Genomic DNA, 72089 nt, shown 5'->3' with positions numbered 1-72089 from the left:
GCAATCGACAGAAAAAGGCACAGTTCTGACGCTGGCATCGAACTTGCCATAACCCGACACGCCTATGCATGACGACGACAATGAGTAGCAGCAGCAGCTGATATCTAGCGTCTATGACAACTACATCATCATCATCATCATCATCATCATCATCATCATCATCATCATCATCATCAACAACAACAACAACAACAACAACAACAACAACAACAACAAAATATTTACAGTGGGTGCAGCGAGGGTCCGTTTTAAAAAGAAACTAACGAACAAAATGCTAGTTGCTTTCAAAAGGACCTGGCTAAAATAGCCAGCTCCATTTTGGAAGCAGACGATAAAAGCTCTGGAATTTAGTAGAAAATAGAGCGACGGACGAGCTAAAAAAATAACTTTTAATTTATTTCATTTTTGTGTCTCTATCTCTATTTTTTGTATTCTCTATCTGTATAAAAGCCAAGTACATCCAAGTAAGGAGTACTGCTGGCACATCTGGGTAGGAGCTCCTAAAAACAGCCTATCCTGCCTTGACAGCGTACAAAATAGACTTCGTGGCTTAATGGGGGATGCCTTTTTCTCTTCCCTGCAACCTCTCTCTCTCACAGAAGAGACGTTGCGAGCATGTCTTTGTTTGTTGCTTATTTCCAGTGCAAGTGCTCGTCTGAGCTCCAATCTCTGGTGCCCCCTCGCCAATCTTTCACAAAAAAACACCTGTCAAGCTGAAACTACTGTCAATAATTCTCCCCATTCTTTATATGTGCCTAAATCAAAACGTAGATCCCATGAACAAAGCTTCTTTCTTAGAAGTGCACGCCTGTGGAACTCTCTTCCGTTTGCCTGTTTCCCACTTAACTACAACTTGGATGTATTCAAGTCCAACATAAACAAATTCCTGATAAACCGGCCCTTTAAGTAAGACACTTTATCAAATCTCCATCACTAACGATTACTACGATATTACCCCATTTATTAATATACACGCAATAACCTTTATCCCCGAGTGGCTTCCGGGCCTTGATACGTCGTGACTACCATGTAAAATAAAAGGAGACCTAGTGAACCAGTGTCAGGTCAGTGTTGCTGGCCGAGCGGATGTGATGCGAAAACCAAAGACAGCAATGAGAGCAGTTTATCACTGAACATTGGCATTGAGGCATCTAAAAATTGTATTTATCGTAAAATAAAAACTAAAATGTTGCAATATTTGTGTCTTTTAATTGTGTATGATTCTTCACCGTCGAGCGATTCTATTTATAAACGATTCAGCTAGGAATTGACGAATCGAATTAATTCACCTTCTGCTACCAACCAATCAGAAACTAGAATCGCTTTATAAATATTTACCCTTTCTGTGCCAACTTCGCATATGTTTTCTTCGTATCAATACAGAAAGAATCGTTTGTTCTGTGGATTCCAACTCGAGAACTGTCTACTGAGAACCAGTCACCTCCAGGACTTGTATAGAACAACGAACCATCGGAGACTGTTTTGAAACTAAACATGGCTTACACTTCTAGACTCTTAAACCAGAAAAACAAAATGGATTTTCTTATCAATAACAGAAACTGCGGTTTGTTTGTATTAATCAAATTCGACTTAAACATTACGCTACTAGGTGATAAGTGTTAATGAGATGGATGAATTATAGCTGAAAGACAGGAAACATCATGCAATGCTTGGAAATAATGAATGAAATTAATAAAATTTGATGACTTATGAGTACGGGTTATAACAACTATTTATTGGCAAGGGACTTAGAGGTGACTATGTTGTAACCATTAGGAAGCCATTCTGTGGTAATGTGTTTAACAGGTAAATGTTTTTACATAGCAACAGCAACTCTGTTCATGGAAATTTTGTTTAGTGTTAAGCACACAGAAGAAGAAGAAAAGTTGTAAATATACAGACAAGAATGTAGCATCTAATAGCATTAACTCTCACATATTAATCAATAGCGAATGAAGAGACAGGAAGATGGAACCGTCCATGGATGAAGGGACCTAAACGGTAAAGTCAAGAAATCACATCACTTCTGTTGGAGGGCAGTTCTCCGCTTGTCGACACCGACGACAAAAGAGACAGAACGCAGGGACCCCGGTTAGCTTGGCAGAGACGTGTTGAGGACGCCGGATGCAGGTAACAAAAGGTCGGTCTCCAGTATAACTAAATGGCATCTCCCATAATTTTTTCAAACTCTCCCTTTTTTCTCTCTCCCTCCCTCTCTCTCTCCCTCTCTCTCTCTCTCTCCTAACAAATCATTTGATTTTTGTCACTGTCTACATAGTTATCATTCAACACTTGAGGAATAGGAATTAACGACCCGATCATAGACGAAACCTAATCTACAAAAAAGATAAACACTAATACTGCAAGTAAGAATGCTTTCAGCTAGATCGACAAAGCAATGTGTATACCTAATACGAGTTCAATTCTAGGATATGCAATCTTGTAAAAGTCCTGTCCTGATAACTGCTTTCCCTCTACAAATAGCCTTGTATTTTTTCAAGACATTCGGTCAATAGGCATGTTTTGCCTTTGCATAATCTTGCATTCATAGACAATAAAAGCTACTTTTATGGTGGAAAAGTTCATTGGTTTGTATTTTTAAGTAGTTTGTAATTTTTTTTTAATTCACGAACCGGTTTAAAAAATCAAAATGGCAGCGACTTTAAAATGGGGAGCCCTGTTTTCAATTTTGAGGAGCGGCAGCTGAGCATTCTATGTTAACAATTTAAGAGAGTTCCGTCAACGTAAGGAATATTTATAAACATATTTTAATGTTGTCCGTTATTTTGTGCTTGAGGAATATTCGATTATGGCACGTGTAGTTTATATAAAAATTCATTTAAGTAGTTATCGCCTCAAATTTCGTTTTAATTTCGGTTCGCTGAAATTATTTCAAGTAAAGAGCATTAAAAACTATTTCAAAACAAAAAAAGCATGAACTGAACTTTTATTGACTATGGTAACATTTATTCCTTGTATATTTTTTTTCGGGCAGTCGTTTGTTGGCTTTTCTGCTAAACACTCGCACTAAATAATATCGACGAAATATTGAAAAACAAAGAAGCAAAAACGGTTTTGAAAAATAATGAAGGTTTACTTACTTTAGTAAAATAATCCGAAACAGCAAAATGGGATATTAAAAAAGTAAGCACCTAATTACTTTAGTTTTTTAAAGCAAAAAATCGATATAAATATGAATAAGAAGAAAATGGCGCCCTTTTCAAGCAGAAGAGCTTCGTTTCAGTTTTACAGTATTGAACGGTGTAGTATTGCGCTGTTGGATTTAGGGTTGAACTATTTTAATGTAAAGAACACGCAGGCAGGGTTGTAATCAACTGAATACCTTTTAGTACACAGAGAAAAAAGCTTAAACAGATATATAAATAAAAATAAAAAAAGATTATGAAAATGTTTTTAAAAAGACACATAATCATGTGAGCATGATTTTTTCCTTCGTTTGACACGATAACAAGTAACGTTCTTATTTTTTTTAATTATTTATCTATATATCTATTTTTGAAAGAGTGTCACGTGCAAGTGGAGAAGAGAAAAACAGAGTTATGCAAAATTTGTGTGGAGAATTGTCTAAAGTTCCGACTTTTTGGGGGGGCTTTCACTTTAATAAGAACGTGAATTTATGAGATAAATTTATTCGACACAATATGATTCAACTCAAAAAATAAATAAAAGCTTACGTGAATAAAGATCAAAGTTAAGGTGTTATTGTGGACCCTCATCCTTTTTAAGAAAAACCTTGTTAAACTTTGTGACATATTTGCATTCTATGCTGGTCAGGCGCGAACGAACACCCAATAATTTTATTATACCATATTTCTTCAAACTGAAAAATAATTAGCAAAGTCTACTTATGCAAATAGATATGAAAAGTCTTTGTTAAAGTTTGTGCCATATTTCCATGGAGTACAGGTGCGAACGCAGAGCCCACACTTTTATTATACCATCCCTATTTAAGTTGAAACATACTTATCAAAGTATTCTGATGTACATCTATATCAAAAACAATTGTAAATGTTTTTTTTTAATTTTTTATTTTCATATTTTGAGAGCCAGGCGCGAACGCAGACCCCACAATTTTAATCAACCACCGTTCTGCCAAACATACCCATTCCTAATCCTCGATACATCTTCTATCATTATATGTAATCAGTTTTTAAAAATATTCAACCATATAGGAGCCTATTCGTGACCACACACACACACACACACACACACACACACACACAGACGTCCGGCTTTATATTATAGATATATAATTTGAGGTTGCTATTTTTCAAAGGTGAGGTAACCAGTGTAATATAACGAGGTTAACATAAATCTAAGTTAGTAATATGATTCGAGCGCAAAACAATATATGTTAAGGGGTCATAATAGGGGTAAAAATTTAAAAAAATGACCGCTTTTTTTTTTGCTCAACATACACCTCCAAACATCCGGGCAACGCCGGGTTGAAATGCTAGTATATCTATAAAAGTGGAAGTGTGTGTGTGTGTGTGTGTGCGTGTGTGTGTGTGTGTATGTATGTGTGTGTGTGTACATTTCCCTACGGAATAACTCTGTCAATTTTCAGTCTTCAGACTCGAAATTTTATATACAGGGTACTCAGATTTGAGAAAATCCTTGTAAAAAGTTACACTTTTAATTTGTCTTTACATATGCACTAATGTGTTGCTATACAGTCACGAGCATGTTTCGGTCTTCTAGTATTTTAGTAACTAGATACCTTTTCAGGCAACAACGCTTATATTCAAAAGTGGAATTCTTAATGAAAAAATGAAAATCAGCTCTAGAAAAAAAGAAGTTTTTTTGTAAAAACAAGGGGTCAGGGGTGAAGTTAAGTTTTGCAGAGAACAAGGGTGGTTGGGTGTGTATTTATTTATTCATTTATTTTTATGTTGGGATTAGGGAATAGAATAGGTAGTGTTGGGTGTTGGGGAGTTAAGTTTTGGGGCCAAAGCGGATATAATTTTTTTGAACACCATTTTTAAAGATTTGCCAGTTAACAATTCGGGTAAAAAAAAAACTTGTCCTTCACTAAATTCACCTTGCTTTCTTTGCTTAAATGAAAAACTCTTTATCACAACATTTAAGGATAGGGATAAACTTTAAATTAAAAACGGGGAAACCTCAATAAATTGTAGGCATTAAAGTCACACCCGCCTTCTCATTTGCTAATTACTCCATCATAATCCTAATTAAATTAGATTCAAACATTACCCACATGTAATATTTGACAGATAAACACCTGGCCATCTAAATCTCCTCAAGTTCATTATTCACTAAATCTAAAACCATACTCATCTTGGAAAAAACACGCACGTAAAAAAAATTATTTAACCACACCCATCACTTATAAACAATTTTTCCACATATTTTAAATATTAACTATTTCTCTCAATTCATCCACTCATAGTTGACCTTTGCGTTTCAATGGGCACATGCTTCCTTTGAAGTTAACATATGTTTAAAATAAATAACTTTTGAAAAGAAATACTTTTAAGCGTTAAATATTTTCCTGAAATGAGTAATTTTTACACGACAAAGAGTTGATACGCCGTAAAACAAAACAACGACAAAATCTATTATCATTACAAAACTAAAATGTAAATCTAAATGAAGAGAAAGACAAGACGAGATAAAGCAATGCTAATTCTTAAATTGTGAGGTGGTTTATTGCGGCGGGTCTGAGGTAAGATTCTGTTCAGTTTTCGGACGCCCACACTCCCAGGTTTTTCCTTTTTTTCTGAGAAGAGAGCAGTATGTTTCTAATCGGCTGTTGCACTTCTACCAGGGAATTTCGACAAAGATGCTTAGGCATTTTTTGCAGGCAAAAGTGCTTATCCAACCTTTTGAAAATCAATCCTGACCTTTTACTTAACCTTCCTTTAGGTTAATTATCTCCCTCCCACGGCGAGATGATAATGGCATGAGGGTCGGAAAGGGGAATTCGAGCAGTTTCGATGTCATTTCACGATAGGAGCTCCTAAGGCAATTAGCAATAAACTTACCATCTCAAAGGGAGAAGACAAAGCCTGGATAGAGTGGACCTCTTAGAACTGTACAGCACAGAGGCATTTGGTGCCGAAGGAAAACCTGCCGGTTGATTACTAAAGTAAGCCGTATAGAAATATAAACATAAAAATAAGATACCCTTTCTTAAGTAGAAAGAAGAACTGGTTGGAATAAATTTTGATAAACACGTGTAGATTAGTATGGATGGATATTCTTATCTCCTTCAAATCGCGTTTAAATTATGGCTTAATCTTGTGTCTTAAGGCCAACAATAAACTACCGAAAATTGATAAAAGTAAAATGCGGTATAATTAAATGCACGCAAAGCAACGGCCATAAATAATGTTTGCATCTAGGTAAACCGTAGGAGTTAAATATTCAAGCTGGCAACTTTCCTAACTTATTCGATGCTGTTTATATCATGGCCAGATTATCCGTGCGATATAAAAATGGCGGTGAGATATATTGGAAATTCTAAGCAGGTATTTAGGTTGAGGGGGTACGTCTAGCATGTTTGTCTGACCACATTCAGTGGAGGTTATGGCTTCGTATATTTATTTATGAATTTTTTTATGACATATTAACAATTATTTAATGGCAAATCCACTCATTTTGGTAGAAATATTTATGCTTAATTTTCTTAATGTGTTCAAATATTTATTCATGATCTTTGTTTTTGGTTGTTTTTGTTTTACATCATACCAGCCTTTATTTCGGACTAGCCTAGGATCCCGGCGTTTCCCGGGTGTTTGGAGGTGTGTGTTAACTAAAAAAAAATAAGTGATAGTAGGCAGGCAAACAGGCAGGCTCGAACCCGTACCGCGAAGGAGGAGAAGAACGTGAAAAAAAAACATAACGCCTTTGCCGTTGCGTCCATTGCAAAACCGGAATTTACAAATTAAGGCTAGTCAATCGAAAAGCGGGTATGCCTTTCGAAAATATCGGCTAAAAAAGCGTCCTTCCCCTATAGAAAAGTGCCCACTTGAGGGTGAAGGAATTAATGTTTTTAGCCGATTTTTCGATATTTGTCGTCCGAAAGGGGACCTTCAAACGATACCGATCTCGGGAAAATCCGTTGCCTCTGTCAAAGGTTTTAGGCAGACATACAAACATACATGCATACATACATTTAACAGACTGGTGAGATTTATATTATAGATGTATATTATTATTATTTAATTCAGAATCCAAACCGTGGTAAAGCTTCCATGCACTAAGTTCTTATATTTATTTATGATACTCCTAATCGCAATTAAACTGAATTATTGCCATATGTTATTTTTAAAAGTGACAATTTAAATTAGTAATAATTACAGAGCACTGAGACTAGTGCAGTGACCATTAATAGGAACAAAGAATCGAACAACAGGAAACGTTTTGAGAGAAAGAATCAGTATTCAGATCGGAAAAATATTGACCCTATTGTCTGATTCCAGAAAAGGGCCTTAATTTTTTTTTAACGTTTAAAACTAATTTCTTACTTGTTAATACTAATAATGACGTTACAAATTGTTTTTAAATTAAAAAAAAAAAACTACATTACAAATTTAGGCAAAAAAATGGCACCGTAAATAATGTGAGCAAAGTAATGGTACGGTAACATAGCACAATTAAAAAATGGCGCAAGAGATATAAAAGCAGTAGATAAATTAGGAAACATTGGCACACGTGAAATATATGAATGCAAATCGCAGAATGATTTTATCGAATCACTATTTGCAATCAATTGCGGTGTAACATTTGAGACAAAAAGAGTTAGAAAGGTGGACTCGGTAAACGTACGCCACCTCCCTCATAATTTTATTTGAGAAAATAAACGCACACACTACACGAGTTTTTTTTTTTTTTTTTTTTTTTTTTTTTTACCGTAATCCGAAAAAAAAAAACCAAACAATTTTACAAATAAGTATTAAAAAATATGAAAAGAATATGATTTGGGAATAGTATCGGAATCGGGAAAAGGATTCGATTTTTTTTTCCAAAATTTTCCAGTCTGACATGTTATGGAATTCCTTCCCTACTCACTGTTTTCTTCTTACCCACAACTATTGGTTTTTCAAAAGTAATGTAAATATGCATATTCTGTCTTTCGTTCTTGTTAGCTCTTTACATCATATGGCTTTACGTCTTACATCAAGCGATTTTATTTTAAAAATATCGTCACATCAGTGATTCAAACTGATGAGCTTGTTTCAGACACGTGTAATAGAAATGCTCAAAAGACGTTCAAGATAAGTGAGTCCCGTGGGCAGTAAGCGCAAGTAATTTTCTTTGTTCTTATGCGTCAACCCAGAGCTATGGCAGGGTACGCAATGACAGGTTAGTCTTCACTTGATGCGATTACAGACTTTGTTTGGGTGAAGGTCGATCTACAGATATCCTTAAGCATGGTGTCTTCCCTTGTCATCATCAATATTCTTGTCAGGTGACAAATTTTGTGACTGTTTGTTTGGTTGTTAGCTCTTAGTAGATATTCAAACCATATGAGACGCATTTCCTCATTTTTCCCTCAATCGGTGTGATGTTGACAGCTTTCTGATGCCCAAATTAAAGACAGTAATGATAGTGTAATTTATTCTAATTATACTAATAGTGATAATTCGGAATACCTATTATGATGACAAGAATTGGGATTGAAAAGGAAACAGATAGAATCTTGGTTAAAATTCGAATACGCTTCTGAATGCGCTTTGAAAATTGGAGTTTACATCGACTGAACATGAGGAGAGGTATAATTCAACATATACGCAGTTTTTCTTTTATTTATTCTTTAAAAAATGCGTGAAAAAAAAGTTTGACAAATTATATTAGTGATCAAAATCAAACAGAAATTGTTCCGTACAAATGCTTTCTCTGACCAGACTGCCCCTGAGAAATAATCTCGCACAAATTGATAGGGTCTGGCGTGTAAGAAATGATTGCAAAATGATAGCGATTCTTTTCGAAGACATCATGTAAATGAGTGCCAACATAGTAGTATGACTACAATGGCAGCTTAGCCTGGTAGTTTAAGATTTCGACAATTGTTGATCGAGAATTCAAGATGGAATTTATGTTGGCTAGTTGGTTTTATACCACTCACATTTAGCTAACAGGAAGAAAAAAATTATATTGGGGATAAAATCCACTATAACAAAATTAAATAAGCATATATGAGCTGTTGTCGCTTCGACGTCCAGACAGCAAACTAAAGTGACAGTTCAATTGTCCCGCCTAATACAACTCTTCTAAATATTTAGAAGGCAGGAGAAGAAAAAAAAAAGAGAAACAGTGTGAGTTATATTTTAAACAGCAAAGATTCTAACACGTCTAAATACCTACAGCGCCAAGTGAGCGAGAATGTGAAAAAGTAATGATATTATATATAGAATAAAATAAACAATAACAATCGTTTTAACGTCTTGTAGTTTTAATTTTTTAACAAACTTGCGGAAAAAATATATTTTAGGAAGTGCAAAAATTCAACGGAAGAAAGGCAATTCAACATTTCCAGTCTCATGTAAAAAAAAGCGGTTCATTCGCCGAAAATAACGGGTACAATCTGATCATGTTAGGGATGATGGATGACTTGCGTTAGGAGTTTATTTAAAATAAAGCTGGATTGCAAATAGCCAGCCTCACTCTCTTCTCAAGACAGGGTCGAGACAGCTAGAGGTCTTGTGAGATGCAACAGCTGCCGGAAGTCTTGACGCCCTTCTTTATATATTGCCCATTGACTCTCACGTTTTATTTGATAGCGAAGGAAAAGCGGACAGATGGGGCCGTCCAAGGATGAAAGGCCCTGAATGCTAAAGTCAAGAAATTGCACCACTTCTGTCGAAGTGCAATTCTCCACTTATCGACACTGACGATAACAGAAGCAGAACGCAGTGGTCCCGATCAGTTCGGCAGAGGGGCGACGAGGACGCCGGGTACAGGTATCAAATGTTGGCCTCTATTTAAACGTAAACGATATATATTTCCTAATTATGTTTTCTAAGATCTTCCTCCTCACTCTTACTCTCCCTCTCTCTCTCTCGCTCTCTTTCGTATACAACTCTTTGATTTCTGTCACTTTTGTTCTGCTAAATAAACTCTTTAGAACCAAATAGGGTAGACACCCACTTGCTACTGGACAGGATCGGTGTTGCTTAACTTCGATGATCTAACTAGAACTGATGTGTCAACGAAGATAGCGGCTCTGTGAAGCAATTGTAACAATCAACTTCACAACTAACCATTCGAGGAATAAATATTCGCTCGTGTGCTCCGCAATGTACAGCGAGGGCCAATACATTACAAACATATACATAAAAATAAAGACATTTACAATCTCGAACCATTCGATTAAAATCCAAATCATCTCGAATTCGGTAACAGTATTAGTAATGCAGTCTAAATAGATGCTTCCGTCTCTTTATTAAATCTATCGTTGAACACGCCAATATTTAAAGCACAAATCAAATTATTGAAAAGTAGGTTAATAAAAGTCACTCACGTGTCACACTTAGTCCATGTAGTGAGAGGGCTTTATAGGGATTTCGTTAGCATAACCTCCTAGTTATATCGAATTGGCTCCTACTGTCAATTACGGCGAGACGTTGTCGACACTGTGAACAGAAATGGAGCTATTGCAGTTGATGATGATGACGGCGACGACGACGACGACGACGACGACGACGACGACGACGATGATGATGATGATGATGATGATGATGATGATAGCTTCGGCGTGACGTCATAGATTTATGTCAGGTTTCAAATCATAAATTGAAAGAAAAGCGATATATAGAAAAAAATATATACATGTATTGGATGAACGTTTTTTTAAGATTGTAAACGGTCCAAACAATTTGTTTATCTTTAACTACGTATTGACAAAAAAATATCAATAGATACAAAAAATTGCAGCTTTTTGGGTTCATAATTCTAGTGTATGAAATAATAATTTTATAAATTAAAATAAACAGTCACATTTGAATAGAAAACAAAGCGAAATACGAATAATATTAAAAAAGACTCCCCGCAGAAAGCCGGGTGGGTGCATTAAGCATCGTATTCAGTCATCCTCTAACTAACGCGCCATATGTCGAAAGACTTATGGTAATTGTACGTGTTAAATTCAGAATCAGCTACAGTTTGTTATTAATTTCAAACCATTCCGCCTCCGTTGATTTATTTCTTTCAAGACGAACAACCGTTTGTAGGAGGAACGTTTATTGATTGGATATGCCACAACCGTATAGATCGCTTTGTTTAGTGTCTCGCCAAACTAATTCCATACGCCTTTCTTTGAAACAACGACCAACTTATCAATTGTTTTAAACATGCAACCCATAGGACACATGAGGTTTCCGTACTGCCATTTTACAGATCAATTTCTAAGCTAATTCTGTGATCAATATTCTCTTTAGATTCCGTTAATTCTTACCCATTCCACCTATTCTCACATCCCGATTTTCAAATATTACTTTTTCCTGCATGTCAACATCCACCATAATCTACTCCATTTAAATATCATCGAAGATTTCTCGATAATGTATCCGTTTTGCCAGACTATCCTATTCTACTTTTACACACCAAGCTATTAACTCTACACCTACCATATCTCTAAACTACAAAAGATTGCAGAAATATAAAACTATAAAACAATCATGTGTTCCTGTTTATCACATCTTTCAGTTGAATTTGCATGCAAAACCATGCATAAGGCTAAGTTTTTTTTTTACTTAACTTCTCCTCAAACTAAGTCTATCGCCACTTGGACGTACTATTTGGGATTTAGGAAAGACTAGCAAAAGTACCCGTCGTTGACTGGTTCAAAATCACCCTACAGAAAATGGACTCTGATTTATTAAAGTACTAGCGGGGGTACCCGGCTTTGCCCGGGTGTTTGTAAGTGTGTGGTGTTAAATAAAAAAGAACCCGGGGGTGGGGGTAGGATCGAACCGGACGCCCTGAGGCTAAGTTTGAAAATAAAATCGGCCAGCAAGAATGAGTTAGTGAAAGATGTTTGAATTTATTTAAGAACCAAATTGACAGGTGCGCGGCCGGAAGTCGTCGAGCGTTATGACGACGACGACGACGACGACGACGACGTAGGCTTGTTTGTTATAAGCGAAGTAAAAAAGAAAACAACGTTAACACTTAAGCGGGGAAAAACACACAAATAAAACTAACGTAAGGCAAATGAACGATGAAAACAGACAAAGAACACGTGAAAAATGGCTTCAATAAGTCTGTTTCGATATTAAAATTTAAAAAACCGGGTGTTTTGGTGTGTGTGGTCGGGGGTGGATAAGCGAAGTAAAAAAAACAGAAAAACAAACGTTAAATAACAGTGGTTCATTATTTAAATTTAAAAAAACGAAAAAAACAAACAAAAAAACATGTCACACTTCGATTCGAACCCAAAACGTTTATTTAGATAATGAACCAAGGCCTTAACCAACTGAGCTAACGCGACGTACATGAAATTTGTTTGGTTTTTCAACTATTTAAAGTAAATCAGATCATGACGTCATCTGACGCATGCGTAGAATCTGTCATTGTCACGAGAGGACCGTGTTTGTTGTTATATTTATTATAAAGAAAATGAATTCAGTGGATTGCCTATTAGAGTAGAAATAACTAAATAATGATAAACCAGAGATCAGAGTTAGGACAATGGAAAACAAAATAGTTTAGGATTTTTTTTGTGTGGTCGAAAGCATGTTAAAAGTCATGTATGTAAATTCACGTGAGGATATTCATGTGGCTGGAGCATGTCTTTTTTGATGTCACAAAGAATGATATTTATACTATATTCAGAGAGTCAGTTCAGTCAAGAGAGAGAGAGAGAGAGAGAGAGAGATCAGAGAGAGCAGTAGAGGCAGATCACAGGCTTGAGTCGGGGAAGAAGAGAGTTAGTTACATTCCTTAGAAATTAGAAAGGCATTGAACCCCTAATGAGCTCATCTGGATGGAATAAAGATCACTATATATTAGTAAGTCTCTACTTGTCATCTTTCGACCATGAAAGGTAACGTGATTTTTGACTATCAACTTGTAAATGAACTTTGTATAACACGCTTCCAAAGTGTTAACTGTTCCTACCACCACAAGTAATGTATTTCGCCTCTGGGTTAAAAAGAACTGTATTTCGCGCCCCCTCCTCAATAATATTAACGGTATCCCTCTTTCCAAAATAATGAATATTCATCAACTATGTCATCACAGTTGTCGTTGTGATGTATGCGTATATAAATGTCGCATCCCCTGTAATCAGTATTATGTCGTCCACCGTTATAAATATGTTCCCAATATATACACACCGCGACTACGCAACAGACGTAATTCTAACATAAGTCTAAATTAATTCCAATGAAATTTTTTAAAGTTTAGTTTGCAAAGTCAGTGTAGTTTTACTTCTATTTTTTTAGAAACATTGGAGCTTGATTTAGCATTCTCCGTTCGTAGTCGGGACAGTATACGTCACGACTATTTCACGACTAAAAATATTGATAACTATTCCTTACAAGCTGCAGCTGTTATTCGTTTTGGCTGTAATCTTAAATGCCACTTACAAGAAATGTTTCTACCATCTCTATATTTATATTCTCAGATAAGATCTTGAATGCCTTCGTGTGTTTATCGTCTATAGAAAAATTTGATAAACACATGCTACATTAATTTTTATTTATATGACGAACTTTGATTGAAAATAAAATAATGAAAGTATTTTATCATAAAAATATGTGGTTTATTCCAAAGATTAATTATTGGCATTTATGATTTCAATACAAATTTAAACATACGATCCCTGCGATTCGCGTGTATATGGCGTAAGGTAGAGGTTCAATTTGTCAAAACATTACACATTAAATTAGGCTGCAAGAGTAATCTTCAACTAGTATTTTCTATGTACCAAATTGGCACTTATGATTATAACATTAAACACACATGCACACATACACACACACACACACACACACACACACACACACACACACACATATATATATATATATATATATATATATATATATATATATAGATACTCATTCACATAGAGTACTGTTCCACTGTATCACCGTGCGACTAGATAAGAACTACCGCAAGCCAGGATTGAAACTAAACCTCCCAGAAGTTGTCGGCGCTTCTAACCATTATGATATTCGGTTGCTGCTATGGTGGGCATGTGAATTAACAATATTGAAACACTGTCCAAATGCCTAAGCTCCATCTGTTTGCGCAAAGAGCGTCGTTTAATACGCTAATAGCAGTTTGTTTATCACTTATAGAATAATAAGTTAAGAAGATAAAGATAGGAGCTGTATTAGATTATCAAGCTAGTAAAGCTTACAGATAGATGAATCAAGTAGAAAACTTTATGGGCAAAGACATTTCGAAGCTAAAAGCTTCTCGTCAGAAGAGGAGAAAAGGCCGACACTATACAAAACGTAAAGTAAAAAAAAAACAACACCGACTTTGAAAACATTCAGATTAGAAATCGAAAATATAATTGTAAAGTTATTAAAAGGGAGATATGATAAGGATAAAATATGCAAGGAATAGAAAGAAAAGAATAAACAGAGCAATATAAAATGGAAATGAAATATTTAGAACATTTTTAATTTATAAAATAATTTAAATTTTTTTATAAACAGTTTTAATTTAAAAACTTAAAATAGTTTAAAAAATTGTTTCAAAAATTAGAAAAATATGAAAATGAAGTTTTGATAAAAAATTCTAAATTATGATAATTTAAATTATAAAACATTAAAATAATACAATATAAATGAATCACGAGACATACGATACAAAGAAGTAAGAGAATCGTAAGAGAAGAAAAAAAAGAAAGTTAAAAGTAAATTAAGTAACGTTCTGGGAATTTGGTGTACTTCAGAATAAAATGAGATGAAACTAGGTGTACTCTAGAATACAATGCGACGGAAGTAAATATCAAGTACACACACGCACGCACGCACACACACATATATCTATAAATTATTTATATATATATATATATATATATATATATATATATATGCATACATAATGCAATTTCAAACTACCTTTCCTTTATATATATATTATTTGTTTATTTATTTATTTATTTATCTGTAAACAAATAAATGTCCAAATTCTATATTCAAAATTTAAAGATGTGTACCATCTTACAATTTATCCCAGTAACTACGTTGGCCTGTAAAATTCAAGGTACTTAAGGGAGTAATTGGTAAGATGGTCAATATAATGAAATTTGGAATATAGAATTTTGTCATTTATTTGTTATATGTTCTATAATTACATTCTTTAAATTGAAGAGTTGGTATAAATAAAAGGTTGCATATCATTGAATAAACATATATCTCTAGGACTTTAAATTTTGAATATATATATACATATATACACACACACACACACACACACACATATATATATATATATATATATATATATATATATATATATATAGGCTTATATATAATATACTGAGTTCATGTAATCCAGTAAATTTTCATATACCAATAAGTTTTTAACCAAAACGAGATGACTTAAAAAGTAAGCTACAAAATTATATTTCATAATTGAACATTAATATACTGTGTAAGCAAAATCAAGACTTCAAAAAAGGTGTTGATGGCAACAAAAAGTGTATTTCATTTTACGTTACAATTGTTTCCATACCAGGTCGACAATTTCAAACATTATATCTTTTGAAAATTTTCAAAAAACAGCATTTCTTCAGACTTTATGAATAAAAACACTCTTGACAAAAGAACATTGTTTGAAGAGAAAGAAAAATTCCCTTAACGTAAAAAGCACGTGAGAAACATTTACCCTTGAGGTAACCTCCATGTTGGAAAAGTGTCAATTTTATTTCCCATAACATCTAAAGGAAGATAATTCAGGCCGTTTGATGTTTTCGGTCTAGTGATTACTAGAAAGCGTCTATGATTTAATAATAAATTTCTTATTTTCCTTTAGATGTTAGTCTGAAGGAATGCTGGTTTTTGAAAAATTTCAAATGATATAATGTTTGAAATTGTCGACCGGGCATGGAAACAATTGCAACGTAAAATGAAATACACTTTTTGTTGCCACGAGAGCCATGATAGTCAACGAACCGGAAGTCCAAGGCTCGAGTTTCGCCCTCATTTGGGCTCATCAGTTAGGCACATCCGAACTCAGGATTCGAAACCCGAATCTCTTGCATGCGAGGCAAGCACTCTACCAACTGAGCAAACGCCCCGCACACAAGAATTTCTATTAACCAACACAGATCAAGCAAACCGCGCAGAAATCGTACTGTGTGTGAAATGAACCTACTTCGTCTCGGCAAGGGATGCGGTCATCCAACCAGCTAATAACCCCAAGCCGGTGTCTCACAAGTAGGAGTTTTTACTTGAAAGGACGATGCCACCCAGCAATGCTAACCAAGCGAGTAACTTATGATAGGATTTTCAGAATGTGAGCGATTATATATAATAAATTCCACAGCCAAACAACGTCGAAGCCCACAAGAGCAATGACAGTCAACGAACCGGAAGTCAAAGACTCGAGTTTCGCCCTCATTTGGGCTCATCAGTTAAACACATGCGAACTCAGGATTCGAAACCCGAGTTTGTTCACATTACATTGGAAGTTTTGCAAGTTAGTACAGTCAGAGAAAGCAACAGTAGGAATGTCAAAATCTAGCGATTAGAGGTAAGAAGCTTTGTGTAGAAGACTTTTCGACAGCTAGGAACTTCTGGAAGTGAACGGGGAGGATTTTGTTACTAAATCGGTTTGTTGAATGGTATCTACTTTACTAGCTATAAGTTCGCCAATGCACATTTTATCAAAATACAGGGTGTCCCAAAAGAAGCTGCCAGATTTGAAATTTGATTAACTTCCTCAATATTTAAGTTATGCTTACCAATTTTCATATGTACGTAAATTAGTCACTCCGTGATGTTTTGAGATATGGTAAGATATCATAGTCTACTCATTCTAATTTTATTTACACAAGTTAATCTAGGGTATGTTTTTCACAAGGTCTAATTTTAGTTATGAAAAATGATGTTATTCAAATGTCCACCAATTCCGATTACTTCATCTGCCGTTGTTCCACACCACACTGTACATTTTTGAGGGTGTAATTGTCGTTGTGCTGTTGCGTGGGGATTTTATGATCCCTAACCCCTGGAATTTTGCTTATTTAAGAACCCATTCAGATTAAAATGGGGCTCATAGGACATAATGAGGTTTTTGAGAAAGTTTGGATCCGCATTGGCCAAATCTTCGAATTACAATGCGTATTTCAGCCTTTTTTCCGGATCGCTTGGCTGAAGCTATTGCACCAATTGAATTTTATATGGAAATTTGCCCTCTTCATGAAGCATTCCGTGAAGAGATTATCGAGAGACATCAATTTGACTTGACCTCCTTCTTATTTATGTGGATGGATCCTCGGCCACACTCTCTGCTAATCTCTGACGATTCTCATCACTTCTTGCCGAACGGAGTTTACCAGATTTAGGGAGGTCACATACAGGTCCTTGCTCATAAGATCGAGCCACCATAGCTTTTATTGTATTGGGAGTAGGGGAATTTCTTGTGTTGGAGTTTCGTCGAAATTCTCTTTGAGTTTCTGATAATGACCCATTCAACCGAAAATACGACTCTACGATAAATATCCGCTTCTCGGTAGTATGACGATTCATGATATCCTTGAAAGGGTTATTCTCGATGAGCTGAATTTTTTTTTAATGAAGAAAGTTATGAATGTTTTTTCACCGTCAGCTCTTTTTAGGACACGCTGTACTTGTAAAACAGGCGAACGGACACAACATTTTGGCGAAGGAATAGAGATTGAAACGTGATTGATAGTAAGATTAGATTCTCTTATTTTGTTGACCTAGTGACTAGCAGACTTTTAATTTTCTTTCTCTCTATCTATCTTTTTCTCTTTCGTTGCGTTTGGGATAGTGAATGGAAGATAAGAATAGATTTCTCAGGAAGGCATGGCATGCCAAGATTAATTAAGAAAGATTGTAATGCCATTCATCAAAGCAAGTTCAGTTTGAACTTCATCAGAAACGCATTTTTACTCGGATTTTCTCCTATAATTAACATAAGCAACTCTAATTACAATATTAAGTAAACTGTTTACGGAAATAAAGATCCCGGGCGATGCGGAGTAGCCCTGCCAATTATATGTAAAACATATGTAATAATGCTCTTATTTGTATTATTTGGACTACAGTTCTTATCTTAGGAATAATTCTTCCAACCATTCGGCAGATGTCTCCCTATGGATTAAATAAATCTTTTCGTTCGAAATTCCATGTAGATTTCCGAGTTGGGCAGAAATATTTCAGCGGCAGATAAAATAATCTGTGAAAACTCGATGGTTACATCAGCCGCAAGGTTACACTGAAAGATGAGAACAGTAGTCCGAATATTCCAAATAATAATAATTATGATTCCTCATGAAAAAATAGATCAATTATTGCTATTAATCTTCGCACTTCGAGTTGAAATAATCGCTTCAGATCGATAATTTTTTTTTCAGCAATGATCGATAAAACCATTATTATTATTTTGCTGTCATATTTTTTAAGAATATCCTCTCTTGAATTCAAATTCATGTTCCGGGTAAAGCCGAGTGAAAGCTAAGTTACGTCTGGATCAATATCTTCATAAGTACCAATATGCATTCAACGAACCAGACGTAACTCAGCGTTTGCTCGGCTTTTACCGGAACATGACGTCACCAGCTGGAAATGCCGAGCATTGCCGATGAAATAATAACAACGCTACGTAAAAGGAAAAAAAAAGGAAAATTTTAAGCGTAGAAACATCAACAGGGAAATAAAAAAGCCAAAAACTTACTGTAATTTTTCATTTTTATTAACTGTGAGGAGAAAAACGTTTTGTTTGTGTTTGTGTGTTTGTGTGTGTTTGTGTGTGTGTGTGTGTGTGTGTGTGTGTGTAAAATAATTTGTAAGACAATTTTTGGTGCTTATGTCTTTTTGCTCCACGCTCTTTTAAATAGTTTTTTTTTTACAGGTTAAATTAGTTTCACGATATATTAAAAAAAAAAATTAAATTATTAGATGGAAGCACAGAATACTTACAAAAACCCTCCCCTCCCTATGTTAAGAATGTCTTTAAAAATAACGTTATTATTTTAGTATTACTTTTTCGGTGGTTTCGGCAGAATATATATATATATATATATATATATATTCTGCCGAAACCACCGAAAAAATAATACTAAAATAATAACGGCGTCGGGGTTAGGGTTAGTTAAATGCATAAGTACCCTTTTTTAAAAATAAATAAATTGTTAGTTGGAAGCGCAGAATAATTACAAACCACCCTCCCCTCCCCATATTAAGAATGTCTGAAAAGTATTATTTCAGCACAATACCTAAATGCATATGTACCGTAAATTTTCCTGGAAAAAAACTTGTCTGTTCCTTCACCTAACAATTTACAGTGTAAACAAAAAAATACATTCATATTTTCTTATATAAAAACAACTTTTGTTTACAAAAACAAGGTACTTGTGCACTTTTGCCACCGTGCTGAAATAATAACGTCATTATTTTGAAATTGTAACAAAAAAAAAGAGCCAAAATGCGTAGAAAAAAAACACTTTAAAGAAATGCATGATGTGGGTATCAAAAAATGCAGTATGGCCAAATCCATTTGTGGTACGACTAGTGTACGTCAGTCCGTTAATCTTTTTTTCTTTTTTGTTTTAAACAACAACTTTTGTTTGCTGAAATAATAATCGCATTTTTTTTAAAAGATCCATTCACTGACATCCACGGAATACACTCCATAACCCCACGGAGTTTAAATTAAACTTGGAAAAAACTATTTAAAAAAATTTGGACGAACGACCAAGCAATACATTTCGCGTCTCCCGCTTTGTGGATTTAGCCATCGGGGCACATGCCAGAGTTTCGGCTGTACAAAATGGACGAATTTTGCCGAGAAAAAATGATTTCGGAAAAAATGTATTTTTTTTAATACTCTATATTTTTCCCTTTTACATATATAACAACACGCTTAGATTAGCTAAAATCTCCGTCGTAAAATGTGGCAGAAAACGGGCCTGCAGTTTTGTAGTTTATCGAAAACTAACATGCCAAGAGTTCAAATATATATATATATATATATATATATATATATATATAAAATAAAAATTACAATTAAATTTACCAAAATGATCCAAGATGGTAAAATTAAAGTATATTATAAATATTAAAGAATTAATATTTATAAAATTATCTCAGCAAGATGTAAAAGCTCGATAAAACCAAATAGGAAATAGAGCTTATAATATGAGCAAACAGTTAATGAAATATGTTAAAAAAACACTTTGAAATGAGTAAAAAACATATTTAATCTGAATAGGAAACAACATTTATCTAGTGTTTCCTTTTCAGATTAAATATGTTTTTAACTCATTTCAAAGTGTTTTTTTACAATATTTTATTAACTATTTGCTCATATATATATATATATATATATATATATATATAAAGCGAAAGAGAAATGCAGACAGAGGGATAGAGGTATAGTATGTATTGCTGCATAGCTACAATGTGTATTTCAAAGAACACACACTTTCTCCAATTTGTAGTCTCGCCAGCCAAGAGACAGACAAGTGATTTTGCAATATTCCTCGGCGATTACATCTGGCATTTAAACCTTTCCATTCAAACACAGTCCTCGATGCTGTCAATTCAATTCTACATAAAAAAGTATAAATAAATATAAATAAAAATATGAATAAAAACTGAGCAGACCATTTGCACTATAAATGCGATATTAAAGCACGGATCATATTCCATTCAGTATTCCAATATGAGGTCACGGAAGGAAAGCGTATAATTCATAGCGAGGAGAAGATGGATTCAGGGAGGAGGTATAATTTGAAATTGAATCTCACATACTGTCTCGAATAACTTAATGTAAACTTATTAAGTATATTTAGCTAGTTACGTAGCTTTAACATATATTATATTGACACAAAAGGCAGGACATACATTGTGTCTCAATATAATGAATGCATAATTTAACAGGCGATAACTTAATTTCCATATTCTTTAGACATAAATAAGTGTACATAATCATAATAGCGAGTTTGAACAATAGCTATTCATCATAAAATGCAGTTAGAAATTAAAGACTATAATTGCACTGTTGGGCACGGTGCAAAAAGTTGTGACTTAATAGATCACACACTGTCTACCAAGCTCCATCCTCAGTCGCATCGACGCAATGTTGCATCAGATATAAAACAAAGTAAATACGTAAGTAACAAATATATCAGCTGTAAGATATGTATAGAGTTCCTAAAATGCGCATATATTTATATATATGTGTATGTATATATATATATATATATATATATATATTATTTCATTACCGTTTTATTTGTTTAGTTACACATGTTTCCACTACCGAATCGTATCAACGATCCAGTAAGTTCGTCAGACTTGGACAGAAGTGGTTATTATGATTTGAAAAGGCGATATTAGAAGAAGACAAGTTGTAATAACTAAAGAAAAAAAAGAAGAAAGAAAAAAGAAAAAAAAAGAGGTGAGGTTGAATTAAAAAAAAAAAAAAAACTTTAACCAGACGCAACACGAATTTCCAGTATATGGAGAGGGAGAGAGAAGTAGATGGAGAGAGGGAAAGGGGTATATGGAGAGAGGAAGAGGGGTAGTTAACTATTTACTAAGGAAAGAGAAATACAGATGAACCAGTTGGGTAGTTATTACGATTTAGTCGTCCGGTTATCGTGATGTCTAATGAGGTTTTACACGTTAAGGATTTACGCGGATTGGTGGGAAGGGGCATGTTCGGAGTAACTAAGATGCTTCTTCTTAAGGTAAGCAAAAGTTACGTCCAATTTAGGTGAATTACTTATTTAAATACACTTGCTGTAAACGTCTACAAGAGAAAATTAAGTTAAAGATTACCGGGCATGGCTTGGATAGTTATAAAATATGCAAATAAATTCAGTTCATGGATATAGGTGGTTATAGTTATAGTAGTATTAAAAATATTAAGTATAATAATAAAGATTATAATAGTAACAGAGGGCGATACTAATAATAGGATAATAAATATAAAAATGAAAATAAGGTAAATATATACATATATACATATACATATACACACACATATATATATATATATACATATACGCACATACAAAAAACACATGCATATATATGCATGCACACACACACACGCATATATATATATATATATATATATCCGATTTAAGTAAAAGAAAAAATGCACTGTCGTAAACAATTGAATTCATTCAAAACGTATCGCAAATACAAAACCACATAACATCTCTCTCTCTCTCTCTCTATATATATATATATATATATATATATATATATATATATATATATATATATACACACTTAAAACTAGCGATCTTTTGTCATCATTCTAAATGAACTTCTGCCAGCCTCTTTTGATGCCTGAGTCGTAAAAGCAATGACCACTTGTTCACTCACATCTCTGTCGCCACTCTGAAGTCGATGAACCCATCTCCAATTTTACTAACATTAGCTACATCGGCTTCGTAAACAGTCAACAGTCGCCGGTGAATGTTGATCAGTTCAATTTATTCTGCGTGGAAGAGTTTTGAGCCGCATCCATGACAGCTGTTGCTTTCTTAGAGGCTCAGGCCGTCAATATCTGCTACAGAGAGATGAAACTTTCAGGTCATGAATGCATGCTCAGTCATCATAACAATGCATTTTTCAATACCTTTGGATCGATTTGGTCGGGATAAAAATAGCAGGCCTCGCTGGAAGTTTTTTTTTCTAATAGCTTATTCCATTGTACCACTTAGAATTTATTTCCTGCAACTCTATAAACATGCGGAAATTAAAGGCAATAGGAACAAACATTTAACTATTGAACTTTCTACTTAGTGTAATATGAAAAAAAAGCCTAGGTAGACAGAATGATATGGTCAGTGATATACAGAACTAAGAATTGGCGTCATTGTTTTAGACTAGAAATCCTCAAGTCCAAATGGGTCTGTCGCTTTTGCACCTATGTTGTTTGGGAAGAAGAAGAAGAAGAAGAAGAAGAAGAAGAAGAAGAAGAAGAAGAAGAAGGAGGAGGAGGATTAGTAGTAAGAGGAGAAGAAGAAGGAGGAGGAGGAGAAGAAGAAGAAGAAGGAGAAGAAGAATTATTATTATTATTAGTAGTAGTAATGGGTACTTGTGTTACTTTTAGATCGCATGTTATAGTTAAACTAGACTACCCGTAACCCGTTGGGTTAGTATGTTATATTCTATGGAAGTAATGTGTGCGCGTGACACTTGTTACGTAAAGGTTATAGTTTTTTTTGTGACATAACAGAAACATTCCTATGAAAGTGTATTAAAATAAAAAAAGAATATAGATAAATTTCTATGAGTCGTTCTGTTAATAATGGTTTATTTTGGAAAAAAAAAGAACTTACAGCCATTGAATTATAAGTGGTGTGCCATACTTATAGGTAAATTTGCACTGTACAGATACCATAATACTTCAAGTTAAATTCAAATTTTTATATATCTTTTAATTTAAACGCGAACAAAAAACAGTTGGGTCGCTGAAAATGTACACCGTAAACAATACGTTTTATTGTCGCGTTGATTATTTATTTGTAACGCAAATTAAAAAACATATTTTCGGGGTTATTTATTTATGTTGGTATTGTAGAAGAAAATGTATGAATGTTTTTTAAAGAAAGGTGTATTAAAAATGAATAATAAATTTAAAAAAAAATGAAGGTGATGGGTAAATCGCCGTTGTAAAATGTTCTTATGATTGCGTTAAAATAACTTAAACGTTATACGGAAATGAACGATGTAAAAAAATGCAGAGAGTTTAACAATCGTTTATTTGGCTAATCTAAACGTGAAAACAAACAATTGGACGGTGAAAACGTACACAGTAAAACAATAAGTTTTATTGTCGCGTTGATTATTTGTTTATGTACGCATGCCTAACCGAAAGTCGTAAACGGGATGATGGATTACAACACCCGTTACAAGGTCATTTGAGGTTTATAATTATGATTTATTTTTTACGGTATATTTTGTTAATTAAATTGCTATCTGAAAATACGGAATAGTTAAAATATGCTAGAATAGCTGTCTAAATAACAAAGTTATTATTTCAGCATGATTTGTAAACTGCGGAAATATCCAGAAACATCTCTTCAATATTATGTTTTAATTTCTTTCCCACGTTAATTTGTAATCACTGTAAATAATTAATTGTATGCTTCCACCGCGCAAATAATTAATTGTAACCTAAGATCGTCGGTTATTGTTTAATATTTTATGCAGGATATCATCGGAAAAGTTAGAAGTTTCTCCATTCTGATTGGTGTCAGATTTTTTCTTCATGGATTCTCTGCAGTAAGCCTCTTAAAGTTCAAGACGATTATTGATCAACTTGCGATTTCTATATCGTAATACTTCACCGACCATTACTTTTTCAGAGTTTCCATAATCCCTGATACTTCTATAATCTTCCATTTGTCTCACCCAGGATCCATTTAATTCCGGCTTCGTATTTCGGCCTGCCATTTTTCGCGAGGAGTTTAAGCCAGTGTTTGTCACGTCATGGCCGTGCCAACGACTTGAGAGAATCTGTAAATGACCAATAAAGTGACCATTGCAATTGCTGGACGTGCGTGCGGGCACCGAGAAGTGGCATGAATTAGAAGAAGCTTAACACATCTGGAGAGAAAAATTGCACTGGTTAGATGTCAGGCTTTTCACATACTCTCATCCGTTCCCAACATTTTATCGGATTCGATTTGAAAGGTGGCTATCAGGAAATGATGAAAGGAATCACGTAGAATGAGAGCTAGATTGATAGAAAGGGAGAGAGAGAGAGAGAGAGAGAGAGAGAGAGAGAGTGTGTGTGTGTGTGTGTGAGAGAGAGAGAGAGAGAGAAAGAAAGAAAGCGAGAAGGGGACATGGAAAGAATAAGATACATATAGTGGAAGGGAAAAGAAGAGAATCTGGCGAACACAGAAGTGAGAATAGAAAGAGAACGATGGGTAATAAAATGGATAGATAAATAGAGAGATAAAGAAAAAGAGGGTAATATATATATATATATATTTATATATATATATATATATATATATATATATATAGAGAGAGAGAGAGAGAGAGAGAGAGAGAGAATTATAACGAGAGGAAAAATATTATCAGCATATTCTGCTGGAAAAGATGGATAGTTAATTAGAGTGATGACGAGAGGGAGAGATAGGTATACAAAAGGAGAGAGAGAAACATATTGGAAGAAAAACAGGAAAAGAATAACAAAAGAAGAGAAAGAGAGACCGTAAATGCCAACTTCAACGACGGGAAAATAGGTATATAAGAGGGAAACGGATGGAAAATGGATTAAAGAGTAAATAAACGTGAAGGAAAAAGAAATCATTAGAAAGAACTACAGAGAAAGAAATATACAAAAAGGGGGTTAGAGGCACTTTATGTACATGAACAAAAGCGGGGAAAGTAGACATAAAGATAACTAGAAAGATAGCAGGAAAATTATGGTAAGTGAAAGACAAAGACCGCAAAGGACCGACACTATATATATATATATATATATATATATATATATATATATATATATATATATATATATATATACATATTAATTTTCACCATGTATTTAATTCCATTTTTCAAGTACGCATGCACACAAGTACACAGGTGTATATGTGAGTGCGTTACCCAATCCCTCTCACAAACCATGTATACTAACGTACCACTCTTTGAAATATACCGGATAAAGTTGTTTATTATTATTATTATTATTATTATTATTATTATTATTATTATTATTATTATTATTATTATTATTATTAACTCCTGATTTAAACATTGCACTACATCTAACTTCATGAGTTTCATTTCCAGCGACAATTGTTCTTAATCTCTAATTGCTCTAACCGGCATATTGAGCTTCCAGTTATTGTGATGGCTTCTAATTTAAAAACAATCCCTTTTCCTTATCTATATCATTTTATGTATGTATGTATGTATGTATGTATGTATGTATGTATCGATGCCTCCGTTTAATCTCGAAAGACAAATAATACCCCATGTAAGGACAGCTGCGCGTGAAATTTTGAAGCAAGGGTTGCGCAATCCCAACCACACATCTCCTGAATCGCCAAGGAGAAGTCCGGGACGACTGGAAAAATTGCCGAGATAAGCGGAGAGCACATACAGCACCTGGAAGTCCCAAATTGTCACCCATTTAGTACTGACCAGGTTCAATGTTGCTTGACTTTGGTGATCCAGCGGGAACCGGTGTGTCAACGTGATTATGCTGTACGATGTATATATGTATATATGTATGTATGTAAAGATATAAATGTGTATATATGAGTGTGGATGTGTGTGGTAAAAGAGAGAAGGAGGGATAAAGGCATCGATACACAGGCGGACAGAGAAACGTTAGACACCGAATAGCCCAAAAATCTAAGAGATTTTTCACTGATATTTTGTTATGTTAGGAGTAGAAATAAAATTAAGCAAATAAAAATGAAAATAAAGAAGAATCCACTTAGTTTGCTTTTTAAAGCAAAATATGTGCGTACACGTCAATTAATGCTTGAGATTTGAACCCAGAGTAAGCAGCTGAAATAAATAAATGTTAGTATGTTTTATTGTTAATATAGATTTCTTGTAATAGAATATTGACCTTTCTGTTTGTTTTAATTCGGGTTTGTCTTGATTTTCGGAGGTTATTTTCTCTCAATATACGTATATGTTACTACATATCTATCTACCTATCTCTCTATCTATCTATGTATCTCTCTCTCTCTCTCTCTCTCTCTCTCTATATATATATATATATATATATATATATATATATATTCAAATAACCATTAGGGTATAAAATGATGCTCTTTGTGTAAACAAGTTCAGCTTAGGTATTTGACAATGTCAAAACATTGTTGATTCACTGCCTTCATAAGTGAGAGGTCATAAATACAGCCGTATAGCACAACGGTTAGAAACTCCGATTGTCATATGGGCGATCGGGTTTCGGCCCTGGCTTGAGGTAGTTTGCCTAGTCGCACTGATGATCTGTGAAACAGCGAAACATTACTGTATGTGGATGACTATATATGTGTGTGTGTGTGTGTGTCTTGACATGTTCGTTTTTGATAAACTACAAAACTACAGACCCGTTTTCCGTCATATATATATATATATATATATATATATATATATATATATATATATATATATATACTAGCAGAGACACCCGCGATTGAATTATGATCAACGAATATTTCACACATATATATATGTATGCGTATATTCATATGTATGTGTGTGTGAATGTATATTTACATGTGTCCGCATGCGAATGTGTACGTATAAATCTATATGAATTTATGTGCGTGTATGTATACGTATGGGAGCATGGGTCTGTGTGCGTACGGGTGCGTGTGAATGTGCGTGTGTATATACATATGTATATACGGGTGCAATTGTGTGTGAGCACGAACGTATTGTTTCAGATATGGATGGGAGGCAAATAAAATTAACACATCAACTCAGGAATCAGGTAGCTTCCGTATGTACATATGGATAAGCGGGAGTGCATACATAAACTCCAGGCAATCAAAGAATACTTTACCCTTTCATCCCGTGTTACACCTAAAACCATAATAAGTTTATGATTTCAATGGGAATCACCAGCTTTTGGTCAGTAATTACGACTTGTCTGTCTGAATCTGTTCATCAATTTCCATGTGTATCTGTACGCACGTCTATAAATGTGTGTGGTGGGATATTCTATGTGAGAGTACAAGTATGTGTGGAAGCATGTGGGGTAATGTATGGGTGTACATGCATGTATGTTTATATATGCGAGCATATAGGCGTGGGTGTTCACTTCAACATTCTATGAAAAACTTGGTTTTAAATAAAGGCCACGCATATTGCGGACCATTCCAAGGCAAAATATTGGGATCGTCGTATTTAGATACATCTTAACCTCATTGACCGTTCTTCTTCTGCTGTTAGCCCTGTCCGCCCTATCATTCACACAGAATAAGATGAAGGATCGGTCTAAATTAGGTGCTTTTGAAAAAAAACATTTTTGTTTCTTTTAAAAGATCTTTTGTATTCTTACACATCAACAGATAGGAAGTAAATGCAGAAAATATAGAAATATATATATATATATATATATATATATATATATATATATATATATATATATATATATATATATATATATATATATATATATAAAGAGTGGGTCGATAAAAGTGTCGCCCTAAAGAAAATAACACTACAACTTTATTATAAAAAACTTTTTTTATATACAACTTTTATTGAGAAAATCAATTCAGGTAACTTGATTATGTACTAGAACTGTAATTTATTCAACGTAGCTTCCCTCAGCCTCAATTACCGCGTTGCTAATGAGTCTGGAACTGAGGGCATGCCTCCTCCACAAGCGCCGGCGACACCTCACGTAATACTCGGCGGATAGCGGGCTGGCTTTGTTATTGTGGGAGGTCATGTTGGTGATGTTCACGACGTATAACCAGATGTAGTAGTCCAGCAGGTTCAGTTCGGGGAGAAAGAAGGCCAGTGAAAGAAGGGAACAAAGTTGTAGCACTTCTGAAGTCAAGCCTCGAGCTCTTTGGAATTGTGGGCCGGCATCGAGTTTTGCTGCCACACCTGCTAGCGGCCACCTGATTGCACCAATGTATCAGTACATACTTAAGCACATGCAGGTACACTTTGGTATTCATTTTAAAGCCGTCTTCGAAGATATAAGGTGGCATGATATGGCCCTCAGTTGAAACCATACACAAAAAGCATAACCGTGTCCGGAAATTATGTTTTCATCGCACTGGGCATGTCCCAGTTATTCGTGTCGATCCAACGCAGCAATTTAAGGGTGCTCACAACGCTCCTATTGTCCTAACTTGGATAGGTAGAGAGCATGTGTTGTACAATGGCGCATCTCAGATCTCGCTCGTTAAACATTGTGCCACTTTCAAACATTATATAAGGCTCGTATCGCCTTTGAGATTTGTACAAAACTGTACAACTAGTTGATGGCCTGCAACAATAAAAGAAAACCGGTTTTTATCAAACGGAAATTGAATCATGTCATCTTTTCTAGGGCGACATTTTATTGTTTCACCCTCTCTGTATATATATATATATATATATATATATATATATATATATATATATATACAGTACTGTATGTGGATGACTATATATATAAATCTATAATATAAAGCTGAATGTGTGTGTGTGTGTTATGTGTGTGTGTGTGTGGGTGTGGTCACGAATAGTCTCCTATATGGTTTACTATTTTAAAAACTGATTTCATATAATGATAGAAGATGTATCTAGACACAGGAATGGGTATGTTTGGTCTGGCAGAGCGGTCGTTTATTAAAATTGTGGGGTCTGCGTTCGCGCCTTGTCCACAAAGTATGGAAATAAAAAATGTAAAAATTTAAAAACAAAACGTTTACAAGTGTTTTTGATATAGATGTACATAAGAATTCTTTGATAAGTATGTGTTAACATAAATAGGGATGGTATAATAAAATTGTGGCGTTTGCGTTCGCGCCTGGCCTCCATAGATTGGATATAGGCACACACTTTAATAAAGACTTTCCATATCTATCTGCGTAAGTATACTTTGATAATTATGTTTTAGTTTGAAGAAATATGGTATAATAAAATCATGGGGTGCTCGTTCGCGCCTGACCTCCATAGAATGGAAATATGTCACAAAGTTTAACAAGGTTTTTAATATAGATCCACAGAATATTGTGATAAGTGTTTCAGTGTGAACAGGTATGGTATAATAAAATTATGGGGTTTATCTATTTTATTTTTACTTTCATCATATTTTGCTTTGCTTTGGATACCCCAAAATTCGAAGCTATCTCTTTAAAACCCTTCCTTTTCATAACCTATCACTTTCATAAATCAGAGTCCATTTTCTGTAGGCTGGTTTAACACAGTCAACGACGGGTACTTTTGCTAGTATATATATATATATATATATATATATATATATATATATATATATATATATATATATATATGAATAATAAGTGGACAAACATTCGACGTTTCACTATCGAATAGTAGAGGCGTAAGAACTAAAGGCTCTATCTTTTATCTGTTTCGTGGATTTATAAAGAAAAATAACAGCTAAAAATGGTCCATGTCGTGAGGACCAATTATTCAAGAAGTATGTATCCAAATTGATGACAACAAATTTTAATTTATGTAAATATAAAATGCAAATTAGGAAATTTGTATGTGGATGACTATAATGCTTCTTATCTTGAGTTGGGCATATTGAGAAGTGATACACGAATTACCATTAGCGTATAAGCGATGCTCTTTGTGTAAAACAAATCGAGCAGAGGTAGCCGGACGATGTCAAAACATCGTTAAACTCACGACTCACGCAGCAGCCGCCAATAGCGTAGTCGTTAGGAGCCTTGACTGTCGTACAGACGGTCGGGTTTCGATGCTGGCTTGAGATAGTTGGCTGTCTAGCCGCACTGATGAGCTGTGAAACAGCGAAACAGTACTGTATGTGAATGAGTATATATATATATATATATATATATATATATATATATATATATATATATATAAATTTAGTCATTCAATGAATTTAAAAATGTATGGCGTGAAATGTTTAAATTTCAAATCAAAAGGTTTTTATTATTCTATGTCAGACAAAGAATAAATTTGAAATATTATAACTCCTTATCCTACAGGATTTCGATGTCTACCCTCTCTTCAGAGGAGAAAATATTAGCAAATAGTTACAATGATTTACACTTTATTTACTAAAGTCAGTGAGACATGGAAAATCACAATTAAAAGTTGTTTAATATTTAAATGTCATAGAGTAAGGGAAGTTAATGAAAAGGATATAACAATTCACATCCAAATTGCATGGTAAAATCCGAAGTGAATGTCTTTGATAGCAGTGTGGTAAAGTGATCCAAAGTGTATTTTAAGTAATCCACATCACAATGTAATAGGTCCGAAGTAGGCATTTTCCTGGAGCAATTTTCTTTGTTTATATAATGGATCCGGTAAACAAAAAATATTTTTATACAGGTTCGGTGGATCTGTTTATTAATAAACATATAAATTAATATATTTTATATTTTTTATAATTATAGAACATGAGTTTAAAATTCCACTACGAAATAGCTTCCAATTTTTAATAAAATAAAAATAAAACCGCTTTCAGTAGACAGTCCACACAAAATAAGAAAAACCGAACTGATACGAAAAATGAAACATTAAAAAAAAGTAAGAAAAAGAAAAAGAAAAATTCAAAAATTCAAAAAGTAAAAAAATTACAATTTACAAATTAAAAATTAAGGATACAAATGTAGAAATAAGCGGTTTCAAATTGGTATTCAAATTATTCTCACTAATGATAGTATTTTGATATGATAGGAATCTTTGTTTTGTTATATTGTTTTGATGGGGTGGGAAATATGGGCAGATATAATTTAACGACGTATAGATTTATTATGCACTAGCATTTCAGCCCGGCGTTACCCGGGTGTTTGGAGGTGTATGTTGAGCAAAAAAAAATCGGTCTATTATTTTATCTTTGACCCCTACTATGACCACTTAACATTTATTGTTTTTGGACTCTAATCAAGTTATTAAGTTAGATCCATGTCCAAGGAACCTATATCTAAAATTTCAAGTGTGTATACCCAAAATCGTGTGAGGAGTTTGGAAGAGTTTTCAAATGTCAAATCGTTGAACTTTGACCCCTTAACAGCCAAATTTCTGGCCTAAAATGGATTACAAAAATTTCCCCAAATCTCAATACCCTGTATATCAAATTTCGAGTCTATAGACGGAAGATTGACAGAGTTATTGCGTAGGGATATGTACACAGACGGACACGCACACACACAGACACTTTCATTTTTATAGATATACTAGCATGAGTACCCATCGTTGCCTGGGTTTACATACAGTTTCCTTTGGAACACACCTGCTACACTAATCATTTTCATCATGGGTAACATGGATATCCTCACAACAATTCCATAAATAAAAGAACGGATAAAAACATGTAAATTTAATCGTTCCTTTAAAGAAGAAGTACCTGATACCCTCTCCACCAGATATTTCGGCAGAATGGATACAGATAGAAGAAACTATTTCCCGGATATTGAGTACTATAAATACCTACCCTAAAAATAAATAATCAAAAATAAATCATTAGAACGTTTGTTTCACTTAAGAGAACAGCGAATGTCCGCGTGATCGCAAAAATAAATGAATAAATAAAAATAACCAAGTAGATAAAACTCCTAAAAACATGAAGATCTATCAACAATTAATTTCAAAACAATTAAATTAAATTTTTCATCATTTTATGCTTCTAATGTAATCTCCCTCCAAAATAACAAAAATGAATTTGTCATATGCTGGGTTTCATTTTGTTTATAAAAGTGTAAGGTGAAAGTACAGAATGGTGTCATAAAAATTAAATTTATAATTATTTTATGTTTCAAATGTAATTCCCACGCCCACCAAACAAAAAAACTGTATTTGTCATGTTTTGCCCCATCCATCTCCATCGCTAAATTTGAAAAAAAAAATGCTAGAGATGATATATCTCGTTGAATGCTTTGTGGCCAAAAATGGGTGTTCATTTTTACCTTAAATTTATATAGAAAAGTGATCCCCCACTTTAAAATGTTAATTTTCTTTTTTTCGAAATTACTTCTTTCATATTATTTATAAAGATTGTTTAAACGTATTAGGCCCCCCAAAAAGTAGGTCCTAATTTTTTAGGGGTTAAAAGACGCTGAGTCACGTCGTAAAAATTTACCTTTTTTTAATTAGAAATAAAAGTTTGTAATCGATGAGATTAACGTGAAAAAAAAGAAAGAAAAGTGTAAATTGTGGAATTCAGAGGGGGGCAGTAGATCCTATTTTTTTTAGGTATTAAACAACGATGGGTCACATCGTAAAATTTGCATTTTCTGTATAGCTGTTTAAAGAATAATAACAACAAACAAATGAAATGATCGGAAGATTCTAAGGGGCAAATAACTCTAAAAGTTTTTTTTAAAAATTCGATGTTGAAATAATAATTCCCCCCAAAATAAATATGTTATCAATATAATTATTGTTTAAAATGTATTAAAAACAATTTTAAATAAAACACTGAAAACAATTCTCTCGCTAGAAACATTAATTAAGATACCGCTATTTAATAAAATCGATTTTTCTTAATGTCATATGCAAATGACATAATCCTTTTTATTGTATTTAGTTTCCAAGAATGAAGCTATATATAGAAATAAACGAAAGAGTAAAGTAAGGAAACTTTTGTATATATTAATCAAATTGTGAACAAACAAACAAACGGACAGGATTACGGATTTATATATATATAGAAGATAGATGTATTTCATAAGCTTTACCTTTTCAAAATCATACTCCATAATACGAGAGAAAATGGTGCTGAACGTGTTATTAGTATTTTTGCCCCATTGTCTTCATAAAGTGTCCTATCCAAATGTTGTTGGCTTACGTCAATATAGATTTCGTCACACGCAAGGCAGGGAATGAATTATACACCAGCTTTGACTCTGCTGAATTTATATCTGTGGACTATATTTTTAATAGTAGACGAGATCATTTGAGATATTTTAATTCCTGTTTTGATTAATCTCGTTTAGTTTGAGCTGTTATGAATTCAGTAGGTAGCGCTACATTTCTGTTAAATTGCGTTTTTAGTAAGCTGATTTGATTTGGTGGGAGTAAATGTGGAGAGCTTTTCTTTTGGAGTTTTGTATAAAATTTGGAGGGTGCTGTAGATTTTAGAAAGTGAGTTAAATGCATGCAAATTTCTCGGCTAGATGTTTGCTGCTACGTAATCTTAATGTACTGAAGTAAAAATCTGATTATAATGCCGTGCTGAAATAACAACTTTATCAGTCAGAAATGGATTCTTAACTGAATTACCCAACACACTTTTATATGAGCTTGATTTAAAAATACACCTTTGTATTTATATTTAAATTATGAGTTTAAATTGTTTTGATTTTATAAATTCATCGTTTGTTTTCATTTATAAATTGTTTTTTTTTGTTTAGTTTAAAAAAAAAAATTGATTCCTCGTTTTCATTAAAAATTATTTATCGTTCGTTTTTATTGAAAAAAATGTTTATCTTTCGTTTGTATTTTGCAAAATTATTTTTCGATCGTTTTTATTTAAAAAAAATATTTCTCGTCTGACTGTTTATCCTTGAATTCATCATTCAGTATGTGCCATATTTGATTGTCTTTTGCTTCGAACATAATTTTAAGCACATAATTCTTGTTTTAAAGTTTATATTGAATAATGCTTAGTATAATCGGATCATATGCCATTCTTTTCTTTTTTACAGCCATTTGTAAAGTAAATAACAAACGAATTTTAGTATTTAAAACCCATGAAACCACGAAACATTCATTTACCTTTAATAAGTATAAATATAATAGACATTTTGAAAAGGAAGAGAAGGATAAAAACAAGATAAAAGAAAAATAAGAAAAAAAAGGGCACATGTGTGTGCAAGGCGGGAATCTAATAATTGAAAATGGTGAAAAGAAAAATTAAGTCAGACATAGATGAAATAAACAAATAAAAACATGCAACAAAAGAAATGAAGAAAGAAAGAAAGATAGAAAGAAAGGTAATAGGAGAAGGTTTGACCACTTTAAAAAGTAAGAAAGAACGAAATGAAGATATACCGATAGAGTGAGAGAGGGGGAAAAGAGAAAGGGATTAGAGGAAAAGGGAGAGAGAGGGAGTGTAGAACTGGCGTTTGCTCTCGAAATTTGGGACGTTTAATGAAATAATAAAATAAACACAAGAAAGGAAAGGTAGATAAAAAGAGGAATGAGAGGCATTAAGAATGAGAGACGGTAAACAAAAGAGAGAGAGACAGATTGCGAATGGTGCCAGAAGGAGTGAGAAGGTTCTGAGTTTTGTTTTTGAACTTGGAGAAGTTTTAAAAAATGAAAGGTAGATAAATAACCTTTTAAGCGACTGGATGCGAGAGAGGGCGAGCGGAAGGGAGAAAAGTGAGAGAGAGAAAGAGAGAGAGAGAGAGAGAGAGAGAGAAAGAGAAGCTAACAGGGAAGGAAGTAGAAGTAACCAAAAAAAGGATGACAGAAGAGATAGAGAGGGAATAAAGTTTATTTTCGGGATTGGATACGTTTAAAGAAACGAAAGATAGATAAATAAGGAGGGAAGTGAATGGATGTCAAAAAGAGATAGAGACAGGAGTAAAGAGAAGTAAAGGCGTAGACAGAGGCAGAAAATGGTGATTGAGAGATAATCAGAGAGGGGATAGGCGAGATAGAGAGTACTGGCGTTTGTTTTCGAAAATGGGGTCGGTCACGTTTCGAGTCGTCAACGTCCGGAGTGAGTCAATACCCCCCTTGCCTCTACACCACTTCACCTTACTTCAACTTTAAAGGCCGTCACCAACGCGAGTAAAACGGAAAGGGTGCCATCATCTTCTTGCGTATTCACCTCTTTTGAACCTTCCCTGCCGAAGCTCCTTATAACTCCCCCAGACATCACTTACTATATTCTCTGTCTCGAATACGTGACCAAGTCGTGGAAACTGCATTAGCCAAAATGTCAGTCAAGAGAAAGTGAAGAATAAGAAAAAGCGACATCTTTGTCGATAAAAGGGGGAAATTTTTCTAGCGACGACGCCATTAGCAAGGGAGAAGGAAACGACGCTGAATGACACGGAATGTGATAAGTTCTGTTTGAAATCTGCAAAAGAACGAAAGGGATTTTTCTTTTTCCGCGCGCGCGCACACACACATACACACACATGCACACATACATGCACACATACATGCACACACACATACACACACACAGCCTCAACTACACACCTTACTTAGCACTCTCGATCTCTCTCCCTTTCTCTCTCCATCTTTCACACGCACACTTCTAGCGATATACGTGTGTTTAAGAGATGAAGAAGAAGAAGAAGAAGAAGAAGAAGAAGAAGAAGAAGAAGAAGAAGAAGAAGAAGAAGAAGACGGAGAAGAAGAAGAAGAAAAAGCAGAAGCGAGGAGAGGAAAGGAGAAAGAGTTAAAACAATAAGAACAAAACACGGAGAGAACGAACGAGCAGAATAACTATCAGAATAAAGAGTGGCACAGGACAGGAAGAGAAAGAGGACGAGAAGAAACGGGGGAAGAAGCAGAAGAAGTATATTAAATCGACGAAAACGAAGAGCAATAATAAGAACAATATGGACAAGCAGAACAAGGGAAAGAAGACGACGAGAAGAGGAAGATAACAAGGAGAGGAGGAGAAGGTGGGGTTAAATAATCCAAAAATTATAAGAATAATAATAAAAAGAATAAAACGAAAAGAAGAGGGGTAGGAGGAAGAGATCAAGACAAATAAGAAGCAGAGGAAGCAGAAGAAGCAGAAGAAGAGGAGGAAACAAAGAAAGCCAAGAAGAAAAAGAAGAAGAAGAAGAAGAAAACGAGGGACTCGTGTAGATATACGAAGAGAATGAAACGACATGCGTGACAAGATGGAATTAAGTGACAGAGCGAGAAATTTCGCGACAGCAACACGAAAGGTGGGGGATGAATGGAATGGAAAAGGGTTGGGTAGAGGACTGAGTGAAAAATGGCGCGAAAGAAAACAGAATGCGCGGAAAATGAAAAAAAAAAAAAAAAACAGTAAAGAAAGACTGCACCAAAACAGATGGTAAAAAAAATATCCATTTCACAGAAGAACAGGAATACTATTTTTTTTAAAGACAATCAAACGTCATGTTTATGGCGTCAACCTACACGCTAGCAATTCCAGTGTCACAAACAGATCCAATTAATTGACGCAACTGAAGAACGACACATCCAAATAAGGTAGGCTTTTGTCCTGCTAACCATACGTTCAGCAGGCTATATTAATAGACAAAAAAATGTGACACACTAGGTTGCCCATTGAACTCTGCTTAGTTTGAATCAGGAAAAAGTAAGATTTTTATTTACTTTTTTCACCCACCCCCCAAGCATATTGCCGCGTAGAACGTAAAGGGTTATTATTTATGATCGTGTCTAACAAGAAACCGTGGAAAGGTGAGAAGCGAGGTATTTGTTCATATTACATTTAAACTTCAGCATGGTAGTACAGCCAGAGAAACAGGAAGTAGAAAATGAATTTAAAAGTCTAGCAGCCCGATAGAAGAAAGTATTAGTATGAAAGAATCTGGAATCTAGAGGTGCTCAACAGTAAAGGGTGGGCTTTTGCTGCTTGAGATAAGTTTCTATTTCCCTCTCTCTCTCTCTCTCTCTCTCTGTCTCTCTCTCACTCTATTTATATATTTTCCCTCGCGAGCTATGGGTTAAGTAGTATTTTTTTACACAGGAATCACCACATTATCAAGGCCAAGAGGCCACTCATGGATAAGGGTTAAAGAGTGTACAGTAGAAATTGGACAATATAGTTATCATTAGTAATGAAAATTCGGTTAATTTGATAACTTATATGGAACGGCTCATCAAGAACTTGTTTACGTTAGACTTGAACACAACCATATTGTAGTCAGCCGGAAAGCAGGAAAACGGAAGACAATTCCACAGGCGTGCAGTTCTAAGAAAAAAGCTTTGTTCATGGAATCTTCGTTTATGTTTAGGCACAGATAAAGAGTGGGGGGAATTATTGATAGTGGTTTCAGCTAGACGCGTGTTTCTTGTGAAAGTTTGGTGAGGGGGGACCATAGACTGAATTCAGTCGAACACTTTCCATGAAAGTCACGATACATCAGAGACAAACTCGCAACATCTCTTCTGTGAGATAGAGGTTGCAGGGAAGAGAAAAGGACATCTCCTACGAGGCTACGAAGTCTATTTTGAACTCTATCAAGGCAGGAGAAGTCCTTTCTAGCAGCTCCTGTCCAGATGTGGCAACAGTATTCCATCCTTGGACGTACCTGGCTCTTATATAGATAGAGAATAGCATCAGCAGTGAGATATCTACTGGATCGATAGAAAGATCCCTCCATTTTTCCAGCGGCCTTAGCAACAGATTTGATGTACGTGTTCCATTTAAGATCAGGAGTAATGGTCAAGCCAAGAAGCTTGTCAAAACTTGAGCCTCCTGAAGACGAGAGCCATTCATTTCAATTGATGCCGGATGGGGATCAGAACGTTGATGATGTAAAGAGAGAAGCTTAGTTTTAGATGCATTAAAAGTAACCAGCCACTCCTTTCCCCATTGTACTACGTGCTCAAGATGAGAGGAGAGAGTATAAGAGAGAACTTGGTCGTTTACTGTCTTAGATGTGCTACCATAAATGGTAGTGTCGTCAGCAGAAATGTCTACAAATGATGTAAGGATATGATTTTGAAGATCATTAATGTAGATCAGGAAAATAGTGTGGCCCAGGATGGACCCCTGAGGGACACCAGAATTAATACTGTGAGCTTCTGATTTTTGCCCCTCAACTACTACTCTTATGAACCTATCAGAAAGAAATGATTTAATAATTGAGAAGACATTTCCAGCTATACCATAACTAGAGATCTTGTGAAGTAAACCTTTATGCAATACCCTATCAAAGGCCTTAGATATGTCAAGAGCAATTGCCCTGGAAAGGTAACCTCCGTCGAGAGATTTGCTTATCCTATGAGATATAACTGTAAGCACATCTGCTGTAGATCTAGCAGAACGGAAATCATATTGAATGTCACTAAGAAGGTTATTTTTGTTGAGATGGTTGATTACTTCTGTATTTAACACAGATTCCAGCAACTTACTCATGACGCACAGGAGACTTATTGGCCTGTACTGAGAGGGGGATGAGCGATCACCTGAATTCTTAAATACAGGGCATACTGATGAAATTTTCCTGGGTGATGGGAAACTATTCTCCTTAAGACAACATTTAAACAGTTTTGTAAGGATGGGCGCTAGTTCTGATTTAAGTTTTTTGAGTACTATAATAATCAGGGCCACTTGCGTTACTGGAATCAAGGCTTTTGATTAGCTTGGCAACATCACGTACAGATATACGTATATCACATAGCGTGTTTTCTGATACAGGAGGAAATAATCGGGGTTAGCGGCCTTGGTCGCAAAGGGTAGAATTAGCTGCAAAGTTCTTGGCAAAGAGTTTGGCTTTGTCTGATGCTGACGAGATTACCTCAGGTCCATTGATGATAGTTGGGATGGAGCACACGCTTCTGTTCAGGATTCTGTTTGGTATTTGCCAAAACTGGTGGGAACCAACCCGCTGCTCAGCTACTTTGGACTTAACGGATTGAGCATACAACTCTCTTGCGTTATTTATTACTTTTTTACAATGGTTGCTGGCAGTCCTGAAAGCGGCTTTAGTTTCCATACATCCATTACGTTGGAAGCAATGGAAAAAGTGATTTCTGTGCGCAATGGCAGCAGCACATTCTGAAGAGAACCATAGTTGGCTGTTAGGTTTTTGCTGGAACTTTTTCGAGGGTATGAAACGGTTTATACCTACAATTAACCATTCCGTCAGGTCTGATACTATAGAGGACATCCTTTATAAACATGGAAAGCAGAGGTAGATCAGATATAAATGTATGGAAGCTATCTCAGTCAGCCATAGTGTATCGATATACTGTACGATAGACAGGTACGTCTGGGGACGTATTATTACACTAATGGTATTTCCGTTTGTTTATAATGGGCTATTCAAATCATTTTATTTTTTCTTTCTTTATTATTTTCGTTTTTTTTTTATAAACGCAGGGAGAGTCATATATAGAAAGATATAACGAGTGAAAAGGAGAGCGAGAAATAGAGAAAAAGAGAGGGAAACAGACGAAAGCGAACGTAATAAATACCGTGTCAAATAAGAGAAAAAGAACTCAAGCAACACACACTTAAAAAGTGAGAATGTTAGATAGAAAGTGGGAATAGCGTCTTATTAAACACTTGAAATTGAAGTTTTCGAACATAACTCAATCCCAAAATTAAAGTATAATTTTTGCATTTCTGAATTTTTGAGATGAGGATTGGTTATTCGTATTATCTGGATTCATCGGATTACTGTTCTCATCTTGAGTATTATTTTCACAGCGTTTTGGTCGATGTAACCTCCGACCATCATCACGTGTATCTTGTCGAACTCGAGAATGTTTCTGTCGAACTCGGGAATTTATGAATGTAATTATAAACAATAGATAAGATATACACGTAATAAGTAAAAATATGTATATATGTATACATACGTTAATATATAGCAATAATTATTGATAAATAGTGATATTTACAACTAGAAATAAAAGTAAGTGTAAGGCTCCTAAAACTCGTACTAGAATTGTGGCAAAGTGGTTAGAGTACTTGGAAAAATCAATTGTAGAAAGTGATATGCTCCTGAATGCCCAATCCTCGGTGTAGGCGACCGAAAAATACAATTGCGAATTACTTAGGACCTCTATCCCGTCATGGCTGACGGAACAAGAGCACGATACCCCCGTGAAGCAAATAAAGGCTTTTGCTCAAAATTCCGTCCAAGTTCGACAAGATACACCTGAAGAAGATCAGTGGTTACATCGACCGAAACGTTTGTAAATCATATCCAAGATTAGAATAGTAGTCCGATGAATCCAAATAATACGAATAATTTTTGCATGTAATTCGTACTAACAACTATATATTTTGAAGTGTCCTTGAGAATCTGCGTGCACTACACTAAGTCAAACCAAGCGATCGGTACTTATGCTAGGCGGGTTGAATCGGCCTTCCTTGAAGGAGAAAATGTACCTATTTACTATGCCTCCCCACGGGACAGAGTTAGACACTAGGGCCGTTTTTTAACGTGGAGAAAAGGTACAAAAATAAAAATTGTCTCAGTCGTGAAGGATTTCTCCTCCACCGAAAGAGAACAAGAAATAGAAGTGCAGCATCTGAAGAACAGATGGTATTTATTTGCTCCCCCACCGAGCAAATTAGGCACAAGGCCCATTTTTAATGTGAGGAGTGAAGGGAGGGGGAAGGGGAAAAGGGGACCAGCTCCCGAGAGGTGGGAAATGGGAGCTGGTTAAAGGTTAGGCATGTGGGGTTGCCCCCACATCTGGTCTTTGCTAATCATAGCTAGTCATAGCTTGCAGTATCTGCCGGAACAGATGGTATTTATTTGCTCCACCACCGAGCAAATTAGGCACAAGGCCAATTTTTAATGTGAGGAGTGAAGGGAGGGGTAAGGGAAAAGGAGACCAGTTCCCGAGAGGTGGGGAATGGTAGCTGGTTAATGGTCAGGCATGTGGGGTTGCCCCCACATCTGGTCTTTGCTAGTCATAGCTAGTCATAGCTTGCAGTATCTGCCGGAACAGATGGTATTTATTTGCTCCCCCACTGAGCAAATTAGGCACAAGGCCGTTTTTAATGTGAGGTAAAAACCAGCTCCCCTAAAAGTAGGCAAAAAGGGGGCACTCTGGTTACCAAAAATAATAATTGTCCCAGTATAGAGGGTTTCCCCTCCATTGACTGGTACAAATTATCTTAAGTGCCGTATCTGCCGGAACAGATGGTATTTATTTGCTCCCCCACTGAGCAAATTAGGCACAAGGCCGTTTTTAATGTGAGGTAAAAACCAGCTCCCCTAAAAGTAGGCAAAAAGGGGGCACTCTGGTTACCAAAAATAATAATTGTCCCAGTATAGAGGGTTTCCCCTCCATTGACTGGTACAAATTATCTTAAGTGCAGCATCTGCCGGAACAGATGGTGTTTATTTGCTCCCCCACTGAGCAAATTAGGCACAAGGCCGTTTTTAATGTGAGGTAAAAACCAGCTCCCCTAAAAGGGGTCACTCTGGTTACCAAAAATAATAATTGTCCCAGTATAGAGGGTTTCCCCTCCATTGACTGGTACAAATTATCTTAAGTGTAGTATCTGCCGGAACAGATACTACACTTTGATCTTGTCCCGAAGGCCAAGTAAATCCATTAGCTCACATGTATTTCTCGGTCAGGGGAGATGACGGTGTTAGGTATTCTTAGTTTTTGCAGTTGGGGGTCGAGGTCCTCCGACATACAGCATCTGATATTCCCAAATGATCACCCATTTGGTACTAATCGGGCTCAACATTGCTTAACTTCGATTATCTAATGAGAAGTGCCGCGGCAACGGATGGGGGTCAACAGTGACGGACTGGTTTAGGGTAAACAGCAATCAAAAACTGCATAGAAGGAATCTGATAACATTATTTCATAAAGTTATGTGAGGCATTTTAGAACGTTAAAATCCTAAAAATATCCTTAGGAAATAATGTCTTTAAAGAATGTTACCAAACTGCTTCTATTCAAAACTGGCACTAACCATGCAAACACATCAAATTGACAATGACCGTCAATAAAATCGGATGAATCCTTAGTTTCTGTCCGTGGAGGGGGGGGGGTTACTCTACGGGTGGTGTATTCCGCGGGATTAATACCACTAGCAGAATGAAGGGCAAAAAAAAAAGGAAAATATTTCTTTTTAATGTGCATATTATTGAAAATCTCATTATAACGTTTTCCGTGGAACCAACACGTTGTACTTTTCAGTCGCAAACGAGCTCTTATTTGAATTTTACTTCATACAATCGCAATGGTAAGGTTATTACCCTGTCGGCCTAGATGTTACATAAGCGCATAAATACAATTATGACCCTTTAAGTTAGCCGTTGAACTCAGGTTGTATATCTGAATAAGAACAAGTTTACAAAGCCAGTTAAATTTGAAATAAAGGCAAAATTCAAAATTCAACTACATGTCTCTTATTTTTGCTTCTCTTGAAACCTGCAAGTCTCTACCTTTCTACTGTCTACTGTTAACTTTGACTGTTTTTGCTTATCTCCCTTTACAGTATTCTCTACCTCTTTTCATATCTACCCCCTCTCTGTCTCTTTCTTAATCTACTTGTCTCTCTATCTTTGTTCAATAACCATACCACGCTTTCTTCCTATCTCGCTATCTCTACTATCCCTCTTTAACTTTCTATATATCTCTATCTCCGTGGATTCAAAAAGGAAGAGAACGATAGACATTAATTTAGTCAGAGATCAGTAACTTATGAGTTAATTACAAATAACGCCTAATTAAAACAATTGAAATGGAATTTCGTTCAATCACAAATTAATCCGAGAATTAAAAATATCTTATAATTTATTTTGTGCCATAAAAGATATAGGAAAAATACCCTTAAGGAAAGAAACGTTATTATCATATCGTATGAATCCGAAGATTCTATTGTTGGCATTGGTTTCTCCGATATTTTTCTAGTCAGAATTATTTCAAGAAATATTTCAAATGCTTACGGGATGGACCATCTGAAGGTTTCCGACATCCTAAGTGAAAGTGATTTTAGTGGAAAAAACTGGAACACTCTGGGCGTGAGATGTGTTGCTAATCAAAGTACCACTATCTCATGCCACAAACATTGTTAAATCAGTTTTAGTGTAACGATATAAATTTTTGTGTTTTCTGAAAGTATAGAAAAAAGTGAAAATCATTTTCTTGAGTCGGCGTTTCTGCTGAATTTCAAAAAGGTTAACAGATTTCAAAGACAAAGGCCAATGTTTTCTCTATAAAAATGTTTTTACTTAAACTGGAATAAGAATACAGAAACTCAGACGTGTGAGAAGAGATGTTAGGTCGGCAGGCATCATAGTAAAAATGTAATACAATTCCAATCTGTCTTGAGTATATTCCGCTTCTCATCATCATAATAATGGTGATGAGAGGAAATGCACGTTTATCTACTTGTGAGCTTTGACACGATTGGCCCATTTTCAGCTTTGGACGTAAATTAGTAGGTTACTTCTATGCCTGTCAGCGATGTGCTAATTTACCGGGTGTAATTGCGCGAGTGTGGGTGGGCCTGTTTTCAAACAATCGAATCACAACTTATTACGCAAGAGATGGCGTGTACATGTGAAACTTGATCTTTCATCATGTTTCTAACAAACAAAGAAATGCAGAAATAATATTTTTGTATCACGTAAGAACGCTTTTATTTTTTGCAGGAATGAAAGAGAGTTAAATACAACGGAATATTTTTTTTACAGGAAAGTCAACATTTGTCACGGCCAGGAGGCCACTCAAAGATAAGAATTATTGAGTGTAACGTGGTTGATGCGACAACAGAATTGGACTATTTAAGGGGACGGGATAGTAAGTATTTGTTTATATTAGACTTTCAGACGACCATATTGTAGTCAGCTGGGAAGCAGCTCAGTGGAACAGAGTCGCCCAGATGGACAGTTCTAGGAAATAAGCTTTGTTCATGGAATGTGCGTTTAGATTTGGGCACTGATATATAGTAGGGGAACTTATTTGCAGAGATCGTAGCTTGAAAAATACTTTATTGTGCAAGTGTGGTGGGGGAAGCCAATTGAATGAAGCTCAGACGAGCACTTGCCGTGAAAATGACGGTTTCGAAAAGAATTGGTGTCAAACATTAAAAAAAAATCTATCTATCATTAGTAGTCTGCATGTTAAGTGATAAAACGATTCGCCTGTGTATCAATGTACGAGTCTCCATGTGTCTGTTTTTCGCTATCAAAACACAACATTATTACACAAGTGATTACGTATGCATATAACAGAAAATAAATATTTCTTCATATAACTGCAACACTTTCTCTCATGATGATGGACGTCGCTCTGTTGCTATTTTCGGAGGATCGTTTAAGCTTAGCTTTGTTTCTCTTGTAAAAATGCTGGGCGAAAACATTTAAAATCTACTTGCAAACTTCTGCATTGATCGAAAGGTAATTATGTGACGTAATCCCGTTGACACACCGGTTCTCGTTAGATCGTCGAAGTTAAGCAACGTTGAGCCTGGTCAGGTGCTGCATGTAAGAGGGCATCGGCACCGCACTACAAGAACTGCAAAACCCTAACAGAGGCAATAGCCGGGATACACATGTGACTGGAGACCTCTTATGAAATTAATATCCAAGACACTTCCTCCTACGGGCGAACGCGACATAACCCACTTAGGGTTGATGCGGCTGGTTAACTAGCTTTAATCTCTAAAGAAAAAATAATAAAAATCAACCGGGCAGTTTGGTTCTTTATTCAGTTTCGTATGTTAACACTATGAGGTATGGATTGAGAACTTATTATGTTTTTTAAGCGATCATTATCGAATAAGGCTTCTTGATTCGCCTACTAATCGTTATATCATTACGCATCTTCTATTTTCGTTTCCTCAATTTCGTCATTCTTACGTCATTCATATCCGCTATGACTCTCTTCAATCGCCTTCCCACATTTTGATTGGGATAATGTTACACTCCTTAGCTATGGGGGGGATCCCTATTGCTTTGTGGATGCCTTGGGAAAGGCAAAGACTAGGAGAGTAAAATCTGACACGAAATCCTGTTTGGCTCCGATCGTATTAGCTTGCCTTTCTGTCGGACTTTGTATGCTATTCCGAGAAGTGGACACTGATAACTGGGGAAATCAAGGTTTATTTATCACACATCAAGGCCTGCATCTGGACAGAAAAATCTAGCTTCGACTGTATAGTCACAGTAGACCCGGCTGTGCATCAGATGAAATAAGCCAATGTCTCGTGAACAGAAGGTTGCCATCATAGGAATATTATACGCCCCCCCCCCCCCGAAAAGGCATACGAAAAACAACCATTATGTTAAAACACCCGGTGTTTTATATGTAACAATGTTCGATTGATGCTGACGTTTTCTTGTACTAAAGTTACTCGCAAAAATGCTTAGGGTATATGCATTAACTGTACAATTTATGTACATACAATATAGGCTTTACTGTACATTCTTTCAGCATATACGCACGATCATGCAATTATAAAAAAAACATCTGTGATTTCTGTGAGTATAAACTACTGCAGAAAAAAATCAACGAAATGGGTTAATGTCTTACATTACTTATAAGAGAACGCGTTTTAATTTATAGGTGAGATAGTACGAAAACGTTGCAGGGCTTGACAACACTATAACGAATCATTGGTGCCAACTGTTATCAATTTGATTCAGCGATTTTGTTTGAAGGTTCACTGTACGATCTTTTTTTGTATTTTCTGGTGGTCATTAATCGTGATCTGATATTAAATAGTCAGGGTTACAGTTAGGACTAAGATTAAACGCAAACAAAAGCGAGGTAATAAAAAAAACATATAATTAAAGGCAGGTTAAAGGGGGAAAACGCTGTTTTTTATGCGACTTATATTATAAACTAAATTAACCTACATATACTTACGTTGTAATTACTTGCCCATTTCTTGTCGTACAACCACTTACAAAATGATGCAGCTGTTTATATTTGTGTTGCATTCACATAATCGGTACTATGTTATTTACTTTTAGGGAATAGTTTATATTGGATATTTCCATTGCGAATTGTATTTTCCTAAATAAACGAAAATCATTCTACTAACTCAACCCCTGAACTAATGTTTTTATATGGGTGAAAGGTTTTTCGTTAATTTTTTTCTCGCATATATGGCGTGTAGCCCAACTAGGATTCAGGTAGCAGCTGTATTAACTATAATCTATAATATAAATCTCTCACCTGCCTGTTTAAATGTATGTATGTATGTATGTATGTATGTATGTATGTATGTATGTATGTATGCCTAACACTTTCGACAGAGGCGACGGATTTTCACAAGCTTGGTATCGTTTTGAATCTCGATCCTCCGGACGACAAATATAAGTTTAGCTTTGCTTTGTTTTATTAAAGATATATTCTTTCGTAGCTAATTATATTATTACAGACATGCGTATATTAATACATGTATGCATACACACACACACACGCACACACACACACACACACACACATATATATATGCATACATTTATATATGTTTGCATCTGTGTGCGTATATATGCATTCATTCACTGTAGGGAAAATTGTAGTGTGCGGGTGTTATTGGCTTAAAAAAAGAAAGAGAAACGTCCTAAACTCGAAACCTGACCAACATGAGACAAAAACATGTCTTATGCAAATTGACAAATTTGAATACATAAACAGCCAGCATTTCTTTAGTTCGAGATGATTCGTTTTTATCGGCTCGATGTCGGCGCGGTGTACTTTGCAATTTGAAGTCAGTAGAAGAAAGCTCGTTTGCGATAACGTCGAAAAGGAAACAGGACAGATTTTTGTTACGTGTGCTGCGACGCGGTGAACTTGCCAGTCTGAAAATCAGTCGTTGTTTTGTTCTTTAACTCAAACATTCAACGATTAGATATTCGTCATTTATCTATCAACTACTATTCCTACTACTTCATGCTTTCCCTGTTCTTTTGTTTTTACATCATGTATTTACGTCAATCTTTGTCAGCTACTGGTAATATTACTACTTCTACTTCTGTAGGTTTTCTCTTTACCTTTTTATTTTCATCTATTTATTTGTTCATTATTTTTACGGTTCTATAATTTCTATGACTAATTCATCGTATTCATTTTTTCTTTTATTTTATCCAGCCTGGGTGGCCGGCGTTGCCCAGGTGTGTGTTAAGCCCCCCCCCCAAAATGTGGTAGTAGGAAGACAGGTTCGAACCCGTGACGCGAAGGCGGAAAAGAAAGTGAAAGAAAACCTGACATAGTAACCCTGTTCAAAGATGCGGCTGGTAGTTCGGAACGTTGCAATAAGTAAAGTCATTCCAACTGATACGATGACTTGCAAAAATGGCGACGTAAAAATCCCCGACCCTCCTTGTAGATAAGGGCCTAGGTGCGGGTGAAGGAATTAATGTTTTTAGCCAATTTTTCGATATTTGTCTAAACCTCAGACAGAGCACAAGAAATCGTCTTAACCAACATCTCTGTAACATGGAAGGCAGACGAGTTTAGTTTATGTATCTTGATTCTGGTATTCTCAAACGCCACTTCGGGCTCACAATTTAATTATCGCAAGGTTTCGCCTTCATTGTAACCCTAACACAAACCCTAACCCCAAGCTTCATCTGCTGTTTAGTAACGTAACATAGAAGTGCGTATGCAAATGCACGCGATAACGTTCGAGATCACGTTAGAGGCTTGAATGATGCTAGAAAAGACGATCGCATAGGGGATGTCACAGCGGTAACGAGAGAATAAGGAAATAAAAGTCGTTTTAAAGAACAAAAAGCGAGTTGAAGTTTGTTCGTATGCGTTGTCTGCTTTGCGACTGAAAATTAGAACGTGTTGGTCCCCGGACATCGTTACAATATATCTATCTATCTATCTATCTATCTATCTATCTATCTATCTATCTATATATATATATATATATATATATATATATATATGTTATTCTAAACTGACAATATAGTTTCATCGTATCGATTATTCACGACAAATAATCACAGGTGGGAAACCATCTCTAGCCTTTGCTTCAAACATAATGGTTACGATCAAGGAACACGCAAACAGGTTTCTATATGTGCATGAATATACATACACATGCATATATATATATATATATATATATATATATATACATATATATATATATATATATATATATATATATATATGGGGGAGGGGAGAGATAGATAGAAAGAAATAAAGCGACGCACATATGTATATATATATATATATATATTTATGTATGTATACGATTATATATAACTTTATTATATCATCAGCACACAAAGGAAAAGTTAAGGGAAAAATTAAGATCCCTATCCATCTTTAAGCCATGGCACTTCAAAGCTAAATACTTCTCATCAGAAGAGAAGAAACACTATATGTATACATAATGTAAATATCAGAAAATCTAGGGTAATAACATCTAAGTTGAAATGAGGATGAAGGAATAAGATAATATGGTAAAAAAATAATTAATATCTGCTTAATCCTCTTAGTAGTGTTGAGCTTTTCTTATCTGGATCAGTTTAGCTTTGCTTTGTTTTGTTAAAGATATATTCTTTGGTAGCTAATTATATTATTACAGACATGCGTACATTAATATATGTACGCATATATATATATATATATATATAGACATGTATATATATATGCATACATGTATATATCTTTGCATCTTTTTTTACAGGGGGTCACCACTTATCAAGGCTTGAAGGCCACTCAGGGATAAGGGTTATTGCGTGTACAGTAGTCATTGAGATAGTATTGTAGTAATCATTAGTATTCGGGGTTTTGATAGAGTGTCTTACTTAAGAGGGTGGTTTGTTAGGAGTTTGTTTATGTTGGACTTGAAGACGTCCAAGTTGTAGTCAGGTGGGAAACAGGCAAGCGGCAGAGAGTTCCACTGGTGTGCAGTTCTAAGAAAGAAGCTTTGCTCATGGAATCTACGGTTGGATTTAGGCACAGATAAAGAGTGGGGGAAATTATTGACAATAGTTTCAGCTAGACGGGTGTTTCTCGTGAAAGATTAGCGAGGGGGGACGAGGGATTGGAGTTCAGAGGAGCAACTGCCATGGAAATAACGATAAAACAAAGACAGGCTCGCAACGTCTCTTCTGTGGGAGAGAGGTTGCAGGGAAGAGAAAAGGGCATCCCCCACAAAACCACGAAGTCTATTTTGTACTCTGTCAAGGCAGGATAGGCTGTTTTTAGTAGCTCTTGCCCAGATGTGGCAGCAGTACTCTGTGTTTGTATATATATGTGGATATAGGTATGTAAGCATAGGACCATTCATATATAAATATATGCATGCATGTATGAATATATACAAGTATACGTGCGTGCATGTATGTATGCATACAAGTATGTATGTATATCTATGTTCGTATGTATATGTGCAAGTATGTATGTGTTTGTATTTATGTTTGGATACAAATCACATAACATAAAGATATGGATCTCAAGAGTAATGCCATTCACAAGTTGAGTCTCTGATAGATTGGATAATTACGACTTCAAGATAAATTTTTGTGAACACAGGTTATCTAATACAGGAGTCGCCAATGTATGGCCTGCTGGTCAGACCTGGCCCGTCAAGGTCATAACTCCCGCCCGCAGAGCTCTAAAAGAAAACGTAAAATATATTCCGAAAAAATCATTAAATTCAAATGTGTGAAAATATTGTGTTCGCTTTTCCATTTATTAAAAAAAAAACATTGAAAGAATGATATTTTGGAGCACAACCTTCACTAAAAAGCAAAACAGCATTAAACACGTCCTTTTGTATGTGTCTGCCGCATTTATTCCTTCATCCTTACTCTCCGTTTGCGGCCTATATTTTCACTTGTGGTCGGCGTCTGCGCATTTCATGTGATGCAACTATCCTTTTTAAAGAAAGGTTAGCGTTTACCTAACAATCCTGATAAACTATAGCAATAGTACATTTGTGGCAAATCTCCTTTCTCCTCCTCTTCCCATATGATTATGTCAGAAACGCGCCGATTTCATGCTTCTAAATTTCGTACTAAGTGATAATGATTAAGTTGAAAGTATTTTCGAATGCTAATTTTTTTAACTGAAAATTTTGCCATCCATAGCCCTTGAGCCCCTGGAGAGGCATCGGGAATCTACAACTTTTGTAGATGCTTTTTGTATCTAGGAGTTCTTTTTACAGGGTGAGAGATCTGGCCCCACGTCCAACCTTCTCAGAAGGTACACACAGTGCATAACCTTCCCAAATGGTCACTCATGTGGTACTGGCCAGGCTCAACGTTGCTTAACTTCGTCGATCTGGTGAGAACCGGTGTATTAACGTGATTGTGTCGTACGAAAATTTTGCACTGATTCAGATTTTTTTAAATAAATGCCCTGTGAAACCTATTTTATAGTTATTAATCCATTTTATTTTATTTTTTTTAATTTTGGCCTATTTAGCCCTATAAAGTTATAAATATGTTTTTCCGTTCGAAAACTTTGGAAACTACTGCTCTAATATAATATACATGTGCTAGTTTTCCATTTGAAAATGGCTACTTTTTCTCTTCCCTGCACATCTAGATTGGGCAGATAGTATGCTTAAGGTGTTGTTAAGAAGGGAAACTGTAGAAATGAAATATAGACAAGGAAATACCAGAAGAAAGTAAGAAATAACGAAAGTAAAGTAAAACAGACAGAAAAATTTAACTACGATAAAGAAAAACAGAAAAGAAAATAGCGTATGAAGATCAATGCAATAAATGAAGGAAATTTTAAAATACAATGAAAGGAACCGATAAAGGAAATAAAAAGTAGAGAGAGGAATGAAAGTAGGAAAATAATTAAAACGAAAAGAAAGAATGAAGAAAGTATAAAGGTAAAATAAAAGTGAAAGAAAAGTGACATAATTAAATCAATAAAGAAACCTTTATCCCTGAGTGGCTTCTGGGCCTTGATAAGTATTGATCCTCCATGTAAAAAAAAGGCAAGAAAACATTAAGAAAGCATTGAAAAATAAACTAGGAAAAAAAAAATGAAGGAAATGGATCAATAAAAGAAGACAGAAATACAATGATAGAATGTGCAAATAGAGATGTGGTTTAATTAAAGAAAGAAATACGACAGAAAGGTAAGAATGAATAAAAAAAGAAAACATAAACAAAAAAAGAAAGAAAATACTGTAGAAATAATTCCTCTTGGCTTAGAAAAAGAAGGTAGTAGAGGAATGGAATAATTATTTCCAAGCTGTAAAAAAACAAAACAAAAAAAAAACACGTAAGTAATGAAAGCAGAACAGTTTGGCAAAAGAAAACTCCAATTTACTTTCGAACGTGGAATTTTGTTTCTGTCTTTGAGAAAAGAAAATCTTATTTTAAGGTTAGTTTTATTTTAACAGCTTTGAATACATGTACGAGGAGAAAGAAGTTTATCCGTAGGCGATTAAATCCAATTTGTCTTCAAATCATGACAAGTGTTTCAGAACCGCCTTAATGCAATAGGCACCCAACTATATAAGCACATAAACGCACGTAAAAAGAAGCGGATACTTCATACTCTCCCGTCATAATATGGCGGTTACTTCATACTCTTCCGTAGAACGAATACCTCCTTTTGATTTTCAGCATTGTAACCGTGTTGTTGAGGGATATTCCTTTTACTAATTCGTATACTGAGATAGATGTGAGAGCGCATATTTTCTATATAAAATTGATTGTTAATAATATTTTATTTTAACTTGGTTTTCTATTTAATCTGCGTGCAAAAGTAATAAAGCAGAGTTTTTCATGTGTCTGTATTGAGCTATAATTTCTTTTTTTGTTTTGTTGAATAAATAAAGTTTTCGTAGAACTGATGACGACCTATCAATAGATCAATATATATATATATATATATATATATATATATATATATATATATATATATATATACATGTATGTATGTATGTATGTATGTATGTATGTGTGTGTGTGTGTCATTTATTTAAAATGTACCTGGTTTGTAAACACCAATCGTAATGGATCTTTATAATTTAAGGTATTAACTAACACCGTTTCAAAAACGGAACTCCTTTGAATCGGGAAATACGCAAAATTTACAAATTTTACAATCTTCTAAATCCGCATTTATTTTATCAAACCACCTTTAAAAACTGCACAGTTTATAGTTTAAGTGAGGATTATCAGTTTTTCCTTTTTCTTTTTTCTTGAACTAATAAGGTTAAATCTCTAAACTAAGCAAAACAGCAAAAATAATGACAAAATAATACCCCGTTTTTTTGTTTTATTTCGGGGGGGTTAGCCCTTGGAATCACTGTTTTTTTTCAGTTGGGGCATGGGGAGAGTGCATAGCAGGGGCAGACAAATGCAATTTCAGGACCGAATTGAAAATAAATCAGTGTTTTTTTTATTTCATATTATTTTATTAATGCGTGTTTCTTATTAAGAAAGTTTTTTTTTAATAAATATAATGAAAAGGTATTTTTGAAGGCTTTACAATACAGGAATGTACAGTCGTTATGAGCAGATAAATAAATAAATAAATGATAAATAATTCAATAGTTTTTTTTATTTATATTTATTTATTTATCTAACTGAATATTTTTTATCGTGGATGGTATTATTCCAAAGGTACTTTCGGGTAATAACCCATCATCAGTGGAGAAATAAATCCTCTCTCTAGGCTGTAAATTGTAAAGTAGCTGTTTTGTTTAGATTTCAATCCAAACGCTCAAAGATTAATTAATTGTGTTATGTTCAAGGCAAGTAATTCTATTTTTACTTGTCTACATGTTTTCTGATCAAGAGAAAGTAATTCATTTTCTGTTTAAATGCTTATAACTGGCCGTTGTTTGAATGTTTTTGTAAGATTTAAATTCAAAATTCTGTTAATATGGTTATAACTAGCCGTTGTTGTTTTCGTCTGGATTATGTTCCATAGACGCATGTTTGAACATTGACGATGTTTTGATGGTAATGTGTTCTTTAATTCGGATTCGTAACGGTCTTATAGGGCTTCCGATATATGATTCATTACAAATTTTACATTGAATTTAGTACACTGAATATGTGCGTTCGCACAATCCTGTGTTTTTTGTTAGCAAACCACGCCATACTGCTTACTTTATAATTTATTTAATTTTAATTATTCGTGGACTATTATCCTCACCTTTCAAAAAGAATTCCAAATTAATTCAATAATAAAAACTCTTTCTCATGAATTTTTTTATAATGGAAAGAATTTTATATATAAATTTGGAAAATATCCAAGCTACATGAGTACCTTTTTATTGGTTCCAGGACATATATAGTGTAACATGATTATTCTCCATGTTTCATATATCAAGTTTTCTCAGTTGTTTATATATTAAATCTGATTATTATTATCTTAAAATGGGAAAGGGACGATAGAGCATGTCAGTAACATGAGCAATGTAATGGTGTTTATATATATTTTTTTTACAGGTAAGCATCGAATGAGCACGTGACTAAATATGCAGCAATAACATAATTTTGCAAACTTGTTAGTCGCAATATGAAACAATATTGTAATGGATACCTTTTGAAAAGTAATAAATGACTAACTGAAAAAACGTGATATTTGGAACTTGAGGAAATATTATATTGTATGTCCAGAGTAGTGTACTATTGACTGAGCTAGGAACCTTCTCATGTCGGAGGAAGTAATTTTATCGCATGTAAATTGTATTATTCCGTTATTTACACATTAATGTGTTGTTTACGATATTTCGTTAAACTGCCTGACACGCGAAATCTTTCATCGCCGTAAAATGTATTGCTCTTTGAGTATAAACATGGAGCACTAGAGCGATTGAGATTTCGTTTACACTCATCAGCAGGTGACGAGTTATAGCCGCTTCAGGCGGTCTAGACAGAGTAGTTTCGATCCCGGCTTAAAGCACATGCTTGTCTAGTCACATTTTAAAGCTGTGATGCAGCGAAACTCTTTGTGGAGTATTTATATATGCTCTGGTAAGCGAAACTAAAAAAATGCCGTGAGAAATTGGCAATTGTTAAAAATTTCGCTTACTCTTGTCGATTGATAAATCAAATGGTTAGGAGCACCGACTCCTGTCGTGATGATCGTTTTTCGATCTCAGTTTGACTGTGTAACAACATTAAAGAGCCGTAATACAGCGATACATATTACCTACTCATTATTATATATCTATATCTACATACACGCGCGTTCACACACATGCATATATACATGTGTGTATGATAATATAAAACAATTTTATATTCATGTCAATTCATATGGAAATCAAATTCAGTTTAAAAGAGAAGGTAAAGCCTGGTAAAGTGAACCTCTTAAACCAGCACAGAACCATACCGCAGTCCAATAGGGGAAAGTTATCCAGTATTGCATTTCACAGCCATTAACTTTTCGTTTAGTTTTAGGCAAATATAGAGAGCAAAGGAATTAATCATGATAATTGTAGCTCGGTGAATTTTTACTGTGAATGCCATTTAAGGAGAACCATAGATTAAAGCTCAGTCGATCACATGCCATAGAGTAGATTTTGATTTTTACGGCACTGTCTGAATCTAGTAGCAAGACGTCTTGGATGACTGGGAACAATGCCGCGATAAGCGGAGAGCACACCCAACATCTAGTCATTATTAAATGGTCCTCCATTTAATAATGACTAGGCTTAACGTTGCTTAATTTTATACATCTAATTGAAAACGGCTTGTCAACTTGAAGCAGACAGAGAATGGTGATTTTCTTTTATATAATAGACTTTTATATTTATAGATGTCTCTCATTTCTTCATATTATGACTAGGATCAAAGTAGAGTATCTGTTTTGTGCCCAAAAATTATTCTCGGACAAGGTAATGTTCATTTCGTTCCCATCCAGTGCCCATATTTTGTGACGTAGATATTACTAACTTAAAATCTTTAAAATGTGTAAAATTTTGCTCTCGTGTCGAAACAAATAAATACGGACACCCCATTGAGCTTTTTGTTCAATTAAAAAAGCTGTGATGCTTATATGTTCTAAAACATATCAATCCCACCTTTTGATCCTGTAATGCCGAATTCATTATATAGTCTCAACTGTTAATAGTAGAATTGAAGTAATCCGAGTGTTGATGGAGCAAATATGAGTATTAAGCGTTTCTGCTAATACACTTATTAAAACATATTGAAACTGATCACGAATTTTTATAGCAATAATACGTATGCAGCATCTAGCAAGTACATCTATTGCGGATACCACCCCTTTACTGATGAGGTCCCTAAATGCCAGAAAACTTTCTACTCTAATTGTTATTTCTCTCGAATAGCTAGACTTTTGAATTCCGTCCCTGTTACCTGCTTTCCTGAATGTACTGATATGCAAAGGTTCAAATGACACGTAAACCAACATCTTGTTAATCTTTCTTCGGCATGGTCCCAAATAGTAGCCCTTACATCCAAGTGGCAATATGCCTTGTTAGGGGGCGAATGTGAGTAAAAAAAAAATTAAAAAAAAAAAACGCAGAATCTCCGAATATTTAAGTTTGAATATTGAAAGACTATTAAAATATGAGTTGCACTTTGATTTTTGAGAATTCTTGGAGTGTTTTCTTACATCTTCCTTCCACACATGATTGATAAAAATAGATAGAGCCAGCGGTATTTACTCTAGGCGGTTTTGACCAACTTTTTCCCAAGGAAGAAATGTCAAGGGAATCTTAAATTCACAAGCGGTCTCCAGTCCCATGTATATCCTGATCAAGGTAGATTACATTAGGTTTTTGAAGTTCTTGTAAGGAGGAGTTGATATCTTCCTACATAGCTTCTGATATTTCCAAATGGCCATCTCTCTGATACTGACCAGGCTCAACGCTGCTTAAACTTGGTGGTATAACGGGAACCGGTGTGTTACGTATTTATACCGTATTCTACAAGCCTGCCAATAATATCTCTAACACGAACTTGTAGCGCAAATACCAACAATCTCCGAAAATAAATCTGAATATTTAAAGATTTGTAAAATAAGGATTAGGCGATGGGGTGTTTTGAAATAGTAGGAGTCACATCTTCCAAATCCGCAGCTCTGGCTGTAATATTTCTAACAAGAACTTGTACCGCACACGTACAGAATCGTATTCGTATTTGTTCAGTTTGAAAAAAAAAATACAACAAAAACCCCCACAAGAATGGAGGAAGGGAAAGAAAGAGAGAGATATAAACTGAGAGAGAGGGTAAAAGTATGTGAGAAAGAGAGAAAACGAAAGAAAAAATGGCGATAAAAACATAAAAGAGAGAGACAGAATATAGAGAAAGAAAGAAAGAAAGAAGTAGAAAGAACGAAAGAAAGAAAGAAAGAAAGAGAGAAACAAGCATGCGCAATATTGTCTTATTAATATACAATGTCAGTGAAGATCGGGGACCATGTTAATTCATGGCTTCAGGAGGACACAGTTTCCTTTACGACGATGATAATAATTTTGTTGATGCTAATAATAAAGACTGCAATGACAACAAACATGACGACTACGACGACGACGACGACGACGACGACGACGATGATGATGAGGATATTATATTTTACTTTTCTTCATATAAAATGACGGTATTGCCATTATAATCAAAGGGCCACAGTAATGGGGGAGGGATTCAGAGAAGTAACCTGAGTAGAGGGTTGGGCACTACAGGGAGAGAATCTCAAAGGCACTCATATTAGAGTAGAAAATCTTCCGGCGTCTATAGACCTATACGGGGGTTGATGTAAGTCAGGCGGGATGGCGGTATTATCGTTTAACGAGGTTCAAGTTCAGTAAGTGCATAGGAACACATGCTGTGGCAGTAATACTAAAACAATGCAGAAATGCAACAATTCTGCGATGTGAAGCTGATTGTGTAAAACTCTATGTTACGAGGGGCGTGCAATAAGTAATGCCCCTGTCCCACTTCCCATAGCAGTAGAGCAACGAAACTTGGCACATTTGTTAGTCTTTCTCTTCATAGGAACCACCCAGAGTGATGCATTTCTCCCATCGTTTGATGCAGCTCTGGAGACCGTTTTTGTAAAACACCCCAGATTGGTCCTCCAACCACGACGTGACTTCAGAAATCAAGTCTGCATCATCTGGGAAACGCTTTCCTTTCAAAAACAACTTCATGGTCAGGAAGAGGTGAAAGTCAGAGGGTGCAAAGTCAGGAGAGTAGGGAGAATGGGGTAGAATTTCATAACCAGACGCCCCGTGCTTCTGATCTAGCTACATGCGAGTTGTGGACTGGAGCGTTGTCCTGCAGGAGGAGGGTACCTTGCTGATCTTGCCCCGCCTCTTGATTTTGATAGCTTCCGTTAATTTTCTCAAAAGTGAAGCATAAAAGGCTCCTGTAATTGTGGTACCCTTTGCCAGGAAATCTGTCATCACTACTCCGTCCTGGTCCCAGAAGACTGTGAGCATGACCTTGCCAATGGAGGGCTGCACCCTTGCCTTCTTTGGAGGTGGTGAGTCCAAGTGCTTCCACTGCATTTACTGGGCTTTGGTCATAGTGATCGACCCACGTTTCATCCTGTGTGATCAGTATTTTGATTCTATCGTAAATCTCCTTAGAAATAAACCCGCTTTTATAAAGTTGAAGAAATATTTTCTGAATTTTTATTTCCATTCGAAAAGTGTCATCATGGCTTAAATCACCCAACCGGAGAAATTTATTTTTATCGTCCAAAATTTGTAACATTTTGGAGATATAATCCGTTTTGTTAAGTATAACAACGTTGGCAAGACATCCTAAAGATTGGAAATGAGAATATCCAAACACATCCCTCGGGATATTCGATTACATCAGGTTTCGAGAACATCCGGGCACTCCCAAGCTCATGAGTCCGCCATCTGTAATCACCTGATTAGTATAAATAGGTGTTCTGACCAATATTCCGATGGTTGGTTTTCTGTTTTATACAGTGCTAGGTCGAACTATCATCTCAATATCATTGAGGCGTTAGTCATTAATAACTCTCGACCTAGCCTGTGTAGAAAAAAGATTTTGAAACATCAGTTGGAAATATTTACTGATTTAAAACCACCTGAACAGTGAGAATTATATATATTTTTTTCTCTAACTGGTTTTCCAACTGAAACCAATTTCCCTCTTTCCTCATTCGTTTCTTAGCTTTTAATTTATCATTCTGACGTTTCCTCTTAGAGGGTCAGACGATAAGGCCTTAAGGAAATTTTAACAATTCCACCTGCCCGTTTTTTGTTTTGATCTTTTTGATTTAAATTAAATTATGTTTTCTCTGAAATTTCTCCTTCCATTTTGCTGTACCAAGAATTTACTTATATATATATATATATATATATATATATATATATATATATATATATATATATATATATATATATATATACTTTAAAATCGGTTAAAACACTAAAACTTATCCAGCTAGGTAGAATAATGTCAATTATCATTAACATTTATTTGTTATATACTTTGTTTTTACTACCTGTTCGTACTTATGTTTATTGTGAAACGCACCATTTGTATATATATATATATATATATATATATATATATATATATATATATAAATATATGTATATATATGTATTTATGTACACACACTCATACATATATATGCATAAGTGTGTGTGTGTGTGTGTGTGTGTGTGTGTGTGTGTGTGTGTGTCTAATATTATAAATTGCTATTTAGTTATTGACAACCAGCGGGAGAAAGGAAAACCACTAAATTGCCGGAACATTTTATCCGTCTTAATTAAATAGTTTTTCCTTCGGGTTTGGGGATTTCATCTTTAACTTTATTTTTTCATCATTTTTTTTTTTTAATTTTTGCATTGCTCATTTCTTTCTCACACCTTTCGTTTTAGTCTAGAATATACAATATACAGTTGCCATCATCTATCACATTCTACATCTATGTTTTCTTTGCATCATTTTATTATTCATTCGATGATTTATTTATGTTATTCATCTACATTTATCTATGGATATTTTTTTTTTCCCTCAATGTTTATGTTTGACTTTCGTAAAGATACATTATGTTTTCAGTTTTTTTATTACTTTATTCCTTTTTTTTATGTCATGTGACATTTCTCCTCTTGAAAATCCTGTTATTTTACGTTGATTTCTTATTTCCTTTTAACTTATTTACACATTTCGCAGCCATGTATTCTTTTGCTAGCAAACTAAGTGCGTATGAATCAGCATGAAACGGCGTTTTGACATTTAACGTTCCTAATTTCTGTCACTAGCGTTTGTTTCTCTCATTCTCTCTTATACTTGTACTTACTAGTCACAGCAGGAAGCACACGAATGTTGACAACATCTAAGATTTTTTAAGCAGTTCTAGAAACCGACTACGTAGATTCCATGAACAAAGTTTCTTTCTTAGAAGTGCACGCCTGTTTCTCACCTGACTACAACTTGGATGTCTTCAAGTCCAACATAAACAAATTACCTTTAAGGGAGACAGTTTATCAAATCTCCAATACTAACGATTACTACGGTACTATCCCATTGAGTACTGTACACGCAATAACATTTATCTCCGAGTGGCTTCCTTGCCTTGATAAGTGGTAACTTCCAAGTAAAAAAAAAGATTTACAAATCTTCCGTGTTTTCCTTGTACTGCGGCGACTGAATCGCGAACTTATTCATACACACGCTCTACAGAAGACGTGTACCAGTTAAATATAAAAAGTTTTTATTATACCACTTCTTTCTCTATTTCGTTGAAATCAACTTTTGTATCACTGCGAAAAGCAAGTTAGTTTTCACAGATACGTATTAACTTAAAATATTTTTGCACTTTTGGGGTAGATATTTATTTGCTGTACACCGCAGCAAAATGTGGCACAAGGCCGGAAGGTGGAGAACAGGCGAGCTCCCCTAAAGAAGTGCCACTCTCGCCTCAACAAAAATTCCCTGGGAACCCCCGTCGCCATTCCGCAGAAGAGGCGCCTGAGGCGCCAAGCAATAAACTTGCCCAACCGGAAAGCCCTGTGGCAAGGCCTGGAAGGCTTGATCTCCTAGGTGGTATCCCAAGCGGTGTACCTCAGTCCGACAGGTGCTGGACCACTTCTCAGCTCCTAACCAGTCGGGTTGAGTGTCAAGAACGGATCCTTGACGAGTACTTCTACTCTGTCCTCCTGCAGCTGAAGTCGCTAGAAGACACATCCCATCATGGTAAGAGTATAATGGCGTAGTTATTTAAATAGCTGCCCGCATCAGCAATATTTGGCTCACGGTTGGAAAGTGAGAATCTAAGCAGGCTCCCCTAAAGGAGGGGCACTGCCTGAGTAACCACGTCGGCTATCCCTGGTCGGAGCGCCTCAGAAGACTAGCAATAAACTTTCCCTACCGGAAAGCTCAGTGGCAAGGCCTGGGAGGGGTTACCTCCTGGGAATTACCCAGGCGGTGTACCTCAGTCCGACAGGTGTTGAGCCGGTTCCCAGCCCCTCACCTGTTGCGCTAAGTGTCAAGATCAGATCCTTAACGTGTACAACTACCCTGTCTGCCTGCAGCCGAAGCCGCTAGGAGACACATCCTATCACACAGAGTGTAATGGGATAGATATTTATTTGCTGTCTACCCTAAAGAAGGGGCACTCTCGCTTCAACAAAAATTGCCTGGACATCCCCGTTGGCATTCCCCAGTCAGCAGGCCTCAGGCGACAACAATAAACTTGTCCCACTGGAAAGCCCGGTTGCAAGGCCTGGGAGGGTTGACCTCCAAGGTAGTATCCAAGCGGTGTACCTTAGTCCGACAAGTGCTGGGTCGGTTCCCGGCCCCTCACCTGACGGGCTGCGTGTCAAGAACGAATTCTTGACGAGTACTCTACCCTGTCTCTCTGCAACCGAAGCTGCTAGGAGACTATCACATCATAGTAATACTATAATGGTGTATAATCCCGCACAGTCGGGAGATTCTATTCATAAACGATACCGCTAGGAACTGACGAATCGCATTAACTACGTCCTGCTACCAACCAATCAGAAACCAGAATAGCTCCATTAATGTTAAACCTTTGTGTAGCAATTTCGCATATGTTTTATTCGTGTCAACACGGGAAGAATCTTTTGCCCTGTTGATTCCAACTCGCGAACTGTCTACTGCGAACCAGTCACCTCCCAGGACTTGTGTTTAACAACGAACCATCGGAAACTGTTCTGTCTACTGCAAACCAGTTACCTCCCAGGACGTATGTAGAAGAATGAACTATCAAAAACTGTTCTGTCTACTGCAAAATAGTCACCTCACAGGACTTGTGTAGAACAACGAATCAGAAGAAACTGCTCTGAAACTAAACATAGCTTACACTTCTTAACAAAGTATTTTCAATCAATAAAAATCAAGCCTATGCGAAAATAATAAGTCAGTACCAACCTAGAAACTCTTATTAGAATTGGTCAACAAAATCAGTATTCTTTTAAATTATGAAGCTCGTCACACCTTCAACATGAGTGCAAGATGTACGCTCAACAGCCAAACCCCCCTCCGTATCGGGGTAGTAAGTCGGCTTAACTCCAAAAATTCAGTACACAACGTTAAAATGGTTTAGCTACATATGGAACGTAACGGAAATTACTAAACATGAAATGAAATACGAAACCATATTGAAATAATTTGTTACAAAAAAATTTCCAACTTGTTTTATGATACATTATTTATGGCAAAATTATGTGATTAAATTTGTGAAAGACATTCTATCTTACAATTTAAAAAATGTATATTAAATAAAACCGTATTTACAAAAATGTAAAAAATATTTTTAAAAAATTATTTTCTGTATAAATATATTTTATATAATAAAAAGGAATATTTATAGGAATGCAAAAAATAAAATTTTATTATTTTTTTTTATTTTATCATGATGAAATAAGAAGTGTGTCTATATGGTTTCCTATTTCGTTTTATGGTTAATGAGTTCCGTTCCATATTTTTATTTATTTATTTTATTACATTTTCACCCCAAACAAGGCACATTGCAACTTTGGTGTAGGGGGGCTACTATCAGTGGAAAAATCTACTGGGGTACTATGTGGGGATTTTGGCAGCAAGATGTCTGTTCACGTTACATTTGAACTTCTGCACGTTAGTACAGTTCGGGAAGCAGGGGCCTGGAATGAAATTCCAAAGTCTAGCGGTTCTGGGGAAGAAACTATTGGAGTAGAAATATATTTTACATCTAGGGATCTCGATTGTGTGGGGGTGGGATTTAGCTGCCTGTCGGGTTTGTCGAGGGTGTTTACGTTGTGGGGCACAAGTGCTTGCAGTTCGTCAGAACATTCTCCATTAAAATATTCGTAGAACAGGCAGAGGGATGCAACATTTCGTTGATGGGACAGAGGCTGAAGCTTAGATGCCAGTTAAGGGTCTATCAGATTGGCGACTCTCTTTTGAACCTTGTCTAGGAGCGAGAGACTAGTAGCAGATGTACCAGCCCAAATATGACAGAAATACTCCATACATTGGCGAATGGTGGCGTTATAGAGGCACAGGATACTTTTGGGTGTTAGTAGTTTACTAGCACGGTAGAGAGAGCCCACCTTCTTTGCAGCGGCCCTGGCAATGCTTTCAATATAATTGTTTCAACTCATGTTTCCTGTGAACATTAGGCCAAGGAGTTTGAAAGATGTACTCTCAGATAAAGAGTCGTTGATCATTGCTATAGGTGTTAGAGAAGGTTTCTTGTAATTATTGAAGGAAACGAGTTTAGTCTTGGCGGCATTGAATGTGACCATCCATTTTTGTCCCCATTCTACTAAAGATTGGAGGTCATCCTCTAGTGTTTCTGCCATTTCTTTAGATATGTATTCATTTGTTTTCCTGTCCTAACTGTTATAGAGTGTGGTGTCATCAGCATATATACCCATCTCAGAGGCAATTCTGTCGGGGAGATCCTTTATGAATATTAGGAACAACAGAGGTACAAGGATAGACCCTTATGGCATTCCCGCATTTATATCATATTGTTTAGATGCACCACCGTCGAGGACAACCGGGATTTTCTCTTATCTAAGAAGGATTGAATTATGTTTAGTATTCTACCAGTGATACCGTATGATCTAATTTTTCTGAGGAGACCCTCATGCCATACCCTGTCAAAAGCCTTAGATATATCTAGAGCTATCGCTCTGCCCTCCCCGGCTTTATCCAGTGAGTGGTATATACGTTCAAATATTATAGTTGGGATGTCTGCTGTGGAACGGGCTTGTCTAAATCCATATTGTTTGTCAGTCAGAAGTTTAGCATCTGTAAGGTGATGGACTAAAGCATGGTTAATTAAGGTCTCAAACAGTTTGGCAAAAAGTGGGAGGAGGCTGATGGGCCTTTAATTTAATGGATCCGTTCTTGCTCCAGAATTATTGAATACTGATACCACAGAAGCAGTTCTAAACAGCTCGGAAAGAAAGGTTTGTTAAGCCATTTGTTGTAGAGTTTGAAGAGAACTGGAGCTACTTCGGCTGAGTACTATTTTAATAGCATAGCTGGGATGAGGTCGGGTCCACATGCTTTTGAAGTGTCAAGGTTTTTTTTATAATAGCATGTAATTGAGCAGGGGGGGTTCAGATCATCTAGCGTAGCGTCTGTCCGCATAGGAAAGTCAGGTAGGGGGTGGTTGAGAGGGTCCAGTGTGGAGTTGGAGGCAAACCGACTGGCAAGCATGTTAGCCTTCTCGGTTGCTGAGCAAACAACCTCGTGATTGTTTGTTAGTGGAGGAATTGTTGATTGCCCATTATTTACTACACTGTTGTAGATTTTACAGAAGTCACGCGTTCCTAATTTTTGTGCTTCGATGCGTTTTTTAGTGGTTTCAGTAAATTCTCTCTTAGCTGTCGCTATTTCTTTCTTAACGTTACTTCTAGCTTCTATATACTTCTGTCTGTTTAAACTGGACTTATATCGGTTAAATCTGCGGTATGCATGCTGCCTTTGAGCAATGGCAGTAGTGCAAGTCGAAGTTAAACATTGGGGAGAGTGGGGCTCGCCATAAAATTTCAGCATGGGGACATATGCTTCAATTGCAGTTTTGAACTATTTACTGAACTATTTATTTTTAGGAAGAGAAAAATATTTCCCATCGGACATCTCTGATAAGACCTCTGATGGCTTCCCAGTCAACCTTTTTATAATATCTCGTTGTTTTGAACACTGGCTCTTCAGTTTTGGCTCTAGAGTTTAGCGCTATTTCAACCATTATCACTGCATGATCAGCGTTCCCAAGTGGGCTGTCGGCATTCGTTATACAATTATTATGAACTGTGGTCAAAAACAGATCTAGAAGTTATGCGTGTTTTTCTTGCTGGTCAGGGAAACAGGTTGGAAACGTATCTCTTTGTGATATGGAGTGAGATATAGAGAAGCTATGTGTTGTTCTGCCCGCTGCATCTGTGTAAGTAGAGAATCCAAGCCAGTTTTTGTGGTGAACATTAAAGTCACTAAATACATGTACTTGTGCGCTAGTGTCGAGTGAGAGTGCTGTGTCTATGCTGTCAAATACTTTGTTTATTATGGTGCAGTCATGAGTCGAGGGAGAGCGGTAGAGAAAATAAAAGTAGCTAATGTTGTGTTGCATGTTAAGTCTAAAGCACATAAAGGCTTGATCGTCCGATTCTAGGTTTGTTTCTCTAGTCAAGGGAAGGGTATTACGAATGTAAAGTCCAAGACCGTGCATATGTCTGTCAGAGTCCTTACGGCAAAGGGGGAGATATCTAGGCATGTTAAAGTAGTTAGAGGAGATGGCGGAGAGTAGGCTAGTCTCACTTAGTGCTAAGATATCCGGGGTATTTGTAAGGAGAAATGCTTCAATATCAGCTAAATTAGTTCTAAGCCCCCGGATGTTCGTGAATGCAAGCCTCAAGGGGGGAGGCAAGTTGGATTTGTTTGACCCTAAGCCTAGTTTAAGTTTATTTTTTTTTTATTGTACTGTCATCATATTTTTTTTAAAAATTCAGTTTAGGTAAGGGGAGACTTAACAGGAGGTTATGCAGAGTATCGCACATGCAACACAAGTAGACCATCAGCTGACCTTTCTTCAACTGGGATTGTGGCCTCAGGAAAGCCCACCGGTGATGAGTGCAGGGTCCCTTTCTATGCGCGACATTGCACTACAAACATCCCGATATTATATAACTGTTGATGGAGCAGCCGCTCTAAGCGCTACCAAAGAGTTAGGCCTACTGTACTACCAGTCAGAAACAGCAGCCAGGAACTGTCAATCCGGTGCTCTCAAACCATCAGAATAAGGTCAACCCAATCTAATTGCACAGGCATATGTGGTACTCAAGTACTCACAAGTGCTCAGTTTGAGGGGTGGGATGTGTCTGGAGTGGGAAAAACGGCGTTCATTGCCCTAGACAAGAAACAAGATCTACCACTGTGTGTTTCTGTTGAATCACAGTGATAGCGTCTCTGCGCCTGACTAATAGCCGAAGAAGGGGTATGGAAGCCGGGCGATGGACACAGCCTATCTCCTCCTTAAACAGTTTAGGTTTGCAAACCGGTAATTTGTTTGAAACCGAGTCCACATTGCACTGAATTTTTGGATTTATCTGCAAGTCGTAAAAGATTCAGTGACTCACATATGAGCACTCTTTATCTTGAGTGTACAATGGTACAGACGAACACGAGTCGGGTGGTTAGAAATGAATGTTACTCACACCTATACACGCGTTAACAGCTTTCATTTTCTATCACGAGGTTAGTAAACTTTAATCGTGTCCTTACATTTCAGCTAATTGAACCGTATGTTGTCTGATAACTGCGTCGCTAAGGAACAAACAAACAAAAACAACGGACCGAAACAAAAATTCGATTTTGCATTTTTTTTAAGTGTAAATAAAATGCCTTTATTCGTGGTTCTTCGAACAATAACGCACTTCATTACCTTCATAAATCTTTTCTAACACGCATGTGTTTTACAAAGCTGTGCCATATAACATGTGCTTTTTAAAAAGTCCCTGTCCCTGCCACTTTACGCCGGCCATAGCCAGCGCTTTCTTGCTCTCCTTTTCATACATCCATCTTTCCAGACCCGCACTTGGCTTTTCTCTTTGACCACATGGTGTATTTTTCTCTCCTTTTCTTTTCACGCAAGCGGCTTCTGCTAATATGTTCGCTAGTCAGCAATCTTACTGCTCCTGCTGATTTTCTCAGATGTGCACCATATACGCTACGTTACATTTCTTCCTGCACTAAAACATAACTTTTGTACTCACGTTATTTAAAATATACGGCAGAATCAGGTTGACATACGGATTCTCTCAAGATCACTGATGTTAAGCAACGATAAGCTTGGGCAGGACGAGATGGGAACGCTAGGCGCTCACAGGCTTAACTCGGCATTTTTTTCCAGTGCGTCCTAAGTTTATATGTAATTATAACTAGAATTAAAACAGGAAAGGTGTGGAAGGTTATTGCGCAATTCTTGCCACAATATTTTTTATCGTAAACACACTTCAGTGAATATCCGTAGTCTAACAAGACTAAACGGAGCTGTTAGATTAAATAGTAATGTAGGCATTGACGAAACACAAATAACCTATCGTCGCCCAAATTCATCCTTACGAATGTCAGAAATCACGTAACAGTTCTTTTTCGCTTCATGCTCATAGGTTTTATATATTTGTTTCATTATTTGCAACGTTTCTCTTTTCCCTCGTACTCTCCAATTTTAGTTTCTACAGAAATAGAAACAGTGTTCAGTGTTGATCCTTATCCCACGGCGGGAAAATGTGACACAAGCTCGGGAAAGTAGGATTTGAAGGAAACGCGAGCTAGCCTACAGAAAAAGGCCTGAGCAGTCCTATCGGCATTCTCCGGTAGTCCTGCCTCAGATAATTAGCAATAATCTTAGCAAAATCTGGGTCATGGATTTCATAGCACTGAATATGACCTACCTCAGCCAATAGAGAACAATCTACTGGAACAGTAGTTTACAGGACACCCCCGTCCGGGTTCACATGCAAAGATCCATATATCAGATGGTGACAATTGTTGGCTATTATTCCGGCTCCTAACATCAAAACGAACTATACTTTTTTTTTTTTTTTTTTACAAAGGCATCACCACATTATCAAGGCCCAGAGGCCACTCAAGGATAAGGGTTAAAGAGTGTACAGTAGAAATTGGTCAATATAGTAATCATTAGTAATGAAAATTTGGTAAATTTAATAACTTATATGGAACGGCTCATCAAGAACTTATTTACTTTAGACTTGAACACAACCATATTGTAGTCAGCCGGAAAGCAGGAAAACGGAAGACAATTCCACAGGCGTGCAGTTCTAAGAAAGAAGCTTTGTTCATGGAATCTACGTTTAGGTTTAGGCACAGATAAAGAGTGGGGGAAATTATTGATAGTGTTTACAGCTAGACGAGTGTTTCTTGTGAAAGTTTGGCGAGGGGGGACCATAGATTGAAGCTCAGTTGAACACTTTCCATGAAAATAACGATACATCAGAGACAAACTCGCAACATCTCTTCTGTGAGATAGAGGTTGCAAGGAGGAGAAAAAAACCTCTCCTACGAGGCTACGAAGTCTATTTTGAACTCTATCAAGGCAGGACAAGTCCTTTCTAGCAGCTCCTGCCCAGATGTGGCAATAGTATTCCATCCTTGGACGTACCTGGCTCTTATATAGATAGAGAATAGCATCAGCTGTGAGATATCTACTGGATCGATAGAAAGATCCCACCATTTTTCCAGCGGCCTTGGCAACAGATTTGATATACGTGTTCCATTTAAGATCAGGAGTAATGGTCAAGCCCAGAAGCTTGTCAAAACTTGACGCCTCCTGAAGACGAGAGCCATTCATTTCAATTGATGACAAATGTGAATTAGAATGTTGATGATGTAAAGAGAGAAGCTTGGTTTTAGATGCATTAAAAGTAACCAGCCACTCATTTCCCCATTGTACTACGTGCTCAAGATCAGAGGAGAGAGAATTGGAGAGAACTTGGTCGTTTACTGTCTTAGATGTTGTACCATAAATGGTAGTGTCGTCAGCATAAATGTCTACAAATGATGTAAGGATATGATTTGGAAGATCATTAATGTAAATCAGAAAAAGAGTTGGGCCCAGGATAGATCCCTGAGGGACACCGGCATTAATACTGTGAGCTTCTGATTTTTGCCCCTCAACTACTACTCTTATGAACCTATCAGAAAGAAATGATTTAATAATTAAGAAGACTTTTCCAGCTATACCATAGCTAGCGATCTTATGAAGTAAACCTTTATGCCATACCCTATCAAAGGCTTTAGATATGTCAAGAGCAATTGCCCTAGAAAGATTGCCACCGTCGAGAGATTTGCTAATCCTATGCGATATAACTGTAAGGACATCTGCTGTAGATCTAGCAGAACGGAAACCATATTGAGTGTCACTAAGAAGGTTATTTTTGTTGAGATGTTTGATTACTTCTGTATTTAACACAGATTCTAGCAACTTACTCATGACGCACAGGAGACTTATTGGCCTGTACTGAGAGGGGCCGACTCGTTTTTCCGTTCAGAATTCCGTGCAGATTCCCGAGCACGACAGAAAGAGTTCCAAGTTCGTCAAGATACACTTTAAGAAAATCGAAGGTTTACATCCATTGAAACGTTGTGAAGCTAAAACTCAAGATGAGAATAGTAGTCCGGAGAATCAAAATAATACAAAAGGATGAAGTAGTTTGTTGAGTTGATTTCTGCGTCACACTGGTTTGGTTTCTGGGGACTATCAACTTTCGCAGATGAGCTTTTGCTAAACGGTCTGCAAGACTCTCCCTTTTTGTATACCTAGCTTTGCAGTTAAAACTAATGACTTTGTATTATTGGGATGCTTCGCACTACTGTTCTCATCTTGAATGTCATTTTTACAAGGTTTTAGTCAAAGTAACCTCAGTCTATCTTCCGATATACTTTGTTGAACTTGAGAATATTTCTGCCGAACTCAGAAATCAGGACGGTATTTCGAACGGGAACCTTTATTTACTTTACGAGGGGTAGTATGCTCTCGTTCCGTCAACCATGACTGGATAGAGGTTCTAAGTAATTCGCTATTGTATTGGTCGGTCGCCCACACAAGTGATCCTTTGCCATGCATGAGTATTTTATATTTACACTTGAATTTTTTTCAAGTGCTCTAACTACTGCGCCACAGGTCCTTGCATACGGGAAAATAACATTAAAGATGAGAACAGTGGTCCGAAAAATCCAAATAATTTGAATAGCAAATCTTTATCACAAAGATTCATGAACAAAGTCTTTCTAACATATTATTTTTTCAGTTCTACGCTTCTTACATCGATATACTTTAGACTTTGCTCTTTTAAAATTATCGATCTGTTTCTATTCGATTGATTTTCTCATTAGAAGATACTAAAGATGTTTACATAACTATTTGGACATTCTAGAATATGTTAATTCTGTTGTTTTACAGCAAATACACGTCTTTACAGACTGACCTTATATATATATATATATATATATATATATATATATAGAGAGAGAGAGAGAGAGAGAGGAGAGAGAGACCAGTACTAACCATCATTTATGGATGTTTTATCTGTTATGAAGCAAGCGGACGCGTTCACAGTATTATATATAGTTTACCAGAATAAGTGTTTGTCATCTATTCTCTATATTAATAAAGTAGCCGCAGAGATTCCCTTAACCACAAACGATCGTAGGTTTACAACAACAAATGCCACATACAAATTCAATACAGCTAGGCTAATATCTCAGAACACATTTGCAGACCCATCCAATCGTGATATTAAAATACTATATTACATCATAGGAGCAACACCATAATAATCGCGACATCGTTAGAGGAAGAGGTACATATTTTTGTCTTTAAATATTTGTACCTCCCACCACCACTAATCGACACTGGGAGGAAGTCTACACGTTCCGCAGATAATATGTTTACACTGACCGTAACTGACTCATTCATACAGAGATATAACACTATATTTCTCGTAGTAGAATATAAAAATAATAAAGTCTTCCACGGGAAAGCCCGCTGGCTCTGATTAATAGCCCGCTAATTCTCTTTTCCGAAATTAGATCACTCTAAACGAACACTTAAAAACATTCTAATATGACGTCGCTAAAACACATCTCCGTATGGCGTTCATTTCGTTTAATAGACACTTAATTTACAGTATATAACAACAGCGAACGAATTTTCCGCCCCTTTTACGTAATTAACGACTGTTTAGCTTTTCTGAAAAGGCTAAAACATACACAAACATACATTTACTACTAGATATAATACGCATCCTCAACATTATTATTTTTTTCCTTCTTTCCTTTTTTCTTTGTGATCGTCGAGTAGTTGTTGAGCGATATTATATCAGTGGCTATTTACTGACTAATGCTTGCTTGTATTTTCTCTTTTTACACATTAACTCATTTGTTAGGGTAACATTGATTTTTTCTCATTCAGATCGCCTTACTAGCGGGGACGATGTTTGCACAACAATACTTTTCTTCAGGTTGCAATATAAAAACAATACTAGCATAATAATCGCTCAAAATTAGTAAATTAAATATTGCTAACCTTAAAATTATTTATCCAGAGGAAGTCTCGAAATAAATACTGGCAACTTACTTTAAACAATTCAGAATGTTAGCATACATGTTTAAGTATATATATATATATATATATATATATATATATATATATATATATATATATATAGTCTTTGAAGTTTTTAACATTTGAAACTATACAAAAAATATTTTTTATCATTCGTTAAAAAAAAACATCTAGTCAGTAAGTCATTTAATCACCTGCAATCACTGCATCAACTCTCTCAAATTTACTATAATACCAATTTTTTTATTTTTCAAGGGATCATCAGTTGTTTACCATGAAACACTGTTTCGGTGATTTAAAAACAAAACAGTGTATTACATCATGGCTCCCCCGAAGTGTTGATCAAACACCACCACCCTTAATCTTAGGAAGAAGACAAGTTACAAAAATTTTGATCCAATTTCCTATTCTTAATTGCAATTACTAACCTTTTCATAGTATAAAAATGAATTTCTTACCTGTGCGATTCATCAATTTCCACATTTAAAATGGATACATTTTTTAATTTATCAGTCTTGTATTTATAAGATTTGGATTAATCCATTTAACTACTTATCACCCCACTATAGTTAGTGGTTTGTATATTTACATTCTTATTTATTTTAAATTAGATATATAAAGGTTAAAAATATTTTATTTTTACATATATACGTTTTTTTTTTATTAATATATATAAATTTATTATATGTAATTATAAATACATTTATACATTGCTAATATAGTTTTGGATTTCCTTTATTAATATAGTCTGGTTTATCTTAAACGATTCAAAAGCATCAGGATAACGAGGATATATATATATATATATATATATATATATATATATATATGATGAAAATAATGGAAATAGCATTCTGACAAAATAGAGAAAATAAAAAGGAACAAACCGTATTATGTGTTCATCAACGTTTCGTCTTTATTTCGAGACTTAATCTTATTCATCCAGAGGAAGTCTCGAAATAAAGACGAAACGTTGATGAACACATAATACGGTTTGTTCCTTTTTATTTTTTCTCTCTCTCTCTCTCTCTCTCTCTCTCTCTCTCTCTATATATATATATATATATATATATGTATATATATATG

Source organism: Euprymna scolopes, chromosome 43 (genome assembly GCF_053919585.1).
Source record: "Euprymna scolopes isolate OS-2025 chromosome 43, ASM5391958v1, whole genome shotgun sequence".
Lineage (NCBI taxonomy): Eukaryota > Metazoa > Mollusca > Cephalopoda > Sepiida > Sepiolidae > Euprymna > Euprymna scolopes.
This window is presented reverse-complemented; position numbering follows the sequence as displayed.